This window comes from Symphodus melops (genome assembly GCF_947650265.1).
Source record: "Symphodus melops genome assembly, chromosome: 3".
NCBI classification, from domain to species: domain Eukaryota; kingdom Metazoa; phylum Chordata; class Actinopteri; order Labriformes; family Labridae; genus Symphodus; species Symphodus melops.
Window position 1 is genome coordinate 23,973,148 of NC_136693.1, and position 71,998 is coordinate 24,045,145.

Consider the following 71,998-nt stretch of genomic DNA (forward strand, 5'->3'; position numbering starts at 1 on the left):
AATTGGATAGAGGACTGACAGATGTGAAGCTTGTGTTTCTGACCGAAGCCTAAGACAGAAGGGTAGGTATAACCAGAGTTCCCAAGAGCTTCATAAGGAAGCAGGTCTCAGCAGTGAGATGACTAGCACAATTCCGAGGGGGGTGATAGATGGGGTAAGACAGTGGCAGGCCTCCAGCCCTTACAAAGAACCAGGTTCTGACTCCACATCGGGGAGGGGGGAGTAGCTCCCATTTCAAAATCCAGTCACTCTACTCACGCTTTTGTTGTTGTTGTTTTTGTTTTGTTTTGTGGCCTCACACCCATAGTGAGACTCTACATGTACATGTACATTACACATTACTGACATGCCACAAACACACACAGGCTTTCTCCTGCCCAGTCAAGAAGTTAGCCCACAAATCTACACATGAAACTCTTCTCTTTCTCTCTTCCTCTTGTTTATTTGTTTCATGTGTTTTGTCCAAGAATGCACCTTGAGCAGCAAAGCTTCGCTAATGCCTGATTATGTTTTGATGTTTAGCGTTAGACATAGTTAGACAGTCTGCCCAGACTTTGCCTCAATGCCTGCCCAGACCAAATGCCTCTTGAATTTATGGACTGTTTGCTAAATGAACTTTTATACAAAGTATCTCCAAAGCACGTGGACTGGGGGGCCCATAGTGCCCTGAAGACCATGACCTGCATCCCGCTCTTCAGGCCAAGGGGGGATGTTGGGGGCCAGCCAGGATGGCAAAGTTCAGGCTGGGTACGTTTGGAGAACTACGACAAAAGACTCTATATCCCAGCATGCCTTGCAGGATTGTTTGTTACCTGTAGTTTGGTTTATAATAGTTGTTTGTTTGATTGAGTTTCATTGATTAACTTGATGTTGCTTTGTTAAATATTTGGTGCTTTGGAAAATATTTTAAAAGTCGTTGTTTGTGATCACTGTGAATTTGCTTTGTGACTCAGTTTAATAACAATTATTGAGTTAGATTAATAATTAAATAAACTTAATTATTACATTTATTTTGACAATCAAATTATACGTCATAAAACCCAACATAACCGTTGGTCAGGTATTCGCTCCTGAAAATCCCCCCAACATCAAATAATTAAATGCTTGTCTGCATACACAGCAAAACCAGGATACTCAGATTAACTCTATAGGAGTTAATATCAACACTTTTAAAGTGTCTATATGGGTCCACACCACAAATTGTTAATTTAACTCTTTTTGGAGTTTGTACACCAACACTGTTCTAGTGTTATTATTGACTCTTTTTGGGGTTAAAATTAATAATTAATAACACTAACCAGTGTCACTTTTGCTTAACACTGCCATGTAGTGTTAGAATTTAACTCTTTCAGGAGTACATTTTTAACTATAAAAAGTGTTACCTTTCTATTAACACTGCAGGGTGTAAACATTTGGGTAATGAATTAACAAAATATGTTTTCAAAATAATGCAAAAATAAAGATATGTTTGGTAAGAACAAGTTTATTTTTCAAACGCATGCACCACAATGTAATTTGAAATATGTTGTAAAACATATAACAATAGGGAACAATGTGTCACGGAGTAGCAGGCAGGAAACAGGGAGGAGGACCCAAGTGCAGAATACATTAATTTATTTTAACAAAAAAAAAGGCAAAAACAAAATACTTAGAAAAACCAAAAATCCAAAAACCACGACGAGGAGAAACACATGGAGCAGGGAGAGGAAACAACAGGCCACGACAACTGACATCCGACAAGACAATACAATGAACCGACCAGAAACTGAGGCAAACACAGAGACTAAATAGACAAGGGGTAATCAGACGCAGGTGAGACTAACGAGACAGGTGAGGAACATCAGGGTAATCAGGAAGGCGGGAAACACAAGGAACAAAAGGACACAAGACCAGAACACTGAAGACAAGTACAAAGTACAACTTGACACCGACACCACCAAAACCAGATATACAAAATAAAACAGGAAACACTAAAGACTAGACTTAAAACACAAGACAGGAAATAAACTAACAGGCAACATAGATGAACACAAGAATACAGGAAAACACACTAGGAACATAGATACACAGAACACAAGGGAAATAATGAAAACTAAAACAGGAATAAATACCGAACAAAACCAAACCATGACACAATGTATTCTGTTTCACTTTCATTGGAATATTGTTTAGCAAAAGGTCTAAAATAAATAAGATTGTCAATGCACACAACACTGTATTCATCGTTATGCTCCTTTATACAGTATGCATGAAAGTGCTCATCAAAGCAAAGTGTGTCAACAGTACATCCTAAAATAAAAGCACGCTGTTCATAAATTCTAATATTGCAGATTTTCTTGAATACAGGTAGTTCGTTAGATATTCCAGTACATACAAATAAATGTATCTGATACTCAGTGCCGTAATTTTTGACCCAATTTGTAGTTGAAACATCTGTAGATGCATCTAATTGTAACATCTGACTCAGTAATTCTCCACCATCCAAGTCATCTATTTTATGTTAAACTCTTAGAGATTTAAATCATCAATGAGGAAACGCTTTAGTGCCTAATGCTGAAATATTCATTGTGTCTGTTCGATCGTTTCTGAGGTTGTGGGAAAAATTCGGCCAAAACACACTATGAATAATCAAGCCACATACACTATGAAACTGAATGTGCACCGCGCAAATTCCAAATTATAATCGGACATGCCATCACAATAGTGAGCATAGTAACAAGGACAGAGAGGGTTATCTTTAGTTTTATAGGTGCTTGTGTGGGAAATGTCAGCCCATGACTTCAGCAGTGAAGGGTCTGTGCTGCTGGGAGGCGGCCTGTCTGCTCTCACTCACTACCACCTATTATTACACCTCTTTAATCATGTGATGCTTTAGTGTGTTTTATGTGCTTTTATTCTTTTGTGCTGTCTTATAAATGTTTGTAAAGTGTTTTATGCTCTTGGTGCAAGACAAATTCCCTCATGGGCTATAAAGGTTTCATTCATTCATTCATTCATTCATTCATTCATTCATACATGTACACATAAAGCTGATCAAAGCAGAGTGACAGAACGCAACTCCCTTATGTTACGTCATATGACGCGTTGTTGAAAAAAAAAGCGAGTTCTAAACAGCTATGCTAAAAACAGCCGCTTTCTCCTCTAAATTAGAGCCCTTTAGTATTGAAAAACATATAGACAAATAAAGCACTTATTCTACAGCCCTTATTAGACAATGTGAACTGTTAATTTACAAAAAAAATGTAACCTGCAATATGCTCTTTAACACTGAACAAGCTACCAAGTGAGGAAACGTGAGCTCCTATACAGATCAATGCCAACATATAAATAACACATCGTAGTGACTAAATAAGCTCAGGAAATACAGCAAAAAGCTAGCTGCTCCCACCTGTCTCTCAAAGAGGTCACACCCCTTATTTCACATCGCTTTACAGTTTCCATGAATAGGGAAAGGAGCTATGGAGCCAAAAATGGTTATTTGTGCTGTTAAGACATTTTTAAATGGAGCTCGAAGGGGATTAACTCACTTTTGGAGACATCCCAAAGAGGACACTCATTTCGCGTTAGTTAGTTTATTGGTTGTCCCTTTAGGGAAAATCTTTTTACAGCTCCATAGGTTTTCATGGTACAGAATTTCTAACCCTTGAACATTGCTGCTTGGTTTCCCCACATGCGCACACGTTTATTTACATCAAGGATTTTCAGAATGAAGATGGCAGACATCTGAAGTGAAGATGTCATTCAATTTGATCTCTTATTCTCCCATCTCTGTCTCAGGAGCTGTAATGAAGGCAAATAACCCATGAAAATATTCCGGATGATTTTCTTATAATAATTAATCTCTTTGTGCAGCGCTGTTCAGCCTCTCCACCTTCAAGGGGAAGAAGTTCACTGACAATACATTTATGGACTGCTTGAAAAACAACAGCTAGATCTCAGTTGGGTGGGGAAGTGCTGCCAGTAGTTAAACAGGACTAAAGGTACCCAGTAACCTTGGCAGTTCTTTTTTAAAGCATTACAGTAGGTAAAGCAATTACAGCTGCCTGTCTCAGAGCTGCATGGGCAATATAGAGTTCTTTTACCCCCAGGGCTATCTTTGTAGTGATCCTGTCTGTAAGGAATCAGAGTGCTAACATAATTGGATAACATTTTAACTGGATAACATGCTTTCAAAATGAGAAATGAACTTATCTCTTGCCGAAACAGTTTTATTCACATAACTGCAAGTCTTCTCATGCTTAATGCGTGCACTGCTGATTGTCATCATTAAAACACACTAGCAGGATATACTCCGTACTGTTGAGATAAATGTATATAGTTTAACCGATAATATTTACATTCCTTCACTACAGATACGATGTGCTCCCCTCTCCTGCCCTTGGGGAAATTGTATTTTGAACTGCAGAGGAAATTGTTGCTGTCTGTGCAGGGACACAGGAAGAAAGCAGCACCCTAGACTGGTTCACTATAACTTTCTCTGATGATACTTTGTGTGTTTGCATTCAGAGTATGTCTCACTATATGGAAAATGTAGACATCATCAGAGGCTGCTCCTGTCGTTGCTCCACATGTTGTCTTTACTTCTGCGTGTGTGATAGAATTCTCGCTCTATAGAGATACAAATTGTGAATTTATTTGTTGTTTTAAAAAAAGAGAGAAATCTAAATATATATTGCAGAAAGAAAAAAGTGTCTGTTTTTTTCTAATATTTTTGAGTACTAATTAGAAAACCAATGAGAACTCTTGTTTCAGTCATAACCACTTTATCAAAATGGATACATTGACACAATTATATATTTTTGGCGGTATGGATCTGCGGGATCTCCCTGCCTTTCTGTGTGCTTACGTTGGAAAGCATTAGGCAGAGACAGCACACATCCCTTGCCCTTCCCGTGCATACAAGGAAATGCTTTGAAGCAGGGAGAGAAGCAGCAAACTCCCCCAGAGCAAGCATCAATGACAAGCATGACATTGATTAAGTCAGAATAGCATAAATCGAGGAGCAGGGGAGGAGGAGGGTAGCAAATGTGCTTGCGATGGTGGTATGCAGAGCAGAGAAGCATAGGCGGGCTAGCGCAGTTTAAATAAGGCAGCGTAAGAACTATTTAGCCAATAGGATGCTTTCAGCAAATCATCTGGCCATCAGCTGATGAGGCTTGCGTGAGATCAGCTGATGTGAATTCTGGCACAATATTAAAGTGTGACTCTGTGACCTGCATGAACTTACCCAAGGCTTCATTAGATGTACATAATAACTATGAAATAGCAACATACCTAGCTTCAGGTATACCTGACTTATTCTTGTCAGTGGAAGGAGTGTGGAGGCACTTTGTGGACACACACACATTCTGAATGCAGTTAAGAAGAGAATTTAGCAATAGTCTCCTCTCCACTGAATGAACCAGAAGCCAACCAGTACATGTGGTTGAACATGGATATGCAATGGGCTTTCAAGAAATCCTGTTGTTTAACAAAGTACCAATACATATAATCAAAAGATGTCATATCTTACTTTTGAACCTGGGTGTGTCAGTCTGTCATCAGGGAAGATACTTTGACACCAGATCTTTCCAGAAATTCAAGACTCTCAATCAGCCCTTCCTTCTCCATGCGGACATTTCTTCCAACCTTATTGCTCTGATGATCATAAACGGACATAAAAGCTTTGAAGTTTATATTTCAAAACTTTACCTGTTGATCAATCATACATATTTATTTCTAACTCTTTCCAACTTTCGGGAGAAAAATGAGCACTGCAGAGGCTCTTCATCGTGGCACCTCTTCACATCGTTAATTCACCTGTTGTTCATCTCATCATCCTTGGGGAATTTGAAAAATAGACCAAACTGTCTTTGAAATTCTGGTATCCAGGTAAGATACACTTGCGGTACGAAGACATAGCTAGCTAGCAAAAATGCAGATTTAACCTGGAACTTCTTATAACTTGAAATTGAGCGGAAGAACCAAAGATGCTACAGCGCTCAGTAATTTTATATCGTTTAGTGATGGAGTGGTGGAATTAATTTAACCTGTACTGTAGCACTTTGAGATCTCTTTATGAAAAGGGCAATATAAATAAAATGTATTCTTATTATTATCATTTAGTATTATAACCATTATAACTTCAAATACTTGAGAAAAGCATTGTAACAATCAGAAACTGCAACTCAGTAAAACTTTACATGTTCAAAACTACCATGTTGGAACATATTTAATGTGATTAGAGACACATGAGTGATTTACTTTAAGGTTCTGGCCCCTCTGATCTTCTGGGTTCTAACCCACAGAAGCCTGTGTGCCTGATGACAGATGTTACTGCAACAGGTAAGGAATGCCTCCCTTCCCATTAGCTTTGGCAGCCACATGCTAATACGGCATGGGCAGCATAAGACTGAATGCCTGGTAGACAAGAGTACAATAATATTTCCCAGCTGTGACAACATTTGGACGAACTATACGAAATATAATTAGAGCTAATGACATCTGTATAAAATTCAAAATACTTTAGCCTCTCAGAGCCCTGGTGATTCTTCTCTGAACTACACAGAGAAACACAGCAGTTCTATTACTCTTAGCGAGGTGTGCAATCAGGTGCAGATATAATGATGGAGATTTAATTGCTATGTTTTTGTGTGTTTGTCCTCTCCCTTTGCTCCATCTTGTTTTCCGTCTGTTTTTTATTCTGTGTTCATTCCTTCTCTGCTTCAGGCTTTTATAGAAAACACAGACACAATTTACCATCATAATGTCCTGAGCCGTGACCAGGCTACGTGCTGCTGGCAGTGTGTGTGTTTATTTGTGTGTTTGTCTGTTTGCTTGTGGTGATGAGAGCACTTCAGAAAGAGGGTCACGCATTAAGTATCTCAACACCCTTTGTGGCATGCATTATTCTTTTTCGCTGATAGAAGCTGTGGCAAGAAGATAAAGATATAAACTGACATAATTGTGGATCTTAAAAATGCTTAACTCTTGTTTTATTCAAATTCTTTCATATTATTTATATTTCAAATGTTTTTTCCTTTAAATCCAAACACTCTGTTTTAATAGAAAATGGGAAGCACCATGAGACAGATTTTAAGTAAACAAATGGTATGGAAATATTATTCATCACTTATTTATGGTATATACCATAGATTGGTAGTGTTTCCTTTGAGTGATATTGTGTCTATGATTTTCAAGCAGAACAACACCTTTTTCGGAACCACTATTATTGTTGAGTACTCCCACTAATAGTGCCATGAAATGTCGAATAAAGGGAACATATGATTATGATTTATATCCAAGGAAATGAAAGGATCCAGCCTTGCTGAAAGAAATTGCAGGCCAGCATCAGACCATCAATACATGCTTGATGAGTGTAACAAATGGCTCATCAGATGAGTCTGACTACCAAGGCATGCACAGAATTGCTGCAACAAAGTAAATACCTGTAACGACATCAAAGCACTGTTCCTCTTCGCCTTCTGAGATCATCTCTTACTTCTTCTTGTCTTGACATCACTGCTCTCATCCTGATTCACCAATCGAATATCCTTATATGGAGAGATGGGGCGTGGTAGTATGCCGAGTCAATTTTGAATGACTCTGATTCACTAACATGAATCTCCCTAAACATCTTATGAGGAAAATTGGCTGGTGTCATGAGTCCCACAGTGATTTTGCTTATGCACTTATTTTATGTGTAGAGTAAGAACTTTTCTACTCAGATATTAGTGTAATATCTGGCTTCCCTGGTATGCATCCAAAGTGATATCTGAATATGTAAAGCACACTGTACACAGTAAGACCATTGCGTGGAAAACACAAAATGAGGTGTCTATCACCCTAATACAATTGACTCCGTATCCCAAAAATCCCTGAAGTGAAAGAAACACCTTATGTATGAAACCCACTGAGGACCTCACAATATCCCTAACGTACTGTGAATAGTGTATAACGACCAGGGTGTTTAATTTGGGATAGTGTTTATAATCTTAATGAAAACAACTAATAATACACTGAACTATAGGGTAAAAATAAATAAATAACCACTTGTACTTTTTTATATTTCTGTGTTAAAAGGCTTTTGAGATCAAGAGATTAGACTTCAACGTAATGTAAAAGTTAATAGGATACACAATAACAAAGAGAGACATTTTTAAAACATTCACTTTATATATCTTTTAAATTTATTGTGCAATTATTTACAACAACTGTGACATGTTTTTGTTTTCTTTCACTCTCCCAATTATTTTAAATGATCATTGAACCTCTCATCCTGTAAGATGGATATCTGTCAACAAACACAATTAGAGGTATAATAGACTCAAAATAACAGAGAAAATCAGGTTATGTCATAAATGAGCAGGCCAGCTATGACAGAGGTCATATGTGAGTTCACCCAGTAATAAATGCAGACAGAGGGAACATCATCATTATACAACTCACATGGCTGAGCAGATAACATTTTAACAGGTGAAATGAGGACAATTTAATTCTTCAAGCTCTGACTCATCATTGTTAAGCTCTGACTCACCATTGTGAGTTTTAATCTCTGGTAGAATGGCCTGCTCTGGCGACCTATAGGCTCATACAGTGGTAAACCTTCATATGTAAGGCAATTATTCTTCGGCTCCCACACTATCTATGTGATGTTATCTTGCAGATAGAAAACATGTATATATACATGCAGTTTCTCTTACTTGAACAGAAATTGGGAAGAGGGCATTTCAGTATTTTGCTCCCTCAGTCTGGCCCCTGTTGCAGAAAACCGTCATCTCAAGGAGCTGGTGTCCTTAAATGTTGTTGAATCTAAAAAAGTCTCTGCCAGGTCTCCCTTAAACGTCGACCAATTGTTATACTATTGAGTCTAAATGATCTATATACACCAAGTTCTTTGTGTACCGAACACAAATTTGATTTATTGGAGCAGTGAAAAAGGCTGAAATTGCTGCAACCTAATGTCAACTAGGCCTGGGTATTTCCTACAACCTCATGATATGATACGTATCACGATACGCATTAGTTTTAGATCATGACCATCTCCAAACAAAGAATTCCCTTTAACAGCTTTTTTGTTTTTTTTGTTGAGAATAACAGCAGTTACATAGACTTAAGAATCCTACAACTTTAAACAAGTGAATTTACACCCTTAGAGATCCTAAAAGTAAACCAAAATATTCAGTTTATAATGCCAGAGCTATTAACACATGCAAATACAATATTCTTTCATTTTTATTAAAAGAGACAACAGGGACTGTAGTCTCTGTTTTTTGTATAATGTGTGATATTCTGTTTACACTTGATTATGAGAAGAATCTCTTTTTGATTTACATCAGTAAACTACTGAAGCAGTGTAGATCCTGTCAGGCCCGCCCCTCCCTAAACGCAGAACACACGCTGTGCGTAGGGCCCCGCGATCCATGGGGGGCCCCATTTTGCGCAAATGAATCGAATTTCCCTCGGGATCAATAAAGTATCATCATTCTCTGCAAATGCGCAAAGGATGCGCGTGCATTTTGCCGAGAGGCGCGCGTCGAGCACCGCCACCAAGTCAGCCCGAGCCAGGAGAGAATAAAAAAGAGACACAATGATTGAAAGCGCGAAGCATCACCATCTGACCAATCAGCAGTCAGATGGGCCGGCAGGCAGTTGTTTGCAGTTAGAGAGTAGAGAGAGAGAGAGAGAGAGATGGCTTCCAAAAGTCAATACAATTCGGGAACTAGCAAAAGAAAGAAAAAGTCCAAACAAGAAGAGGCTCGTGCTTCAGTTGAAGGTGGGTATGTTGTTGAAATAAAAAATAAAAAACTTTGTGGCATATAAACATAAACTGCTGGCATGTCTGCTCGTGCTAATCATGAGACAGAAGAGATGATTTTGTCTAGATGTGGCCTGGAGATTAAATTTTCAATTGGCCCTGTTGACCATTTATTCATGTCTTGTTAACTGAATATATTCAGCTTTATTGGAAAAACAGGAGTTTTTAATTGACCAGTTGGTGGTCATATGTTGGCTCAGGTTTATAGCGTATCAATCTATGTTTTTAATAGAAGTATACGGCTATTTTTATAGCGGTAAAATGTTGTCATCTTTTGGTTAATTTATTCATAACAGTCATACAAGATTAGATAAGATAAGATAAGCCTTTATTTGACCCACGATGGAGAATTTTAACGTGTTGCAGCAGTAAACAGTAGTGTGGAAATGTAGAACCTAAGTACAACATGTGAAAATAAGTATATACAATATTTAAATATAGAAATATCATCAAATTCAATCATAATGAACATTATTAGTTGTAATCATATTTGCATTGATTGCAATTTAATTTTGTGAAGCTATATTTAAAATAATTTCAGTGTGTAGTTTACCATTAAAACCAAAACAAATCTATAAAGTTCTTGTTCCACTGTTGATAGAGGCTGTTCATTTGATTCGTTAGTAATTGTAATATATTATTATTATTGTTATGTTATTGGAAGGGGGGGGGGGAATAAAATCCTGCTTAGGGCCCCCACTTGGCCAGGGGTGGCCCTGGATCCTGTACTGAACAAACGAGTGGAGCTACACAGTGTGACTCACTGAGCAGCTGTCTGAAGTCTTCCTTCTTGTCTGTCTTTACAAAATACAGCAGAGAAGTTCTTCTGTCATTGTTTACAAGTTGAGTGACCATAAAAGCGTGATTGCTTGTTGTGTAGCGAGCCTAGCTGTTGTTGCTAACTTCTTGTCATATGTTCATGGACACTGATCGTGTTGCTGCTGTTTTACCTCGTTTTTTTTTAATTTAGGATGACTAATGTCTAACTCCAGACTGCCTGCTGTTTGTAATAATACAAAATGTTTCCTTAAGCTTTGCTTCCAGTTTAGCTCACAGAGTTCCTCATCTTCTTCCATGCGTGTTTCTTTTGATTTGGAACGTGCAATGCATCATTTGGTTTTGGGTCTACTGTCTCTATTGTCTTAACCCTACTGGCTTTAATGGGAACTGCGTCTTTCAAAACGGCATTCACAGCTCCGCAGCAGTATCAGTACTGTAAAATCTGCATCGATACACATATTGGCAAGGAGCACATGACGATATATTGCCATATCGTTTTTTTGAGCACAGGCCTAGTGTCAACTAAAAGTTTGTATTAGATTAACCAGAAAGAGCTTCAACGTCACTCTATTTAAAAGTCACTTGACTCCAATGACAAAACCATAGGCCTTTGTGGTTATATTGATTATAGTTTAGTTACAACACAATATTGTGTAGCACAAGTGTGTTTTTGCATTCATTGAAGGAGCAGACTTAAACAAAATCAAAAGGCATGTCCAAAACATCTTGTATTAGTTTGCTAGATACAAACTGACTACATTAGGTTGACTTTTCTAACCCCACTTGCGATTGCATAGAAATGAAATGGGGCTGCCTGATATTTGAAGTTTTAGATCTTGCAGCATTGCAGCATTAAGCTACAAGACAAGACAAGATGAGCATGGGTTTCATTGTTCAAACTGAATACAGGCTGTGGGCTATAGCTGATGCCAAAAATGCAATACTTGCAGGATCTGTGTCTTAACACCAATTTCAACATACTGCGCAAATAGATTTATTGCGTCATTTAAATTAATAACAAACCCATTTAAAAAATGTTGATACTGTAGGCTAATTTCTAATCTTTCTGCATACGCCCTGCAATACCCTGAAGTACCCTTTGGGGTTCACGTACCGGTTGGGAATCACTGTCTAACCCAGTGTTGCCAGATTGGGCGGTTTTCCGCCCAATTGGGCTGCTTTTGTGTCAGGCAGGGAAAAAATACATTGGGCGGGTGATTAAAATTTGGGCTGCTTTTGTCCACATTTGGCGAGTTTTATTTAATATTATAATGTCCGTCAGGACGTTGCAAGGACAACAAGATCGTTCGTTTATCCACGTCACTAACAAGGCAGAGATTAAGCAACAACGTGCTGTAAAACACTTCACCTAACTCTCTCTTGCCGGCTCACTCACAGCAGCTTCGCACAGTCTCCGCTCTGTCCCTCTACACAGGAAGAGCGCGAGTGCAGCTGCATGCATTTACTGACTCTTTGCAGTGTAGGATTTAAGAACACTTCTGAACAACAAACATGAACTATTGCATTTCAAACATGAACCGTTACACTATTGTGAAAACAGCTCGCTCTCGCTCTCTCATTTTATCATACATTTTTTTTAAAGTTTTATGTGACATTAGCTTATTTGCACTGGGACTCACTTTGGTAACTGATGCCCACTTATTCTATGGCATTTGCTCTTTGAATTAAAAGCTGCTGTGCGGCCAGGTTGTTGTGCGTCTTTCAGCACCACAGGTGTGGAGAGGGAGATGAGTCTGTATGTGCGTAATTTAGTTTTGTTCTAAATTGCTTTGCATGTAGTCCTCATACAGATAATTTGCGATGGAAATAACTAAATATATTAGGCTTAAAAGTAAAAGTGCACATTTTACGTGTTGTTGGCATTATTAATAACAGGATGCCAGAGGTTCATTTTGCAATTTCTGTAGCCTATGGTTGAATTATGCTCCAAAGTTTTGCGCTATTATTTTGTGGCCATTGTTATGGTCCAAAACGCTGCAGCTCGTGTTCTGACTAGAACTAGGAAAAGGGACCACATTACTCCTGTATTGGCTTCTCTCCACTGGCTCCCTATGAAATGTAGAATAGAATTTAAAATCCTTCTTCTCACCTACAAAGCTCTAAATGGTCAGGCACCATCCTATCTTAAAGAGTTAATTGTACCGTACTTTCCATCGAGAACATTACGTTCCCAGAATGCAGGCCTGCTCATGGTGCCTATAGTCTCTAAAAGAACTATGGGAGGTAGAGCCTTCAGTTATCAGGCACCGCTCCTTTGGAATCGTCTAACAGTCGGGGTCCGGGAGGCAGACACACTAAGTACTTTTAAGTCCATCCATCCATCCATTTTCTACCGCTTATCTGGGGCCGGGTCGCGGGGGCAGCAGTCTAAGCAGAGACACCCAGACTTCCCTCACCCCTCCTCCAGTTCTCAAGCCAGCCGAGAGACATAGTCTCTCCAGCGTGTCCTGGGTCTACCCCGAGGCCTCCTCCCGGAGTGACATGCCCGGAATACCTCCCTAGGGAGGCGTCCAGGGGGCATCCGGACCAGATGCCCGAACCACCTCAACTGACTCCTCTCAATGTGGAGGAGTAACGGCTCTACTCCGAGCTCCTCCCTGGTGACCGAGCTCCTCACCCTATCTCTAAGGGTGCGCCCAGCCACCCTACGGAGGAAGCCCATTTCGGCCGCTTGTATCCGAGACCTCGTTCTTTCGGTCATGACCCAAAGCTCATGACCATAGGTGAGGGTAGGAACAAAGATCGACCGGTAAATCGAGAGCTTCGCCTTTCGGCTTAGCTCCTTCTTCACCACGACGGACCGATACAGCGACCGCATGACTGCAGACACCGCACCGATCCGTCTGTCGATCTCACGCTCCATCTTCCCCCCACTCGTGAACAAGACCCCGAGATACTTAAACTCCTCCACCTGGGGCAAGGACTCCCCACCGACCCAAAGGGGGCAAACCACCTTTTTCCGGTCGAGAACCATGGCCTCAGATTTAGAGGTGCTGATCCTCATCCCAGCCGCCTCACACTCGGTAGCGAACCGCCCCAGTGCGCACTGAAGGTCCGGGTTCGATGGAGCCAACAAGACCACATCATCCGCAAAAAGCAGAGACGAGATCCTGTGGTCCCCGAACCGGACCCCCTCCGGCCCCTGACTGCGCCTAGAAATTCTGTCCATAAAAGTAATGAACAGAACCGGTGACAAAGGGCAGCCCTGCCGGAGGCCAACACGCACCGGGAACAGGTCCGACTTAATACCGGCAATGCAAACCATACTCCTGCTCCGGTCGTACAAGGACCGAACCGCCCTTAGCAGTGGAAGACGTGAAGGTGGGATTGAGGAGATCCTCGAAGTATTCCTTCCACCGTCCGACTACATCCCCAGTTGAGGTCAGCAGCTCCCCACCTCCACTGTAAACAGTGTTGGTGAAGCACTGCTTCCCCCTCCTGAGGCGACGGATGGTTTGCCAGAATTTCCTCGAGGCCGACCGAAAGTCCTCCTCCATGGCCTCCCCGAACTCCTCCCAGGCCCGAGTTTTTGCCTCCACGACCGCCCGGGCTGCAGAACGCCTGGCCTGCCGGTACCCGTCAGCTGCCTCAGGAGTCCTATGCGCTAGCAACGCCCGATAGGACTCCTTCTTCAGCTTGACGGCCTCCCTTACTTCCGGTGTCCACCACCGGGTTCGGGGATTGCCGCCACGACAGGCACCAGAGACCCTGGGGAGTCCCTAAGTACTTTTAAGAATAGACTTAAAACTTTTCTTTTTGATAAATCTTATACTTAGGGCTGGCTTAGGACCAGCTCATAGTTATGCTGCTATAGGCCTAGACTACCAGGGGAACTGGCACCAGGATCTCTTATCTCTCTCTCCCTCTTTCTCTCCCAGCTTTCATATCTTATTACTGCTTGTCAATATCTTTATATTGAAGTTACTAACCTCTCCTTTTTCTGGGAGCTCCTGAGCTCTCTTAGGTTCCTCGGGACTGTTGATGAGGATGGCCTGCCCAAACAACCATCCCCCCCCCCCCCCCCCCCATCCTATCCTATCCTTCTTTCTGCATCTTGTCCCATCTCCCCCTCCCATTTCAAGCCCAGGTCTGCTGAAGATTTCTGCCTGTTAAAAGGAACTTTTTTTCTTGCCACGCTACGATGGATTAAGCTGGGCTCTTGTAATTTAGCCATAAGTAAGGTCCTTTACCTGCTTTTTGTAAACATAACAATGAGCATGGTCCTGTTACCTGCTCTTTCGTTAATGTTAACAGACAAATAGTAAGGTCCTTTACCTGCTTTTGTAAAGTGTCTCGAGATAACGCCTGTTATGAATTGACGCTATACAAATAAAGATTGATTGATTTATTGAATTGTTAGTTGGAATTTGCAAAAACCTACGTTTTTATCTATCATTTATATGTGGTTATTTGATGCAGATATGAAGCTCTGGGTGTGTTTTCTTTTGCATGTGTTATGATTTTGTGTTTTTGCACGGGTGTCTGGCAACTTCGTGGTTTGGGCGGGTTTTTCTTGGAATGGGCGGGTTCTAAGATGTGACTGGGCTGGAAACTGTCAATCTGATCTGGCAACACTGGTCTAACCACAATCTCACATCGGCTCACTTAGACTTGCTGCGGAAAAAAACTAGTCGGGGCCTGGCAGGAGAAACTTTGAGTGAATTCCAAGCTAAACATTTTTCAACTATTTCAATAAATAAACTTATGAATTAAACAGAGCTTCCAGCATAGAAATTAAAGCGTACTATTTAAATGTTTTTCACTGTAATGTTTTACACATCAAACGTCGGTTCAGTCAAACCATGTTTTAGTTAAAGTCTAATCAGACAGTGGAGGAATTTAAATGGTTAGACTATGTGATGCAACATGCTGCAAACTGTCAGCCATGCTAATGTGAAGAAATGCATTTTACCATAAACATGCACAAGAAACGCCTCCATGATTAAACATCTTACATCAAGCTTCTTCTCCACCAACAACTCACTCCAACGAACCCTCAGACCCCCTCAGTCCTCAAATAAACATGTCTGCTCTGTGTGAAAGGCAGTTTCACCTTCTGAGTGTTTACATGATCAATTCAATTGTTCTAGACTTTCACACTGTTATGTTTTACTCTTAGCTTTTATCTCCTTTAACCCCTCACCCCATCAACAATGTCTGAAAACGTTTGCCTCTGGCCAACATCTTGTTAGTTATAATGTGGAAAGCAGTTGGTGTTTAACAACTCTCAGGGAAGACTTATGTCCACTGCATTATTTACGGTCCCATTAGCATCTTTACTTATCACAGTATGTTCAGATTGAAAATTAAGCAAAATTCGCCCCCTCCGGACATGTCTTCAATATAAACACTTTCTTTTCTTGGTTCATATCATTACCTTGAAGTGCCCATTTAACTGTTTCTGATGAGTCTCAGATTAACTGTCAACAAGTTTCAGAGGCTTCACTCTGGATTGCTTTAGCGGTATGAACCTGAAAATCAAACTTATTTTCTTGTAATGGTGGGGATTGTTGAAAGTTAGATCTCAAACAGGAGAAGCAAATGACTTTTTCTGTTGAATGGAAGTGGAATCTATCACTTTGGATGCACACCAGGGAATGTAAATGCTGATTTACTTTTGTGACACATTTGTTTGTCAAGTTGGATTTTTTTATATATCAGATTGTGGAAAAAGAAGGAGTTGTGGGCTTGGACTACAGTATGACCACATTGTTTTTTTTGTATAGGGTGCTAAATCTTGCTCACCAGGAATAATGCATCTTTTGTTCAGTTTGATTTCAGTTGTCCACGGGAGAAGCTTTTTTTTTGTACATGGTACAGTACCTACAGCTCCAAGGTTCTGTCTGCTCAGATGAACCTGATGATTTGTGCTTGTATTTTTTGCAATAACATATCATCCAGAAACATTTAAAACATGGACACACACAAATTCCATTTCACATTAAAAAATAGCCATAAGCAGATTTGACTCCTCCATTAAAGAGTTTCAGGTCGGATGTTTCCCTCAATCAGTCCTGCTCTTTTCAGTCGTCATACACAGTTCTTTATCAGTGTGTGACATGTGGGAGCATTTCTGCTGATGAACTCAGTCGCATCCTACCAGCAGCACTGTGACACTTTGCAGAGTGTTTGCATTCTGCTCTCCTCCTGCACACACACTTGACTGTAAAAGGGAGCATAAACTGTCTGTCGTCTCCACAGCAAGTGTCTACAGTAAAATGTCAACACACAGTACATCGCTCATAACAAATGTTCTGGTAGACATGCAGGGCAATCAAATACAAATGTTATGAGATTTCAGAATGACCATACAGCCATGCAAGGTGGTTTCACAGGCCAGGATCCGAGTATGCTTGACCCCAAAGTCTGGTTCATTTAATCAGTGTGAACATAAACATTACATATACTGTACCTGGGCTGGCTTGAAGAGATAATCTTGGTTATCTGTGCTCAAGTACGGTCCATGGGAGACACCAATGCAAATGTGCACAAACAAGGAAGTGGACGGCAATATAACCAAATTCTAAATGGCCTCTGTTGCAAAACCATCATATCCATGCAGCACAGGCCCATTTCGTCCTCTGAGCTGCACAGTAGGTGTGTAAGTCACATTTTAACTGATGAATGAGTACTACAGTAAGCGTATTGCATCCCTTCCTGTTTTGTCTCGCTGTGTCTCGCTGCTACTTTACCGATCGATAGAGCTAACGCTAAACTGTTTATCTTGTGTAGTTTCTTACAGTTGTAGTCTCTAAATCACTGCACACTTTGACTAATATAAGTATTCTCCAAGCACTCTTGCTCTCTAGATAGCTATTTATAGATCTTTTGTTTGTGTTAAACCACGTACTATCATGCTAACTTAGCAGTTAGCTTCTCCCACGATGGCTTCTCTGTATGTAGATTTGATACAATTGTAATTCATGTTGGCACTAATGACTCCCGACTTCGCCAGTCGGAAACTACTAAGGTTAATGTGGACGATAGTAGACGATGTCGGACTCCGTAGTTTTCTCTGGCCCTCTCCCAAATTTGACCAGTGATGACATGTATAGCCGCATGCCTTCATTCAACCACTGGCTATCGAAGTGGTGTCCAGCAAACGATGTGGGCTTCATAAATAATTGGCAGTCCTTTTGGGGAAAGCCTGGTCTGCAAGCTAGAGATGGCATCCATCCTACTCTGGTTGGTGCAGTTCTGTTATCTCTCCACCAGAATGAAAGAATCTTGTTTAATATGGCAAGATAGTCATAATTGATATATGAAAGCTCTATGACAGGCTACCTATTACTCGTCTCTTATTGAAGAAAATAAAAACAATCCTAGATACCTCTCCAGCACTGTAGCCAGGCTGACAGAGAGTCATAGCTCCATTGAACCATCAATTCCTTTAGCCCTTAGCAGTAATGATTTCATGAGCTTTTTTAAGGATAAAATTCTAAACATTTGAGACAAAATTAGCAACCTACTACCTTTACTTAGTGCAGATTCCTCCTATATTTTTGATTCAGCAGAAACGGTTCCAAATTCTGATACTAACCTCGACTGTTTCTCTCCAATTAACCTTTCAGAACTAAATTCGATTATTTCTGCGTCTAAACCGTCAACCTGTCTTTTCGATCCAATCCCAACCAAGCTGTTTAAGGACGCCTTTCCCTTAGTTAGCAGCTCCATACTAGATGTGAACAATATATATTTAGTGGCTGGTTATGTACCCCAGTCATTTAAAGTAGCTGTAATTAAACCGCTCCTTAAAAAGCCTACTCTTGATTCAGGAACTCTAGCTAATTATAGACCTATATCTAACCTTTTTATCTGTAAGATCTTAGAGAAAGTGGTAGCTAATCAGCTGTGTGACTTTCTCCACAACAACAGCTTGTTTGAGGAGTTTCAGTCTACATTTAGAGTGTGTGTAGAGTAGAGTCAAAACCTTTTGATAAACCTTATAGTTATGGCTGGCTTAGGTATAGACCAGCTCATAGTTATGCTGCTATAGGCCTAGACTACCGGGGGAACTGGCACCATGATCTCTTATCTCTCTCTCCCTCTCTGCTTTCATATCTTATTCCTGCTTATCAATATCTTTATATTGAAGTTACTAACCTCTCCTTTTTCTGGGAGCTCCTGAGCTCTCTTAGGTTCCTCGGGACTGTTGATGAGGATGGCCTGCCCAAACAACCATCCGCCCCCCCCCCCCATCCTATCCTATCCTTCTTTCTGCATCTCCATCTCCCCCATCCCATTTTCAAGCCCAGCACAGTTTAGCAGATGGCTGTTCCGTCATGAACAGCCATCTGCTGACAATTTCTGCCTGTTAAAGGGAAGTTTTTTCTTGTCACGCTATGTCGGATTAAGCTGGTCTCTTGTAATTTAGCCATAAGTAAGGTCCTTTACCTGCTTTTTGTAAACATAACAATGAGCATGGTCTTGATACTTGCTCTTTTGTTAATGTTAACAGACAAATAGTAAGGTCCTTTACCTGCTTTTTGTAAAGTGTCTCGAGATAACATGTTATGATTGATTGGTGTCTTAGAAGAAACAAATCATTTCACGATGAGAACTAGCCATGGTTGCTTCTTCGTCTTTTCTTCTTTTTGGCAGATAAGCAAACCAAGTATGTGCATACTGCCACCTGCTGTGTTGGACTGTGTACATATGCAAGTGTACATGGTTACGGAAGGATGTTACTAATGTGAATGCCGTCCAGTGGGTGAGAGGGGAGGGAGGAGTAAAGAGGCTTTGGCAATTTCAGGGCTCAGTTATTTGGTCAGAAGTAAACAGTCTGAGGCTCATCCTGACACATGTGCCCAGAGACAACTTAAATAAGAGGAGTCAAACACTCAAGTACTTAGACTTCTGTTGGGTGTGTGTCTGTAAGTTAAATGAGGGGCACAAGCTAATTAAAGTTGATGTGAATAATTTAGAAGCTAAAAACGCGAGCTGCACATATGATTAATTTAGTATCATCACAACTCGTTGATCATGATTCTTCAAACTTTACAGGTCAAATACCAGGCAGTGAAACATCTGACCATTTTAGATGTCTCTGTCCACTTCTAAAAACATTCATAAAAATGTTGAAAACTGATTATTTTTTAAAAACCGTTTGGTTTAAATCTTATTGACCAACTTCAGTTCCGATGAAAGATATAACATTAGAAGACCATACATGACCATAGACTGTGAATGTGATATTGATGGCTATAATAAGATAAGATAATCCTTTATTCATCTCACGAGTGGAGAAATTTAGTAACATGCGAGCACATACAGTAATTAAATGTTGAGCCCTATACCTAATGCAGGAGTCACTGGGACTTTTACAGATGAAAGAACAAGATCCTGGATGCAAGCGGCTGAAATGGACTTTCTCCGTAGGGTGGCTGGGCACACCCTTAGAGATAGGGTGAGGAGCTTGGTCACCTCTCCATCGAGAGGAATAAGCTGAGGTGGCTAGGGCATCTGTTTCCAATGCCTGCTGGCATGTCCCTCCGGGAGGAGGCCTCAAGGTGGACCCAGGACACACTGGAGAGTCTATGGCTGCGTCTTACTTCCCTTATTTGCAGTCTCCTCGGCCCTCGGCCGAACCGGAAGTACTTCCAAAGCCGCCATGTTGGGGATCGTCCCAAAGCTCTTATAGCAGACGGAGGAGAGAGGATTGAGGAGAGAGGAGGCTGATCCGACGAGCGATGACCGAGGAGACACGAGAGCCGACTTCACGGAAGTCTTTTCACTGACAGACACGCCCCCTTCTCGTATATCACTCATTGATTGGAAGCTGCAGAGGATCAGACTGAAGTTAAACTTCTCAAACGGAGCGTCAGACATTTAAACAGATTATGAACATCAGTGAGTTTGTAAATAGTCGATCTGTGATGAGCTGGGATTAACAAGAGTCTAACGAAGAGGATTCCGTTTTATATTCACACTTATTTATCTTCTGAAAGGTTCCTCATTATCAATCAATCAATCTTTCTTTGTATAGCGTCAATTCATAACAGGCGTTATCTTGAGACACTTTACAAAAGCAGGTAGAGGACCTTACTGTTTGTCTGTTAACATTAACAAAACAGCAGGTAAACATGCTCATTGTTATGTTTACAAAAAGCAGGTAAAGGACCTTACTTATGGCTATATTACAAGAGCCCAGCTTAATCCGTCATAGCGTGGCAAGAAAAAACTTCCTTTTAACAGGCAGAAATCTTCAGCAGACCCGGACTCATGACGGAACAGCCAACTGCTAAACTGTGCTGGGTTTGAAATGGGATGGGGGAGGTGGGACAAGATGCAGAAAGAAGAATAGGATAGGTTTGGGGGTGGGTCTGGGCAGGCCATCCTCGTAGGGGGTTGTTTGGGCAGGCCATCCTCACCAACAGTCCCAAGGAACCTAAGAGAGCTCAGGAGCTCCCAGAAAAAGGAGAGGTTAGAATATAAAGATGACAAGCAGTAATAAGACATGAAAGCTGGGAGAGAGAGAGGGAGAGAGAGATAAGAGATCCTGGTGCCAGTTCCCCCCGTAGTCTAGGCCTATAGCAGCATAACTATGAGCTGGTCCTAAGCCAGCCCTAACTATAAGATTTATCAAAAATAAAAGTTTTAAGTCTATTCTTAAAAGTACCTAGTGTGTCTGCCTCCCGGACCCCAACTGGTAGACGATTCCAAAGGAGCGGTGCCTGATAACTAAAGGCTCTACCTCCCATAGTACTTTTAGAGACTATAGGCACCACGAGCAGGCCTGCATTCTGGGAACGTAATGTTCTTGTCGGATAGTACGGTACAATTAACTCTTTAAGATACGATGGTGCCTGACCATTTAGAGCTTTGTAGGTGAGCAGAAGGATTTTAAATTCTATTCTAGATTTTATAGGGAGCCAATGGAGAGAAGCCAATACAGGAGTAATGTGGTCCCTTTTCCTAGTTCTAGTCAGAACACGAGCTGCAGCGTTTTGGACGAGTTGGGGGGTCTTTAAAGATTTACCATAGCACCCTGCTAAAATAGAATTACAGTAATCCAACCTGGAGGTAACAAATGTATGAAATAATTTTTCAGCATCATTTTGTGACAGGATCTGCCTGATCTTAGCGATATTACGAAGGTTAAAATAAGCTGTCCTTGAAATGTGTTTAATGTATGAATCAAAGGACATATCCTGATCAAACAGAACTCCTAAGTTCCTAACAGTGGTACTAGAGGCTACGCTAATATTACTAAGGGCCGTCATATCGGCAGAGAAAGTCTCTCTAAGGTTCTTAGGTCCAATCACTATAACTTCAGTGTTGTCTGAGTTGAGCAGTAAGATGTTTCTGGTCATCCAGGTCCTGATGTCCTTGAGGCAGGCTTCTAGTTTACGAAGCTGGTTGGTGTCTTCTGGCTTCATTGCTATGTAGAGCTGAGTATCGTCTGCATAGCAATGAAAGTTCATGGAGTGTTTTCTCATAATACTACCTAGAGGAAGCATATATAATGTAAATAGAATCGGCCCAAGCACTGATCCTTGAGGCACTCTATGGCTAACTTTGGTGTACATAGAGGACTCATCATGAACATGCACAAACTGAGATCTGTCTGATAAATAGGATCTAAACCCACTTAAAGCAGTCCCTGTAACTCCAAGCAATTGTTCTAGTCTCTGTAACAGAATCTGATGGTCAATTGTGTCAAAAGCAGCACTAAGATCTAACAGGACAAGCACAGATAGAAGTCCCCTGTCTGAGGCTAACAGAAGATCATTTGTTACTCTAACTAGTGCAGTCTCAGTGCTATGGTAAGCTCTAAATCCCGACTGGAACTCCTCAAACAAGCTGTTGTTGTGGAGAAAATCACACAACTGATTAGCTACCACTTTATCTAAGATCTTGGAGATAAAAGGAAGGTTATATATAGAGTTCCTGAATTAAGAGTAGGCTTTTTAAGGAGCGGTTTAATTACAGCTACTTTAAATGACTGGAGTACATAACCTGCCGCTAAAGATAAATTGATCATATCTAGTATGGAGCTGATAACTAGGGGAAAGACTTCCTTAAACAGCTTGGTTGGGATTGGATCTAAAAGACAGGTTGATGGTTTAGATGCAGAAATAATCGAATTTAGTTCTAAGAGGTTAATTGGGAAAAAACAGTCAAGGTTAGTATCGGAATTTGGAACCGTTTCTGCCGAATCAAAAATATAGGAGGAATCTGCACTAAGTAAAGGTAGTAGGTTGCTAATTTTGTCTCTAATGTTTAGAATTTTATCATTAAAAAAGCTCATAAAATCATTACTGCTAAGGGCTAAAGGAATAGATGGCTCAAATGAACTATGACTCTCTGTCAGCCTGGCTACAGTGCTAAAGAGGTATCTAGGGATGTTTTGATTTTCTTCAATAAGAGACGAGTAATAGGCAGTGCGGGCCTGCCGTAGAGCTTTCATATATCTATTATGACTATCTTGCCAAATTAAACGAGATTCTATCGTTTTGGTGGAGCGCCAAATTCTTTCAAATTTACGTGACGTTAGTTTTAGAGTACGGGTTTCTAAATTGTACCATGGAGCTGATCTCTGTCGTTTGATTGCCTTCTGTTTTAGGGGGGCGATTGAATCCAGAGTAACTCTAAGTGAATCCACCGCACTATCTACAAACTGATCTAGCTGAGAGGGACTAAAGTGATTATAGGAGTTTTCAACTGGGTTAGAGGATGGTACTGAAACAAAGGCAGCTGAAATAGCTTCCTTAAATTTAGCTACAGCATTATCAGATAAACTTCTAGAGCGCACTTTTTTATTAAGAGGAGTTAAGGTTGGTAAGAAGAAATCAAAAGTTACTAGGAAATGGTCTGATATCAGAGAATTTTCCAGAAAAACAGACAAATTGTTAATTTCAATGCCATAGGCTAAAACAAGAGCCATTGAAGATGAAGAAGATTTTTCCTTCCGTCTCTTTGGAGCCATTTTTGACGGCTTGAACGTGAATGAAAACTCCCCAAAATATCCAAAAAAATTGATATTTTCGTCATTTTGTAAAAAAATGCGCAAAATGACACAGTGGCGCCCCCTTCAAATTTTCAAAAGGGCATCCCTATTGATGGTTTTTTGTTGTACGTGCATGACAATTTTCCACACGTTATTTCGTTGAAGGGCATGGCCATGGCGTACCATCAAACTTTGATGTCACATTGTACCCCATTTTTTAAACCTTTGATGACTGTAAGGCCTGCTGCTTGGCTACGTGTCGCAGCTGCACTCTCGCGGTCGCAACACATGCCGACATGCACGGGGTGCTTTGGGCCCTTCATCACCGTTTGCGGTTTAAATTGTTTTTCTGTTTTAAATCTCAGTTTGTACAAGTGTTGGAGTTTTCAGGAGTGAATACCTGACCAACAATTAGGTTGGGTTTTATAGTGTAAAATTTGGTTATAAAATGAACATTAATAGTTAACTTCATTTAATTATTAATAAAAATCAATAATTTGTTATTAAACTGAGTTTAATAAGACCTCGAAGCACCACCCCCTAATCAGGGAACAACCAAAAATCACAATATCAGTCTCAAATTGATTAATTAAATACCAATATCATTAATAATTAATAATCTGTATAAAAAAAAAATCTTTATGGTCCCTCCAACCAACGCCCATATTATTTTCACAGCAATAATGCTTCCAACACTTAGCAGTGCATTGAGTGCGTGCTGTCAGATGGGGCTCCATAAGGAAGGTTTCCTACTGTCATTTCAAAATGTATACATGTTGTGGTTTAAAGTTTGGGGGGGCCACTGCTGGCCTGGGGCGCCAAGCAGTTGCCTCCCTAGCCTGTTGACAAGTAGTCAAAGTACATGACTTTTTCTTTTGGTCTGCCATCAATCTCTGCTCCGCTTCAGCACCTCAGATAGCGTTTCATGCTCAGCACAGCTTGCATGTCTAATTTAATTTAACTTTTATTTGTGAAGGGAACATATACAATATTAAAGATAAATGTTGCCATTTGATGTATTGCACTAGAGTTAGCTTAAAATCTGTCTTTGTGCATGGAGCTTTGACTTAAAAAGTTTGAGAACCGCTGATGTAATCTATCACGGAGAACACTGATGACGCCCTCTGCGTCAACCCTCTGCTTCCTTCTCATCCTCCAAGTTATCCCACCTTTCAAAACACTCACCATGACAACAATATTGTACAGAGGACTTTCTTGCCACTTCAGTGTTCTTTGGTTTGCTCATAGTATCATATTGTACTTCCATTTACATGGAATGAACTTGATCTAAAGACACTTATGTGACCTACAGATAAGCAGTGATATTCTTATTTTTACGAGACGTTTTTATTTGCAGAGATTTCACTGAAAGGCAATTAGCCATGTGCCTCTCAACAGAAGGATATATGGGATAAAGATTTCATTTAAACCATCAATCAAAGATGAAGGTAAATCAACATCATGAATCCTTACTGCGAGTTTGTAATTGAAGTTTTAAAGTGTGACTGCAGTTAAAGAGCTTGTAGAGAGAAATGTTGTTCTCCTCTCCTTTTAGATCAAAACAATATTTCTATGTAATAAAACAGTAGGGATTAAGATTGTATGCTGTGAACAGACAGCAGCTCCTTTTCCCTCAGCCCAGATTGCAAGCCTCCATTTTGAGGATGCAATTTATCCCTGCCCTTATCCTATTTACCTCCATGGAGATCAACAAAGCTGTTCCACTTATTAAATAAGCACGCAAGGGCACAACTATCAGCTGAATTCAGGATTAAAGGAGGTACAGTAAATGTATATGATGTTCAATCCATCCAAATCAGTTTTTTTCTGATTCCTGAACAAACAGAAACACAGAACTGTGGATGTTCTTTCGTCCCCCCTTGCCTCACAGACCTCCCGCCTTTCAATCACCTGACTCATCATGAAAACCTCACTGGCCTCTCTGAATTGAGCCCATCTCAGCCACTCAATGAAACAGACACAAAGGGATCGATATGAGGACGAAGGAGGGGGGTGTTAACAGCTCAATAAGATGCTAATAGGCTAACTCCTGTCTGATCAGACTCAGAGGTGATTCACTTTATCAGCTAAATGGGTTTTACAACATATGACAAACATTCACCTCTAGCAACACTACATCCACATGTACAAACTTAGTATAGACTCACTCACTATAGACCCAAACAGTGATCACTTAAATATGTACCATAGCAGGAACCCAGATTTAAGCGTTGACTAAAACAAAGCTTTTCACAGCAAAACAACAAAGCTGAAACATCATTTATACCATTAGCTGTATTAAAGTGAGTATAATTTTTACTGATCTTGGGCTGCTTGTATACTGAGATGTTGTTATAGTGGATCATGGCTGATATTGGGAAATAAGCATCCTCTCAGCTTTCATATGACAAAGTGTGTGTGACTAAAGCGTAGAGTATTAAACCTCTAGCAGTGAACATGTTTGTTTCGTTTGCATGATCCCTATTTTCAGGTGGTGAGGTAATTAATTTCAGTGGTGCAAGTCAAATGGTTTATTTAATGGTATTTGTACATGATTAGTGTGCTGTTGGAAGCGGTTTGTTGCAGGGCTCGCTGGCAGAGCCCAATTGGACTCCCTGTCGGCTCAAAATTAAGATCCATAGATGATGCAAATTGGAAAACGTGCTGCAAATGACACAATGGGATGCAAAAAGCTAAAACATGAGGAGCAAAGTTGTAGCACTTTGTCGTGACGACTGGATTTACAGGTTGAATAATCTAAGTTTTTTTTGCTTGTTCATGTATTTTTTTTACATGAATTGTTTCTGAAAATATAGCCTTTTATAACCTGTCTGCAACCTTAACTACATGAAGATAAGACAATACTTAACTCTCTGTTATTTTTCAGATCATTGTTGTGGCAATTAATTTTAAGAAAAATGATTTTATTTCCCTAAAAGTGGTAAAATTCACGTTTTACTGTGTTCGTACACATTATACTACATTTTAGAAGGGGACCTGCTGTAGAGACAAGCTTTCCATGAAGTCATGACTGATGGATCTTTTCTGACTTTTCACATTATCCATCCATCCATTTTCTACCGCTTATCCAGGGCCGGGTCGGGGGGCAGCAGTCTAAGCAGAGATGCTCAGACTTCCCTCGCCCCAGACATTTCCTTCAGCTCTTCCGGTGGGAGCCCAAGGTGTTCCCAGGCCAGCGAGAGACATAGTCGGTCCAGCGTGTCCTAGGCCTAACACGAGGGCTCCTCCTTAGCTGACTCCTCTCGATGTGAAGGAGTAGCGGCTCTACTCCGAGCTCCTCCCTGGTGGCCGAGCTCCTTACCCTATCTCCAGCCACCCTACGGAGGAAGCCCATTTCTGCTGCTGAGATCTTGTTCTTGAGTTCTCAAATGAGCACAACAGCATGTTGTTTTTCATGTATTTAAGCTTCAGTTCTATTTAAACTCATGAGTCAAGCAACTCATGAAAAATGGAGTGGACTTAAGGGAGGACATGTGACTGTGATTATACTTTATATGATCCCAATGTTAACACCTGGGATTTAACAAAGGTAGGAAACCTTAAGAGCAGACGTGATGCAATGTTTGTTTAATAAACAAGTCCTTTTCAAAGCCCGGGAAATGTATGTATGTAACCTAACAAGGTCCAAACTAAACACCCCATCAAAAAGGTGAATAACACAAAGTTGGCTGCAGTGCAGCTCCCCAGCCACACAGTGGTGCAGCTGGTCAGGATGCTCTCGATGGTGCCTCTGTAGAAGGAGCACATGATGGGTGGGGGTGCTCGTGCTCTCTTCAGCTTACGGAGGAAGTAGAGGCGCTGCTGGGACTTCTTGGCCAGTGATGTGGTGATGGCTGTCCAAGAGAGATCCTCACTGATGTGGACCCCCAGGAACTTGGTGCTGCTCACTCTCTCCACAGCAGCACCGTCGATGGTCAGTGGGGGTTTGGGAGTGGGGGCCCTCCGGAAGTCGACAACAACCTCCTTGGTCTTGTCGATATTCAGGAAGAGGTTGTTGTCTTTGCACCACGTGGCCAGTCGGCCCACCTCCATCCTGTAGTGCGTCTCATCGTTGTTGGAGATGAGACCGACCACTGTTGTGTCGTCCGCGAACTTCACAATGTGGTTGCTGCTGAAGGATGGAGTGCAGTCGTGGGTCAGCAGCGTGAAAAGCAGGGGGCTGAGCACACAGCCTTGTGGGGCCCCAGTGCTCAGGATGGTGGTTTTTGATGCGTTGCCGCCAAAACGCACAGTCTGAGGCCTCTCGCTGAGGAAGTCCAGCAGCCAGTTGCACAGGGAAGTGCTGAGCCCCAGCTGGTCCAGTTTGCCGATCAGCTGCTGAGGGACGATGGTGTCGAATGCTGAACTGTATGTCTATGAACAGCATTCTGACGTATGAGTTTTTGGAGTCCAGGTGGGTGAGGGCTGGTTGAAGAGCAGAGCAGATTGCATCCTCGGTTGATCTGTTGCCCCGGTATGCAAACTGGTAGGGGTCTAGGGTGGAGGGAAGGGAGGATTTGATGTGGGCCATGACTAATCTTTCAAAGCACTTCATGATGATGGGGGTCAGTGCAACGGGTCTATAGTCATTTAAAGTGGATGGTGATGGCTTCTTTGGAATGGGTATGATGGTGGTCGTATTGAAGCATGTTGGAACAACAGTCTGCCTCAGAGAGGTGTTGAAAATGTCTGTGAAGACATCTTTGAGCTCCTCTGCACAGTCCTTCAGCACACGGCCAGGGATGTTGTCTGGACCTGCAGCCTTGCGGGTGTTGATCTTGGAGAAGGTTCTCTTCACGCTGGCTGCAGTCAGGCACAGGGTCTGGTCGTGGGGAGGAGGGGTGGTCTTCTGTGCGGGCATGCTATTGTTTGCTTCAAACCTGGCAAAGAAGCTGTTTAGGTCATTCAGCAGAGAGGTGTTGTTGTCACAGGTCTGTGGCTTGGGTTTGTAGTCTGTGATGGTCTAGATACCACGCCACAGGCTCTGCTGTCCTTGAAGTGTCTGGTTACTTTAAGTAAGTAGCTGTGTTTAGCGTTCCTGATGCCACGGGACAGGTTGGCCCTCGCTGTTCTCAGGCCGACTGCATCCCCAGCTCTGAAGGCGATGTTCCTGGCCCTCAGTAGCCTGCGTACCTCTCCTGTCAGCCATGGCTTCTGGTTAGCCCGGGTGGTGATCGTTCTGGTGGTGGTGACATCATCAATGCATTTGCCGATGTAGGACGTAACAGTGTCAGAGTACTCCTCAATGTCTGTGTGGTTGTTGTAGGTGGCTGCCTGCTTAAACATCTCCCAGTCTGTGGTTTCAAAGCAGTCCTGCAGTGCAGCAGAAGCCCCCTCTGGCCACACACATACCTGCTTCAGAACTGGTTTGGTGACTTTTACCCTGGGTCTGTAAGCTGGCATTAGCATTACACTGATGTGGTCAGAGTGGCCAATCTGGGGGAGGGGTGTAGCCTTGTAAGCACCTTTAACAGATGTGTAAATCATGTCTAAGGTGTTACCTTCTCTTGTGGGGAAGTTCACGTATTGGTGGAAGTGGGGTAAAACCGTCTTGAGATTTGCATGGTTAAAATCCCCCGCGATGATGAAAAATCCGTCTGGATGGGCTGTCTGTTGCTCACTGATGGCGTTGTAAAGTTCCCAAAGTGCATCAACTCTATCCGCGTTGTTGTTAGTGGGGGGGGATATACACAACGACGAGCAGGGTCACTGTAATCTCCCTCGGTTGATAGAAAGGACAGCACTTTACGATCATAAACTCCGCCAGCGGTGAACAGTGTTTACATACCACAGCTGCATCCCGACACCAAGCATCCCTGATGTAGACACAGACTCCACCACCTTTCTTCTTTCCTCCTTTAATAAGGATTCTGTCCGAACGGTAGCATGTGAATTGTTCAAGCTGAACGGCGGAGTCCGGGATGCGTTCGTTCATGTAGGGGAAATTGATGAGGGCAATCAAATGAGAGAGAGAGAGAGACCCACTTTAACTGTGTTTTTTAAAACATATTTGGGTAACCTGAATGTCTACTGACTCACAAAATGTGAAAAAAAACCCATCCAGCCCTTTTTTTGTGATCTGTATAAGTCTTACAACACAGAGAAAGAGAAAAATGCTCTGTTTCAAATTTGTTCTCCTTGTGAAATAAAAAAAAAATCCCCTTCCCTGTTTTCTCCACCCGTGGACTCCACCCCTTGCATTTGCAGAGTGCCAACTTTTATCCAATAAGAGCCACACACAAAACAGAGTGTTCTGAGAGAGCTGGTTTCTACAGGGTCACAAACTGCTCTGGTGCTTGATTCTTGTTGTATTTTGACCAAAGCACAACAAGGAGGTTGTGCTGTAGTTTAGTGTTACAGTTCTGCTCCTCCCCTGCACTCTTTGGCAGTCTTCGTGTCAATCTTGTCATGGTTTGGTCTTGTTTATGTTTTAGTTCAAAGTTCTGCTGTCATATGTTTCCTTAGTGTTGCCTGTTTTACGTGTGTTAATATTTCCTAGTTTGATGTTTAGTGTTTCCTGTATTATTTTGTCATGTCTGGTCATGGTATTCCCCTTGTGTTTCTTTGTTCAGTTTTAAGTGTTTCCTGATTTATATTATAGTTCTGTGTCTTCAGTGTTTCTTGATTTACTTACTACTACTGTAGTTGTTCTACATTGTCTTGATTCCTACTTCAGTGTTTCCCTCCTGTTCTGATTACCCTGATTGTCCTCACCTGTCTCATTACTCCCACCTGTGTCTGATTACCGCATGTCTTTTAAGGCCCCATCCACACGCATATGGATTTTTAATTTTTTTTTATGTAATATTTTCTCTCCCTTTTGGCCTCTTTACGCATGGACGTGGTTAGTCTCTGAGTACATTTGGATTGTCGCTCCTATCTACTTAAACTATCCACTTTACCATAACCCCATTGAAACATCACAGCATTAAGGAAAGGTGATAAGAGAATTCATAAAGGCCTTTGGAAAAGGCAATCGCGTTGGTTTGACAATCCGACCGCATTTTCACTTGGTGATGTAATAATAGAAACCTTAAAAATAAAATCTTCATGGCTAAAATCCAATTCAAAAACAAACTCGAGCATAAGTTCAGCAACATGAATACAAGAGAAGCCTTCCAAATGGTTAAATACCTCACCGGATATGAACCCACCCACAACAAAACAAAATCTCACGCCACCCATCACCCCATTGGGGGGGCACAGGTTTAACTTGTAATTATGTTTACTCTTAGTCACATAGGGGCTGCTAAATCTTGTTTGGGGGATTATTGTATACAGAGGGGAGGGGGGACAGCGGGTGTGTATTGTAACTAATGTCTTGTGTCCTGCCTGTCTGTATACTGCTACTGGATGCCTTGAATTTCCCTCGGGATCAATAACGTATCTATCTATCTATCTATCTATCTATCTATCTATCTATCTATCTATCTATCTATCTATCTATCTATCTATCTATCTATCTATCTATCTATCTATCTATCTATCTATCTATCTATCTATCGAACTGAACTCATTCTTCAACCTCTTCGACACACAGGACTTCTCCAAAGAGTGCAGGGAAGCTCTCAAGGCTCTCCCCCCAGTAGATCCCAATGAGCCTGCCCCCTTCACAGTCGCTGAAGTGCGCCACCAGCTCAACCGATGTAACCCATCCAAGGCCCCAGGACCCAACGGCATCCCAGCAATGGTGCTGAAGACCTGTGCCACAGAACTGGCTCCTATTGCCCACTCCCTCTTCTGTGAGTCATATCTGACTGCTACAATACCCCTCCTCTGGAAAAGCGCAACAATAATCCCGGTACCCAAGAAACCACGACCCTCCAACCTCAATCCCTACCGCCCCATTGCCCTCACACCCATACTAATGAAATGCCTGGAAAAACTGCTGCTGAAGGTCATCCTCCCATTGGTGAGACCTCATCTGTACCCTCTCCAATTTGCCTACAGGGAAAAAAGGGGCACAGAGGATGCTGTTGCTTGCCTGCTACAACTTGTCCTCCATCACCTAGATTCCCGAGGCACCTTCGTAAGGATCCTCTTCGTGGACTTCAGTTCTGCGTTCAATACCATTCAAAGGCATCTGCTCATCCAAAAGCGACATAAACTCAACAACTCCACCCACTCTGATCCACCTCCTGCACAACTTCCTCAGTGACAGATGGCAAGCTGTTCGGGTAGGCACATCACCCCCACTCATCACCAACACCGGAGCCCCTCAGGGCTGTGTGCTAAGCCCCTTCCTCTATACCCTGTACACCAACGACTGCACCAGCCCCTCTCCCACCACCACCTACCTCAAATACTCTGACGATACTGCCATCCTCACCCTCCTATCAGACAATAACTCTACCACAGACTACAACACTGTCACACACTTTTCACACTGGTGTAAGCATAACTTCCTCCATCTCAACGTAAACAAAACAAAAGAAATAATAGTAGGCACCCCATCACCCCAGCCCCCCACCCTCATCAACAACGACACAGTTGAAACTGTTGACAGCTTTAGATACCTCGGACAACAAACTCACCTTCGACCAGCACACAACGGACATTCAAAAAAGGAGCCACCAAAGACTGCACGCCATCCAGAAACTCAAAAGGACTCTATGTTGCCCCCCATCTCCGGGTCGATCCCCAGCTCCTGCTAGCAACATGTCCGATGTGTCCTTGGGCAAGACACTTAACCCTGAATTGCTCCCCCTGCTCTGTCAGGGTGTATGCAGTTCGCTGCTCCTGTGATCGAACGCTTGGTGCGCTAATTGCCCCACGGGGATAAATACAGTTTCGAAAGGAAAAGAAATCTCCTCCTCCTGTTATACCAAAGCATCGTCCAGCCCATCCTGCTCTACTGTTCCTCCTGCTTCTTTAACCTACTCACTGTCAAAAACCGAACCAAAGTCACCCATGTCACAAACATTGCAGCCAAACTAATCGGTCTCCCCACTCCCACCCTGTCAGAACTCAATTCAAAGGCCATCACACGCATCGCACACACAATAGCACTGGACATCACCCACCCTCTCAACTGCCACCTCTCCATCATGCCCTCCGGACGCAGGTACAGGTCCCTGCTGTGCAGGAGGGCGCAATACGGCAGGAGCCTGGTGCCTGCAGTCATTTCAGCCCTCAATAAAAATCCACCTCAGTCCCAATCCCCGGTCCCCCCATAACCATATTCACTGTATGTCCTGTTGTCCCACATGTATGTCCCTGTGTTCACCCTTTGTCGGCGCGCAGCCCTTAAAACTGTACCATGTTGGTGAAAAAGAATTTCCCCTCTGGGACAATAAAATAAAAAGTCTAAAGTCTTATAATAATGTGACAGCGGCGGACATTAGTGACGTTGGTCTGCTGTGGTGAAACTACAGTTTTCAGTTGGACAACAAAAAGCTCATAAAAATCTTTCCCCTATGCCGCCTTACAGGTGAAATAATCTTTGAATGAAAATATAAGGTCTATATAGGCTAGGCTACCAGGCTACTTTACTTTGATTGTTTTACAACATCAGCATCACGTTCAGAGTTCAGCTCAGGGTTTAACACAACATGATACAAGAATGTACAAAAGCAATGCTCACCTTCACACACAAAATAAAATAAAATAAATACAAAGGCTGTAACAAACATAGAAAGCAAATGCAGATTGTCTCCACATTTCTCCTCCAACAGATGGTTAGTTTTCATGAATGCTCGGATGTGCAAGTCTCTTTTTTCGCTCTACTACTCTGCCAGATAATTCCGTCATGTTCGGTAGAGGCTCCTGACACATCCTGTTTACTGAGCTCCGTAGTCCTGTTGGATATTTTTTGTGCTACAAGTTTTGCGTTCGTAATAACCTGTGTTCACCTGTCTCTAAGTTCGCTGGTGTCTCAGTTTTCCTCACTGGAGCTTCCTGTGTGACATTGTGTATTCTGGCCAGCCAGGTCCCTGCATTCACTGCCTGCTTGTCTTTTCTGTTGAACATTAAACTAGTGTTGAATTTTTTAGGTCCTGTGTCAGTCTCAGCTCAAATAAAAATAATAAAAAGCAGAGTATGAAATGAAGCTTGATTTAATGCTTGAGTGGTTTTCAGCGCTGCATGAAAAGTATTAAAAGGTGATATTTATGCCACAAGAGGTTCCGACTTTGTGTCCTAACAGAGAGCGTTATGTGACATTGCGCATGATCTCACGCTCGCTGTCCACACTGTATCCATTAAATATCGAGTGGCCGAGACATACAATGCGTCACAATCCAGGATCAGAGCCAGCATATACTAGCCTACTGAGATCAATGATGCTCTGCCCTAACCATGCTGATAGTCATGAACTGGTGTCTCCATCCCGTTCTTTGAGAAGGGGTTACACTAAACTGCTATCCTGCTAACAAAAAAACATTCACAATCATATTTCATTCATGTTTATTATTTTTTATGAATTATTTCATGGCCACAGATTCTTATTTGTGGCCAATGTCATCAGAAGGGCTGCATAAAATGTGAAACAATTTAAGTTTCTTTTTTGTGTGTGTGTGTGTGTGTGTGTGTGTGTGTGTGCTTTTTTTATTGAACTAACTTTTTAGCTAGATGATGGGAGAAGCCTGAGCACCAGGAGTAAACGCGACCCTGACAAAGGATGGACATGTTAAGGGGGGATGGGACATTAGACATTGCTCCTCATTCTATACTTCTTCTTTGGCCTAGAGTTGACGATCTTCCGAGACTGACGCTTCACCATCTCCTGCGTGATGACGTAGGAACCGCACTGGCTGTCTTCCTCATCTGAGGACTCGTCTTTAGGCTTGACAAAGATGTTAAAAGTCTGCAGCTGCCCCTCCTCATCCTTGGCAGGGAAGTCATCCTCTGTCATGTTTTTCTTGATAGCAGACAGGTCTTTTCCCTTGAGCTTCTCACACAGAACCTCTAACTTCAGCTCGCATTCTTCCATCAGCTCCAAAAAATACTCATCAGGAGACGCCTTCACCCTTTTGTCCTCAGGTAGTTTGATGTGTTTAAGTCTGTCAGCAAGTTTCTTTATCCACACTCTGAGGACAACAATGGTTTTATCAAGCTGTTTTTGAGGCTCTTTGCTTGCTTTATACCTACTCCGCTGAGCCAGCAGACGCTCCTTGGAAATGTCCAGCATCTCTTTGTTTTTGAAGAGCTGAGATGCTGTGTTTACCTTCATGTCGTGATATTGTCCTTTCAGGATCTCCCTCTCTTCCTTCAGTTGCTGCATCGTCTTCTCATTCTCCCCCCTCTCATTCATCAGATGTTGCAGACTGTCTTTCTGAGAGAGTTTATTTAAGTCCTCTAAACTGGAGATTCCCATGGCTTCGTTGATCTTGTTGAAGGCCTGGAGCAAAAGCAACCTGGCTCCCTCCTCCTCTTCTGCCAACATGTTGCTTTCCTGCAGGGCCTTGCCATTCAGCTCGTCTCTCTCGTTATCAATTCTCCAGGTGTCATTAATTTCTTCCCACTGGGCCTTGAGCTTCTTGTTCTGTTTCCTAATGCCAGAAAACGTCCGCTATATTTATCCTTTGTATTTTACTTTAATTTTGACATTGTATTAAAGCTGAGACTTTATTTAGTTAGAAACATGTAAAACCTGAAAATATCCAAAAATGGTATTTTCTTCTAAAAACGTGTTTCTACACAAATGGGCCTTTGCGACATCCTACTCATTTTGATGGAACTTGCCACATATTAGGTTAATAAACAACTTATTAAGCTACAGTTCCACTCGTTTGTCAAAATTGGATTAGATCGATGAAGCAAAACGATTGTCACGATTGTCATAGCTTCTTTGCCAGGTTTGAAGAAAACAACGGCATGTCCCCACAGAAGACCACCCCTCCTCCCCACGACCAGACCCTGTGCCTACAGCACCCGCCTCACCCGCAAAGCAACCCGCATTGTGAATGACCCCACCCACCCCTCACACAGCCGCCTGCAATCTGGGAGACGGTCCCCTCTTCCCCCATTAACACTGAACGGAACGTTGAAACAGAACTCTGGACATTTATTGCACACTGCATGCAAAAAAAAAAGCTTCCCTTTTTTTCTAATCTTGTTTTAGATTCCATTTTATTTAACTTTGTACTTTTTGCACATTGAGATGTTATCAATGTAAATATTATTTATTCTTTTTAGCTCATTTTATTTCCTATTTTACCATACCTTTTTTATCAACATTGCACCGTGGGGAGGGGGGAAACGTAATTTCAATTTCACTGTATGTCTGACATATTTCGGAATTGACAATAAAGTAAACCTTGAACCTTGATAATAAACCGACCGTGGTGTAGTTAGCTTGCAGCATAACGTTAGCTTTTTACTTCGTTCGGCTGCATTAACTCTTCAAACTTGATATAAATTATGTTCATCTGTAAAGATTATCCCGCTGAACAAAACAGCTACGCATCAAAAATGTGTTTGACACAGCTTATTTTCTGCAATGATCCAAAATCCAATGCAAAAATCCATATATAAATACAAATAAAATTAACACATAAAAATAAGATTTATAAACACATTTGTGATGATTCACAAATGTACAAATCAAAAATAAATTTTTGGAAGTTGTTACATTTAAATATGAGTTGTCAAACGCGCAATTGTAAACCTCCCTGCATTTGTGAGTTTTGAGACTCATCTAGCGCGACTCCGATCCACAAATGCTATATATATATATATATATATATATATATATATATATATATATATATAGCAACAAGAAATAACAATATAGGCGGATTCTATTTGGCGGATAGGCGGATTCTATTTGTCCAGAGATAATAATAGCAGAGTGGGATATGAGTTCTGCTTGAACTGCATCAGTTTGTTTTCCTCATCTTCCTTCTAGGTCTTGTTGAGATTCATCGCTGAAAACTTTTTATCTGCCAGCTTGATTTCGTATGCATTTTCAAGGCCTGCTTTGTATTGACAATTAATAGTTGGAAGTGGGCCTGCAAGGAACAGAAGATAACAGTGTGAAAAGGCTGCATCAATCAAGTTATCATTTATTGCAGCAAGAAAGGCAGAGGATCATCAGGCAAAGAGGAGGAAAGGTGAGAACTGTAATAAGCTAAGAGAATGAGAAACATAGTGAAGGAGCCTACAGATGAGACAAATAAAAAATAGAGACGTAAATGTAGCTTAGGCTGGAAAACAAAAGGACATGTAATGAATCAAAATATTTCAAGGCCATGTTCAGTCACAGTATGAATTATCCATTAATAATATTATTTAGGTGGATTAAGTAATAATGTAACTAAACATGGCATTACAGTTAAAGTAATCAGTAATCATGACTCAGTGGTATACTTGGACTTTTAATTTCAAAAAATTCAACAGAGGATGGGACAGACCAGGACCCAGTTACATACAAAGGCCAGTCATTCTCTCTCTCTCTCTCTCTCTCTCCACTCTATGAACATGATGATGTGAAGTGCATCGCTTCCTCTCTTTCGCCGATGCTTTTTCAAGGCCTTGTCAGAACATGTCACAACATGCTAAACATCATGTGTCAACATCATAAAGCCGCACAGTGTATGACTGTGTTCTCTGATAAGTTTTCTTTTTTGTGTGTAGAAATACGGGGACTCTTGATTGATGTCTATTGTTTATATGCAACACAGAGACATTTTTTCTGTTTTGATTCAGCAGACAAAGACGGGATCTTCTGGCAGTATGAGATGTCTCCATACAGTACATTATCACCTCTGTTTGTTCAAACCTTCCTCCCTGCTCTCTCTTCTCACATCATGGCATATTTCAGAGGATCAAACTCCCTGTGGGAGTGTACGTATGACCAGTGTTCTGCCTCAACGTGTTCAGTGAGCATGCAAATCAATTTGCAACTCATGAACTGTGTAAAAGCGTACAGAGACGTTCTTAGATGTACTGTCAGTTGCTGTACATTTTGTGCCGAAGTCTTTTATGTGGCATCTGACATAGTTCCATCATACCTTTTAAAGATTGTTTTTTTCTGTGATGGGATTACCTGCGTTGTTATACAATATTTTTTCATTACATTTTTGTTTACAACAGTTATCAAGTGGATGAAGTTACGCACTGGTTTCAATTGTTTCCCAGATCAGAACTATCATCAGCAAAAAAGTATAAATAAGATTGTGAGGCTCCAAAACTTTGTCTTAAGTTAATAATAATAAACTTTATTTAAGGGTGCCTTTCATGACACTCAAGGTCACACTACAGAAATAAAACATAATAAAAACATGAACACAACACAGTAAAAGACAACACAATAAAAACATGAACACAATCAACTACATTAGAAAAACAGCAGTGAGGAATATGTGTGTGTCATACAGAATAGGCTGATCTAAAATGGTGAGTTTTGAGCAGAGATTTGAAGATGGGGAGAGAATTGATATCATGGATGGATTGTGGGAGAGAGTTCCAGAGACAGGGAGTGCTGCACGGTTGAATGCGCGAGACCGCGCAAGTTGAATGCCTCTATGAAGGTTTATTCTCTGATGGGCCCACTGCCCAACAGAAATGTAGTTTTTCTTATGTAAATTATGTAATCTGAATCATTGACGAGAGGCGGAAAGGGGGTGTGGTGAGGAGCATGGAGGAGGCAGAACGGAGGGTACGGGAGGGTGTGGAGGAGATCAAAAAGGTATGGAGGGGCGAGATTGTGAAGAGCCTTGAAGGTGAGAAGAGCAATTTTGAACTCGATGCGTCATTTGACGGGGAGCCAGTGAAGCTGTTGAAAGACTGGAGTGATGTGGTCGATGAGAGGGGGTTCTGGTGAGGATCTGGGAAGCTGAGTTTTGGACCAGTTGGAGTTTATGGAGTAACTTGAGAAGTAGAAGAATTGTATGTCATAAGCCAAGGATGTGTAATAGGAATCTGTGAGGAGATTGTAGAGTTTCAGAAGATGGCAGCATATTGAGCATTCCTTACAGGACTTTCTTCGCTTGTGGCTCCCCTGCATGGCTATCCCCACTCTCTATGTCAAGGATTTCGGGCAGAAAACAGGGAGGAGGACCCAATTGCAGTGAAACAAAAGACAAAACAACACTTACTCAATAAATCCAAAACATCCAAAAAAAAACCCAAGGATCAAAACAAAGTAATCCACAGAAGCAGGGAGACAAACCACATAACACACCAACAGACCGACGATGAACCGACGAGACGGTAAGAAAACACAGAGACTAAATAGACAGGGGTAATCAGACATAGGTGAGACTAATGAGACAGGTGAGGACAATCAAGACAGGAGGAAAACACAGAGGCAGGAAACCAGACAACACTGAAGACCAGAACTGCAACTTAAAAATAGAAAACACTATAGACTGAACTAAGAAAAACACACGAGGCAACACTAGAGATTTACTAAAACAGAACTCAAAACACTGAAATACAACATAAAAGAAACCAAACCATGAAACTCTCTCCCTGATTTCCCATCCTATCCACTGTCCTCCTCTATAATAAAGGATAAAAACGCCTTCAAATCTTTCAAATATCCAACAGATAAATCCACATAAGAAAAACCAGGTAACCCAGGAGCACGGAGACAAATGGCATTCTAAACTGACAGACTGAAATGAATTGACAAAGAGGTTAACAAAGACAGAGTCTAAATAGACATGGGGTAATCAGACACAGGTGAGACTAATGACACAGATGAGACTAATCAGGGTAATCAACAAGGCGGGAAAAACACAAGGAACAAAGCACACAAGACCAGAACAATGAGGACAACTACAAAGTAAAACCTTACACTGAAAACAAAACCTAAACCAGATGTTACAAAATAAAACAGGAAACACTTAATAACGTTGACCTATTACTATTGAAATGACACTTTTAAATGAAAGCATTCCTTCTTCATTTTTACCCTTATATGGGTGCATACAGCTTTTGCCCTTCACCCCCAAAACCCATATACTGTGTGGCCCTGCTGGATCACATGGTAACTAAGAGAAAAACATGCAAACATACATGGGTTTTTTTTGTCTTTCTTAGGATGATTTGTCATTTGCTTGATGCCTGTTTTGACTTAATGTTTACAAAGTGATGAAAAATGTGACCATTGTGTTTTAATTTGAAATTGACCAGACAAGGCATTTCCTTGTCTGACTTCTTGTCCAGGTTGTCACACAGCAATGTTTTCTAGCTCCTCCTGGGGTAAGGTAAGGCATTTCCAGTCCAGAACCGATATATTATCCCTCCAGCAAGCACTTGGTCAGCCCTTTGGTTGTCAGGACTGATGAAAAACTGAGAGGAGGACCCAATTGCAGAACATAAAACAAACTATGTGAACAAAAAGGCAAACAAAACTCAGTTTCCAAAACATCCATGAAGCTAAACATCTAACAGGGGGAAAACTCTGAAAATTTACAGAGACTGAACGAACAATAACCAGACACAGAAGCAAAGGCACACAGGTCTTGTCCAGACTGCTGCCCAAATTAGACTTTTCCCCAAATCACATCAGAATCTGATTTAATTAACTGACTGCATTACAAATTGTGACCAGAGGCCTGTACTACGAAGCAAGTGCCACATATCCAGGGTCGTTTTGGGTGATCTGGCTTCACCAACCCAAACATAACAGATTGTGCCTAATAGTCCTTCGAAGCTGGTTATTAACCTGATAGGTAAACCCAGAGTTTCCTAGAGCCTTTTCACATAAATGGACGGAGTTGGCATCATTTAACCTATCACAATCATCACTTTGTCTGCCGTCAGCAGATCCTCACATCCACAAACTTTGAACAAACTATATTCATAATATAAAGACATTTGAGACAAAAAAGCTCCCAAGACTAAAGTTACACAGCTGCAGCAACAAATGCAGGAAGGACAAAATCGCATAAAAAAAGGAAAATCGGCAAGTATTAACCTGCAAACGGTGGCTTTTTATATTTGTTCTATTGTTAGTTCACCTTCAAATAACTTTATAATAACTCTTGTTTCTTCTCTGGATGTGTTGCTCTGACTCTTTCATGTGGTGAGTATAACAGTTTGAGAAGTTCTGCTTCAGCTGCAGCTCTGACGTTTAAAAACAGAGTGGCATGGAGCCATTAAACAAAAATATAATTCAAATCCATAAAAAGATATTCGTAATGCATCATCTTCAACTAAAAGGTATGTAACTGAAAGTAAAATCACCAAAAGATTTGACAACTTTAACCTTTAAAAATAAAAAAAAATAAATAGTCTCATTTGTTTAGTGTTGTCTGTTTTGAATCTGAAATCCTCTGAAAAATAAAGTAATTATTATTTATTTATTTTTTTAAAAACAAGCCATCCTTATTTCTAACAGTGCAGGACATGAGCCTGTGACCCCCACTTTTGTCAATGAAATGGGTTAGTCCAAAGCTCTTTACCAATGGGAGGGGGCTCCACCCAAAATGTTTAACATGTTTCGAGACGTCTTTTGTTGAAGGCATCTTGGACGTGTTCAGAACGCGCTGATAACGCGTCAACTTGGCATCAACAAGACGTTTTTAACACATTTTTTGTGTTTTTGGCCTTTTCATACATGTGCATGCACATGGAAGAGGGCCCTTGCCCCTCAGGCAAGGAACGCGTGATGATGCATATAAAGTGTTGAATGACGCTGACGGTCAGTGAAACAGTCTGGTAAACCCAGAGTTTCTTTACAAAATACCCCCAGACATAATTTTGTCCAGGCAAAAGAGAACGTATGGTAAAAAACAATCAAATGTCATTTTGAGGAAAAACACCTCAAGCAAGCTTTTCTTTGTTAAGTCTGGTGAAACCAAATAGAAATCTTGATATGTTGAACTTGTTGTTAGCATAATACATCATCAAAACATCTGATACAATATTTTTCAAAGCTCATGCCAAATTACGCATATCAATTGTGTTTATTGGCTAGAAATGTTCCCTTCTGTTAAGCAATAGCCATCTATTATATTATAAAAACAATACCAGTTATGTTTAAAACTTAGTGTACTATCATCTTTCCACAAAATAATGGAAAAGTATCAATAGTAGAATCCAGAAGACTGATCTTTAAGTAGTCTCGATTATGGTATCAGTAGCAATAAAAGACTGCAATCCCTTGCCCTAATATCAACTTCAACTGGGATTCCCCGGTCATCTCCATGAGAATTACATTTTGCAGCTTGGAACAAACTTCAAGCAGGAAAATGACTCACCCATACCTTCAGAATCTACATGGTCTCCAGTTGTTTTCATGAAACGGAGCTTATAGCTGCACTAGACTTCTCCTCCCCCTACCTTTCAGCAGCTGATTAAATGAGTCTGCTCAGAGATCTCATACATCCTGCCTGACTCTAAAAATAGAGTTTTGTCAGGAGCTCAGTCTCATTAAAGCTGATCTTAAGGCTTCATGTGCTCTCAGCAGACTCAGACCCATTGTGACTGAATGACTGAACATCGCAGTAATGAAGGCAGAGTTGCAGCCTGCTTACACTCTAACTCTCATTCAAATGTGAACTCTAACCCCAAAAAGGAAGTTATGCAGGTCTGTTTAGATGAGTAACAGAGAGTTATTGTTAAAATAGCTCTACCTACAGTAGGTCAGACTTTGTGTTTGACCAGATGTTAACAACATGTCACACAATTTCTAAGGTTTTTTTCTTCTGAGGCCGAGGACAAGTGAAGAGAGTATGTACAACAATAAAAAAAAAACACATTTTAGCGCAGAGGTTTATTTATTTTGCTTTTTCTGATGTCTTGTCTTAAAATTATATTTCATAATTTTTAATTGGAGTTGTATGAGGTTCTTGTCAACAGTAACTATATCAACCACAAGAGATGTAAGTTAGTCCCGCTGCATTATTGAGAAACAAGCCATAGTGCTGACATCAAATATATATGATGATTTCAGAGTAAGTGAAGCCTAATTCATTTATTTAAGATATTAACATTCCTCAGGGCACCATTTTTTGGTTTAATGGAAGAAAAATGTATTCATTGATCAGTTTCGAATTGAATTCTCCAGGAGCACTTTTAAAATCAGTAAAAAACACAGACAAGGTTTTGCTGATGCTGAGTATATGCTGAACAATAAAGCAGAAAAATATAGAATATTATACTGATTATAATCTTAATGACTGTATGATTTGATTCTAACTTTAGGGTGGCATTATAAAGGTATAACGCAGGGGTGGCCAACCAATCAGAGACTAAGAGCCACATTTTTGACTGTGCTACTTTTAAGAGCCACATCATACACACACGTGCTCTCTGCCTTGCTCTGTCCGTCCCACACTCTCGTCCTCCTCCACGTTCCTCTATTTACCTCTTACACACACAGATTTGAAATATTAAAAATGAACAATGACCTTAACACTCAAACACACACACAAACCCCCTCACACACAGACGGACACATACCTTATGGTACATTTACTGTAAATGTCACATACCAACATGATGTTGATCAAAAATGGACTTAAAATTAACTAAGACCACACACACAAAAAGGTCTCATAACACAAAAATATAACAATTTACAATAGTGTCCACTCCATGAGAACAAAATGCGTGAAAATCATTGTGATTCCCTATATTGTATTTTATTTTGAAATTGACCAGATGTTCTCTGCATTTCCTTGTCTGATTTCCTGTGCGGGTTGTCATATTCAGTCCAGCTTGACATGTCTGCAGCGTACTCCATCGAAGGTAGACTCGTAGCGTTTTTGAAACGGGGCAGGGTGCAGTGGCACGCTTTGGAGACGGACCGCAGTGCTCGCTGTGTGTGAAAACAGTGGTTGACTAGAGTGGCAGCTAAGCACAGCATAGTGCAGGGTACTGATGGAGCGGCGAGCATGGAGTATGTGTTAATTACTGACATGCATGGGCAATGTCAAACACAGACACAAAAAAACAACACACAAACTTCGATGTGAACTGAGGAGCTGCATGAGACCGGGCAAAGAGCTGCATACAGCTTGAGAGCCGCAGGTTGGCCACTCCTTGTATAAAGTAACAAATGAAACGATAAACAGTTGGGAATTATTTAAAGACAAATGAAAAAAATATAAAAAGTATTTTATATTTCGAAATATCTGCTTGGAGCGAGTGTATTGAATGTGACCCTTCCTTGAGTTTGTCTCTTGTGGTCAAAGCTGTAACATTACCTTACGTTCGTGGCGATCGGTTAAACTTCCCCTCGTGGTCCAGCATTAAAAAGGCTACCATCGAGCTCTCCAGAAATGACGCCGGCTTGACTGTTGTAATAGTACAGTAGAAGTTACGTCACACAGCAGTGTAAGAGTTTCAATCATACCACCTATTGTATAAATCAGCTGATGCCTGGTGTCTGCCTCAGCGGCTCTGAGTGCATCAAAAATGTATTAAACCCTTGCAAAAATTAACCTACTTAAATCAAACTTGTTGGCCAAACAAAGTTAGATGGAGTCAGAAAAGTTGATAAATGAAAATACTTAACAAAAACAACGTGAATGTGTGGTTTATAAATAAAAACACAAAAAGACTGATTTCTTGAGAGAAGTGATCAGACGAGCAGATCACCCTATTGATAATCAAAAAAAGAGAAGAGAAGCAAAGACTCAAACAAGATGCAACACACCAACAAAAACGTAGAAGGCGCTAAACTGAACACCTGTCTCATCCCTTGCAGCAGGCAGAAAAGGGGGTCTTTGCTCCACCCAGAGTGAGACAAGCTCCAACAACTCAAGAGTTAAATTGCTTAATACTACTTGGCCCAATCTGCACTTAATCTGCATCCCTAACTGTCTGCAGTGACTGTTTAATGACTGTACTCACACCTCAGCACTAGTTTCTAGAAGGTCAGCACTTTTTGTTTTTAAGGCTCTTTAACTGTTTACAGGTCTCTTTTAACCAGCACATGTGTTTTCTCTCCTTCACAGGTGTTACGGCCCCTGGGCCTGTGGTTTTCTGGGTACTGGTTGTTTCTTCTGTTGCAGGACTGATTGATGCTTGATCACAAATAAGATCAACCTGGTGTGCATCCAGCGGATAAATAGGCCCGCCTACATGAGCTCCACTCTCTTCTCTTCTCGACCTGCCACCTCAGCGGATCTGTTGCTCTTTGCTTGCAGCCTGATGCAGATTGCAGCCTGATTGACTTTCTTTGTCGCACACAACATCCACCATACATTGATCATAGCACCCACACACTTAAATACATTACTGATACTGATATTCACACCTCATATGCTTAATTTAAATAAATTACTGTTGTTAAATATCGGATCAGTGCGTGCGCATCTCCCTCTTTTTGTTGTGGATTGAGAGCTGGTCGTAACAAAAGTGGGGGCTCGTCTAATTGAAGGTAAGTGCCAGAAAGTGGTAGTGATCATTTTGGTTAAATTTAGTCTGGTCGACCGCGGTCTTCACACGGGAGCTGTGTGGGTCAGTCCGGTTATTTGGCTGCACGTGGGGAACTCCTTTGGTAAGTGAAAACTTCCTTGTGTTGATGACGGCGAGTACGAGGGGTTGAAAGCTTCCTTTTCCCTTTACCCCAAAATTTGCTCGGGAGCACTGTCCATGGCTTCGAGGTTGTTGCTTCTCTTGGGCCAGCGGGCTCTAGTGCATAAGTACCCGGCACTACGCCTCATGAAGACTAGGGGGGAGTTATAGGTAGCGAACTTTTGGTTAGGTAGTTAGTGGGAAATTACGGGTGGAGGTTGCTTGTTCCTCCAGTGCGCACAGGTGGGTTTGACATTTTACATTCTTTAGTTTTCCAAATGGTACCCAAGTGTTAATAATGGATGAAGTAGTAGAAGCGTTTGTAAAGGATCCGTCTGAAAAGTTTTTAGACGGGTGTACGAAGGACCAGCTGGTCAAGATAGCTGACTATTATGAGCTAGATGTTGTTGACAAACGTGTTAAAGAGACAGTGAAGGCAAACTTGAAGTTTAATTTGTTTAAATGAAAGTGTTGGGTTCAGAAGAGGCTGCTGTGTCTGTGGTTGATGGGGGGCCTGTCTACGTGGGGTCCTGGTGAGAGTTTTTCCTTTGAGCAGCAGAAGGAATTGTTAAAGCTACAGACGGATCAATTGAAGTTGAAGTTAAAGGCAGATCATTTGAGATTGAAGGTAGAGGCAGAGACTGAACTGGCGAGGCTGGAAGGGCAGAGACATAAGCTGCGGTTGATTGAGGGAGGAAAGATGACAGCTGATTCTTTGTTTGGTGGTCCCTCGGGGTCAGTTGGGGCTTCGAGGAGTTCTACTAATGTTTTTAATGAGTTGAGGCTTGTTCCTAGATTTAATGAAAGGGACCCTGACATTTTTTTTGTGATGTTTGAGTGCGTGGCTGATGCTCGCGGATGGGCTGATTCCACACGCACGTTGATGCTGCAGAGTGTGTTGACCGGCAGAGTTCAGGAGGCTTATTCTTCTTTAAGTAATAGGGAAGGTACAAGTTATGTTTTGGTGAAAGCTGCTGTTCTCAAGGCATATGAACTGGCGCCCGAGGCATACCGCCAGCGGTTTAGGAGTTGGAAAAAAGGTGACAAGTCTCATTTAGAATTTGCTCGTGATTTATCTGTGCATTTTGATCACTGGCGTAGTGCAGCTGAGATTGATTCTCGTGAGGCTCTCCGTGAGTTAATTATTCTGGAGCAGTCTAAAATTTCTCTGCCCGAGTGTATAGCAATTTACATCAGTGAATGGAAGGTCAAGACGGTAGCTGAGGCCGCTTCTTTGGCTGACGATTACGTTCTTGCGCACAGTGGGGATAGTTCTTTTGCTCGCAGTGGCAGTGGGTATAGGGACAATTGGGCTTGGATTGCTTGTTCAGGGAGACAGGGCGAACGGCAGCAAAGAAGTGACCGTGGTTTTGGTGGAGCTGACAAAATTTGTGGTCATTGTCATAAACTAGGGCACTGGAGGCATGACTGTTTTGCTTTGAAGCCCAGGTTTAAGCAGACTGGTCCCAGTACTAGCCCCAAGCCAGCTATGGCTGTTGCTCCTATTACTGGACAGTTGTCAGGTTGTGAGGCATAGCAACATGTGTCATGTGCAGAGCTAAAGTCTTTTGAGCCTTTCTTGAGTGAAGGTTCAGTTTCTCTGGTGGGGAGCAATGAGAGAATGCAAATTACAATATTGAGGGACACTGCTGCTTTTGATTCGTTCATTTTGACATCAGCCTTACCATTTTCAGAGGACACATACATTGGGTCTTTTATTCCTGTGCTGGGTATGGGGTTAAAGGTTCTTCATGCTAATGTTAACTATGTTTACTCCTAGTCACATCGGGGCTCCTAAATCTTGTTTGGGGATTATTGTATACAGAGGGGAGGGGGACAGCGGGTGTGTATTGTAACTAATGTCTTGTGTCCTGCCTGTCTATATACTGCTACTGAATGCCTTGAATTTCCCTTCGGGATCAATAAAGTATCTATCTATCGATCATCTATCCATCCATCCATCCTCAAAGAAGAATAAAAGAATAAAGCGTTTTATGACTTTACCATATCTAATTAAATATGAGCATTCTGAATTTGAATTGAAAGAGTCATCTCTGAATATTCATTACAATATTCTTCTTTAAATCTGTAATTCAAAGTACACTTAATCAAATCAGAGGAAATGCACCATATTTCAATAGTATGAAAACATGGTAAGGATAATATAGCTTATTTATGTTACCCTCTATATATATGACAACGTACAATGTGATAATGCAGTCTAAATACATGTTGAAAAGATTTATGTGCAATAGAAAATACTGACTATGAGGTGGGAGAAAGATGTTCAGTTTAAATCCAAGAACTAACTTTTAAACGATTCTTACGTAACTTGAGTAATATCGATCATATGAAAACATAAATTGTCACATTAAACTGTCACTTTTAACCTTACAAACAGATTTTTTTTTTAAAAAAACAGAGATTAAATGGACATTTATTTGGGGGCTCTGGTGGCGCAGTGGCAGTGCACGCGTCCCCATGCATCGAGACCACAGTCCTCACGCAGGCGGCCCAGGTTCGCGTCTGCCCCATGGCTCCCCCCCTGCATGGCCCACCCTCCTTTCCTGACCCCGTCCACCCTCCCTCTCCATAATCAAGGCAAAATATATCTTTAAATGGACATTTCTTTGATACATAAAGGTTTGTTAGTTTGATAAGACCAAAAAGTCTCTTGTCAGTTTTTATGGCTTCTTGTAGATTCCCAGGCCTCAGCATGAGGTTATTTCCCAGAGATTTGAATGTGTTTGTCAGTGTTGATGAATTCTCAGATAAGAGGTCTTCTGACCTGGTCCTGGTCAGCTTATCCGTTCATCAGAGGTCATTCACAAATAACTGAAAAGATGTGTTGGTTGCGCATTTGGAGGTGAAGTGTCACAGAATTCAATTGTAACTCTCAGTTTAATTCAAATACAAGAGTTGCAGGAGATGCCTTGGACGTGCCTCCCGTTTATTTGTGATATTTAGTTTGTTTAGGATTTATAAAGGGGTAAATTAAAGGGATATTTTTGTTGTAGACCTAATTAACGCAACTTAACAACAAAAATATCCCTTTAATTTACCCCTTTATAAATCCTAAATGAAATATAAATATTGAGCCACCAAAGTTTAGTTTAAATGGTCTTTTAGTCTGTTTTTATCCAAACACAAAACGTCTAATCTAACACGGCCGTTTGTTCTTCCATTAAAAAAAAAAAAGATTAAAAAAATGCAGTTCAATATTAAATATTTACTTTGAATAAAGGTTGAAAGGATATTCAGTTAGTAAGCCAGAGAAGAGCGCAGAGAGAGAAAGGACTTGGAAAGTTAAATTGTCAGGTATGGCGACATACTGCTTCGCACTTAATAATATTCACGCACGCTTACATACTTATAACAGTAAGTAAACGCCTGCACACCTGATTTTTTTTCTGTGTTTACATGTCATGCAGACGCTGCTGCCAGATAGTGAAGCTCGTCTGACCAAAGTAGCTTCAGTCTCCCACATCTGACACTACACCAAACTACTTTAATGAGGTCAGTTTAGCGCAAATCAGGCAGACAGGTACGCATGCGATAGACTGCAGTGTAGGAATTTAGAATGGATCCAACCCTCATGCAGCAATCATGCACGCTTACTTACACAGGCATAAATGCTTGCACGCCTAAACGCGTGACTATTTTTTCTGTTTACATGTCATGCAGACGCTGCCTGATAGTGAAGCTCCTCTGACCAAAGTAGCTTCACTCTTGCCACACCTGCGTGTACGTGTGACTAATATGTTTATTTTTGTTAGGTGTCATGCAGGTGTGGCGTAGGTGTGCCTACGCTTTAAAGTGTGGCGTAGCTGTGGCATCTGCAAACGTGTTAACACATTAACGTGTTAGGGCGCAACATGCACACATGCAACGCGACTTGTGCATCGTGCCCTTGAGACCATTCAAAGTCTATGGAATATGTAGGTGTAGTGTCAGACGTTGGTCATATCGAAGATGTCATTTCAGGCGCAGGGTACACGTTGGTATGAGTGGAGTGCATGAATTTAGAATGGATTCACCCCTCATTGTGGCCTATCAGGACCAACCATCAGGAGGAACAGTTTCTTCCTGTCTGCTGTCAGCCTCATCAATGTTCTGTTCTTCCCCCACTTAACAGACTCTCATCAGACCTACAGTCTAATAGCATTACAATTTACACATTACATTAATATGTTCTGTTTACACTGTACGCAATCTTGAAGATACCTGCACATTTCCTTCATTGCAAATTTTGTACATTTTGTTTTTTTTAATTTTAATTTTATTTTATTTAAGCTGTCAGCAGGAGCTCTGCTCTTTTTATATTTCCTTGTTAATTGTTTTGCATCAAAACAATGTATGTAAATGTACTTGGCAATAAACACACATTTTTAATTAAGCAAAACTCATTTTTATTCACCTGCAATGCAATGATCAGCTCTTTGGGCTGGGCTTCAAAAGAAACAATAAATTCATCCAAACTAATTTTTTTTACAATGACCCACTGTGGCTACAAGAGAGTACTGCAACTCTCAATTTTCACATAATTATGCTGTGCAGTTGTCTGCAGCCATTCTAGTCAATCGAGTTTCCGCAGTGAGCGGTGCAATCCATCTCTAGTGCGTGCCAGCAGCGCCATTTCACTTTGGTCAGTTTCAAAAACGCTGCATGTCTATTTTTGACGGTGCAACCTGCAGTGTCATCTGACGGAGCAGGTCCCAAGTTCCCTAGTGATGCAGCGACGCATCGTCTCTTTCATGAGGACCCACTAATGGGTTTCTCAATAAAGTGGCCAAGCTAACCGACATCTCTTGTGGCTTATACATTTCGAATATGCAAGAACCTAAACACAAAAAAACCTCAGAAAACCCCAATTCAATATTACTATCTTTAATAACTGCAACTGCTACACCATCAGTGTTAGGGCCTCTGGCCACTAACAACACTTTTTGTCACGAACGAGCAGACAGGAAACAGGGAGAGGAGGACCCAAGTGCAGGATAAAAATTTATTAACAAAAGACAAAACAAAAACTTACTGAAAAACTAAATCCAAAACGTCTCGAAAACCAAAAACCAAAAATCCAAAAACCAGGAGGAGAAAACACAGGGAGCAGGGAGATGAAACACATTCCAGGACGACAGACCACGAGACATTGACAATACAATGACACCACAAGAAACAGAGGCAAACACAGAGACTAAATAGACAGGGGTAATCAGACGCAGGTGAGACTAACGAGACAGGTGAGGAACATCAGGGTAATCACAAAGGCGGGAAACACAAGGAACAAAGAACACAAGACCAGAACACTGAGGACAAGTACAAAGTAAAACCCAACACTGAAACCACCAAAACCAGATATACAAAATAAAACAGGAAACACTAAAGACTAGACTTAAAAACATTAAACACCAAACTAAGAAACTGAAAACACAAGTAACAGGAAAACAAGCCTACAGACAACATAGAAGAACACAAGGACACAGGGAAACACACTAAGGACTAAAGTTAACCACAAGACTAAGAAACATTAAAGCACACAAGGGAAAACAATCAACACTAGGAAACAAGTACACTAAGGACAGAATGAAACTAGAAGAACCAGAAACAAAACCAAACCATGACACTTTTAGCACTGACAGTGGCCATTTTCTGTACAAAACAAATGTAATTCAGTGTTGTCAGGACTCAGAGTCCTAAGTGTAAATGTCTGAGATGTTGTTTTTTTACGCTGCGCACTATGTTGTAAGTAGTTAAACTTTTACAACACTGCATTTTTTTCGTCTGTAAACAGACATTTGCTTTAATCCAACCTGTTGGGAATAAAGCCATATATACACTTTGTTAGGTTCTTGCTTTGACATTATATCCTGATCTTTACAAAATTAGGGCATGGGTTGGGTTTCCACGGGCATGGATTTTATAAAGTATCGATAACCCGGCACAACTAAATTGGACAGTGTAAACCACACTGGACTTTATTCAAACTCTCAAACACCATATTGTGTGTATTCAAGATGTAATGGCTGTCAAGGCTAATCCTTCATCTTCAGAAGAACATGAAACCAAAGTATCACAATATGTCTGTAACTGTAACCCCCAGATCTCTTCTGAACAACTCTGAGTGCATTAATAGAGCTTCAACTGTAGAGACACTAACAGCGCAATCATAATTTAAGTGATGCAGAAACAAAAACCAACAGCCGAATTGATAAAATAATTTATTAACAAAAAATGAGACCTTAGAATTTTGTGAGCATGCTGAACTTACTGATGGTTCAAGAAGTACGGTGGATGGTGCATAATGATGCATTAGGATGCTTTAATCTCTCCACATTTATTGTGCAGTTTCCTGTCCACACAAAGAGGATTTCTGTCAGAGAGATGTGTTGTCCACATGTAAAAACGCTCTCTGCCCACCCTCTGCTGTTTATTCCAGCTGGTGTTGTGTTACTTTGACCCCACAGACAGTCACTGTCAGGTCACATTTATTCACAAAATGCTTTTAACAGCTCTGCTGCCACGTGACACGCAGGGACCGAAGGATACAGAAGTGATAAACAAAAACTACCCGTGGTTTAGCGTGCTGGAGGGAGTCAGAGTGAGCGGAAAGTGATCCACTGGTTGGGGATGTTTTTTTCCGAAGGTCAGCCCTGCAGCGGAAATGCATCATAGACACCGGAGCTCGAATTAAGTCATACATAGACCATCAGTCGGCTCCTCATATCAACATTATTAACATGATTGTTATGAGGAAAGCAGGTCAGTGCTCAACCATCCTTGTTGAGCGTGCTTCAATCCTGAGGATCACCAACAGTGCACAGGCTCATAAGGGTCAGAGGTCACAGAGGTAGCACTCTGACACACTACACACAGAATGTGAGATCCTTTCTGCAGAAAGGCTTGCTCTGTTTAATCCACTGACTAGGCCATAATAAATGTAGCTTTACATTATTCAGATCAGCAAAACATTGAGGATTTTGAGAAACACACCAGGTCCTTTTTGGTCACTTTTTAATGATGTGTATGAGTCACATATTTCGTCTTCTTGTGATGAAAAAAGTCAGAAATTAAACATTAAAATCTACCAAAATTAGATGATTAAATAATAATGTTCATTTAGCAGATAGAGACATACAGTACGTTTATATATAATTTCCAAAAGTTTTGGATTTTGATCTGATGTCAAAATTCAGTGTCAATATTAAAAGAACTGTCCCTCACCAGGGAAGTTAATAGTCTAGCAACATACAACTACCAGATGCTTGCAGCTCTATATTAACTCTTACACTAAAGCCATGTCTCAATTGATCACTTTAGACGAGATTCGAAGTTTTCAAAGTGATCATTCAAAAGCAATGAGTGTAATCCAATGATGATTTCCATTATTATCCAACATGATGTTATTTAAAGAGGGCATTTATTAGAATTTTTAATTATGTGGTAGTTATCTTATCACTAAACTTGTGTCTCTATGTTGGACAGTTTACTTTTGACAGGTAAGAGTAAGACCAGGCATGAAAAGTTTTGTTTAGCTTGGAAAGATGCATAGTTGAACAATACAGAATAATGCCAATATTACAGCAACATGGAGATTTAAAGCAAGTCAGGCCTGGATTTTGACACCTGGATGTCAGCAGCTAATACTGAGATTATGGGACTAATGAGCCCTCTTGCCCTCACTGAACTAGCTGTTAATCCCTTTGCTACTGTTTAACATCACTCCCTGTCATCAAACTTTGACACTGTGTCCATCAAGAACCCTCTGCCCTGTGCTTGACATGTCAAATCTCCCAGCGGTCTGAATACCTGTGCTTATGCTCAACAGTAGCAGATGGGGAGCTAGCTTGGCAGAGCTAACTGTCAACCAGATACCAAAGCTGTGTGGGTTTTCTGCATTTTATGTGAAGTCTCATATCTGGTTGTTCTGTTGTTTTTGAGTTGTTTTCCTACCTTGGAACAAGTACTTTTTGATGGTTTTGTGTGAAATAAAATAAATAAGTACTGCGATGGATTGAAAACAGCTTATGGTTCTGAAAGAGGAAACTTTTTTGCCTTCCCCCCCATCAGAGTGATACAAAAAGCTTAACAACATGGAGAAATCGATGATAGACGGCATGATGAGAAGAACAGAAAAAAGTGGTCACCATTATGCTTTTATCCAGAATCAATAGATATATCAGTAATGTCTGACTAAAAATGATAGATGTTTAGTGGAATATAACTGTGTTTCCTCAAAAATCCTCCAAAGTTTCAAACTTCATCTTTTATCCTTCAAACTCCTCCTACAAATAAAAATGAAACACAGTAAATCTACATTCTCCAGAAGAACCCACAGAGTTGTTTTAATCTAACACCTCTGTGTGAAGACATCCATCATCCAACTGAAGTCTTTTAGGATAAATCTGTTTTATGATGTGACAGTGCAGCTGTGTCGTGGAAGAAACATCCTTAAGGCTTGTTTAAAATTCATCAGCTTTTGATACAAAGCGGAGAAGGTAAGGCCTGTGTTTAACCACATCCAGATCAAAGAGAATGTGATCCATGAGGCTGTAAAGTGGAAAACATGTAACTTGGGATACTGTGATCACATTTCATTTGTCAAATAAACCTTATCATCTGGTGTTTTAAAGCAGTCACACCAACTCTATAAGGCTGGAACATATGTGAACATATGAAAGTCGGAATCCTGGAGATGCACAAGGGGCAGCTAACAGGGACAGCCAGGGATAATCACAGGTCCTGGTAGGTACCAGATGAACTAGAGTGATCAGATCATGGGTACTGTGCCTGCTGTTGAAATGACACAACATATTTAGGTGCAAGTTTGTATGATGGTGAATCAAATTGTGATTTGGTGTTCATCTGAAAGTTTACATTTTTGCAGGGCTTCTTATGGAGGATATGAATTTTATGATGCTATGGAGGATTTTTTCCATGAAATACAAGAACAATCAATAAAAAATGTGTGGGAGTTTTTCATGTGTTTTGGACACAGCAAGAATACAGGGCCGGCTGTGGATCAGTTGGTAGAGTAAGTCGTTTCTCAACCCGAAGGTCTGAGTTCGATCCTGCAATCACCTATCCAATGTGTCCTTGGAGAAGACACTCAATCCCGCTGTTTGTTTGAGGCTTTGGCATGCATATGAATGGGTTTTGTTGCTTCTGATGGTCACTTTCGATAGTAAACTCTGCCATCAGTATGCTGTGAATTGTTGAATGGATATATGTGACCTGACCTACCTAAAAGCACTGTGAGTAGTTAGAGTGCAAAAGTCAAAACAATTGCAATGCCTGAAAAGTGCTGTGAATAAAGGAAATGTGCTGCTAAAAGGATGAAACACTGCATTGACATTAAACATGTTGCAAATACAAACGATACAAAGTCAAAAAGACAATCAGAAAACAACTGCATTAAAAACCCAAGTTGCAAATCCAGTGTTAAATACATACAATCCTGGCCTGCAGGTGGCGCTCTGTGGAAAACATTTTCCTATTAACAGTCAAGGTTCAAGGTTCAAGGTTCTTTATTTGTCAATTCCAAAATATGTCAGACATACAGTGAAATCGAAATTACGTTTCCCCCCTCCCCACGGTGCAATATAGATAAAAAAGGTACGGTAAATAAAATAAAACAAGGTAAAAAAGATAAATAATATTTACATTAATAAACCTAAATGTGCAAAAGTACTAAGTTAAATAAAATGGAGTATAAAACAAGATTATAAGAAAAGTGAAACTTGTGCATGCGTGCAATGTGCGATAAGTGACCAGGGTTCTGTTTCAATGTTCAAACAGGAGGAGGTTCCAATGTTCAGTGTTCATGGGGGCAGAGGGGAGGGAAGGGAAGGGAGAGAGTTCAGCTTCCTGACAGCTTGGTGGAAGAAACGGTTTCTCAGTCTGGTAGAGCCGGCCCGCAAGCTGCGGTACCGTCTCCCCGATGGCAGGAGGCTGAAGAGGCTGTGTGAGGGGTGGGTGGGGTCACTCACAATGCGGGTTGCTTTGCAGGTGAGGCGGGTGCCGTAGAGGTCCAGAAGAGAGGGGAGTGGGACACCGATGATCCGTTCAGCCGCCTTCACGGTGCGCTGCAGGGTCTTGTGGTTGGCAGCAGTGCAACTCCCCAGCCACACAGTGATGCAGCTGGTCAGGATGCTCTCGATGGTGCCTCTGTAGAAGGAGCACAGGATGGGTGGGGGTGCTTGTGCTCTCTTCAGCTTACGGAGGAAGTAGAGGCGCTGCTGGGACTTCTTGGCCAGTGATGTGGCTGTCCAGGAGAGATCCTCACTGATGTGGACCCCCAGGAACTTGGTGCTGCTCACTCTCTCCACAGCAGCACCGTCGATGGTCAGGGGGAGTCAAGAGTGGGTGAGACCACATTCTGAATGTTTTGTTTGGATGGGGAACGAGAGCTAGCGACAGGGCTAACTAATTTGCTTAGAGTTGCTAACATAAAACACTTTACTCGACTCCAGTCATTTGGGCTTTACAGCATCAGGAGATTAGAGTTAAAAGGCACACAAGGGGAGATGTGACTGGCCTTGGTACCTCTGGGAATTGGATTTACAGCTGTAAAAATCCCAGTTTAAGTTGTTGTGCCCTCCAGTCAGACCCACAGACAGTGTGTGTGTGTTTGTATCTAAGTTTGACATGTCTTCTACAAGCGTGTTGGTCCGCTCTGGCAGCCTCTTATTCTGCTGCCACCCTGTAAGCTTCCCTTCTCCTGCATTGTGTCTGACAAAAAACATGACTCCCTGAAGCTGCATCACTTTCATCTGAACCTCAGTGTCTGATAAGGAAAAACCAGAGGAATATAAAACTGCCTGCTCCTTGCCTGCTGATCTTACCGTGCCAACATCAAATCACCACACAAAATCAATGTCAACTGTCAATACAGCTTTCACCTGCGTTTCAAGACAATGTGCATTACAGGAAACATGGATTAAAAACGGGTAATGTAATGTGTAGTTACACTCCTTTAATGAATGAACAATTGTCCTTTAATGAATGAAACTTAATAAAACTGTTATCAGAATAGTGGTCACAAAGTCTATCTCTCTCAAACTGTTTTTTTTGTTATTACACATTGCTGGTCATTACCTTGCAGCCACATTTAACTTGCCCATTTTTTGTTTGCTAGCATGTGCATTTTGATTGTGTTACACAGTGCACAATATAATATTTTCATGTCATTTTTTGTTCAAACTCATCCCAAAATGTTCATGTCCCAGAGCACTGTGAGCCATGAGAACCAAAATGCAAACGTTAAATTCATATTTCATATTTCTAAACTTCAATGTTGTCTTGGTTCTTATTACATTTTTTGTGTGAAGATAAAGATTATTTACCACAGTGGACAATTCAAATTCAAAAGAAGTTTCTCCTGTTATCCTTATTACCTTCTTACATCTTAATCTTTTAGCAGGTTTACATTTGTGAATGTAAGCGTGAGTATATAAACAGTTAATGCTAATGGTAACATCAATATTCTTATGGGGCATCAAACTAAGTAGGTGTTTGATGAAGTGAAATGTTGGTAAAATGCATTTTGAAATAAACGAAAAAGACAGAAAGCTAGTATAGACAATTATAAAAGGAAGAAATTAAACAATCTCAAACATATTGTACGTAGAAGCCTGTACTGTGTTGGGCGAACCTAAAGAAGCTATAGGCGAAACACGTTACCTCACAATAAAATACAGAAAAGTTATTTTCAGTATGCCCCAGAGTTTTGATTTATGTTTGAAAATGGGTTTGTGACATCACAAACCCATGATGTCACTGATCCAAGCCCATTGGCTCGTTGTAGCACGCACACGCTCCCCTCGGACTAACTGTGGTATTCCCAATCTGATTGACCTACTACGAGACAACAGATCAGCTGACCAATCAGATCAGACTTGGCACACGTGGGACCCTGCTCATTTTTATTTTTTCTCTATTCGTGGGGGATTCTGAGTGTTAGAAATACAGGCAGATGAGAGAGCCTGCATGGAATGGCAGTACATGAAAACACGAGTCCCAAAAAGGGCATAATCCTTAATACAAATTGGCCTAGGTTTATTTTCTCCTATTTTATTAGATACATTAACAAGGGAGTTATTCTGTCAAGCGCTAACTAGTTTGAAATGTTTAATGCAGCAACATGCCATCATTAAATGGGTTTAAGGATGTTTCATACACAGACAACTGAGCTATAAAGTAAAAATAATCCTGTTTTCCTCCTTGTCTAGTTTTATACAAATCAGTTCCTTCTCAGAGTATGCGAACAAAAACCAAAGCTGGGATGTCAGGAGGTAAAGCTCTTGTTGCAACTTTGATACAATTGATACAGCTTTTCCAAAATCATTTAATATTCACATTTTAAAAGGACATTTAAAACATTAAGGCACAAGATGAGTCAGAGATCTTGGTTAAAGTTAATAACCAAGATCTCTGACTCATCTTGTGCCTTATCTTCCTGTCATTAAATTGCTTAATTAATAGACAACTCTACTTTTTATTCAAAATCCTGACAGGTTCCATCAACAGTGTCACATGTAGTTCAGTGATAGTAAATCTGTGTGCAGGAATGTCAGTGAGAGCCGCTGAATCGGCCCCCGTCACCCACTTTAAGATCATAACAACACTAATGGTAAAGGTGATCCAGTGAAGGCTTTTGGCCTCTGCTGACTATTGAGGCCTGAAATTAAATGCACTCCATTTGGCAATAAATTCCACAGTATGTACTGTGATTTGCTTCTCTATATAGCCATCAATGATTAATGCATGTGGAAAAATCAAGATACAGACAAGCAGCTTAAATGTGACTGTGTGCAAAGAGGGACATTTCATCCAGCCCTATGCAAAAACCTTTTTTTTTTTAAAAGGTGGTCAAAACTTTTATTTCTGCTGTCATAATGGACATTGCAACATGGCTGTTGATGATTACTTATACTGTGTTTCAGTTGAAGTGGGAAATTCCAAGTTTCCAGTTGGAAGTGTCCACTGGAACGTCCCCTAAAGTTGTAATTACTAGTCGGAAAGTTGGAGGAACTCTGAGTAGACCGATGTGGTCAGATGTAACACTCGGACCACCACTGGGCTCTCTGGACACGTCAGCCCCCACTCCGACCACTATTCACTGACAATCATTAAAACAGCTTAATTAAACTAGTTTTCTGAGTACTGCTTTTGGGTCCAATCCAGAAGAGATCAAAACATAGTCAATTGAGGATCACCAATAAATCCAATGATTAGCAAAAACCTCACAATTGTTCAATTTTTCAGTACTGTACCAAAACACCAAGTCAAATTCCTTGCGTGTATAAATGTACTCATCAATAAAAACGGTTATGAGCATGTCTATGGACTGTTGGGGTGGGGGATGTACTACTAAAGTAGTCACAATCGCTAATGCTCATATGCTGCCTCTCCATTCAGGCTCTCTCATCTGCCTGTGTTTCTAACTTTCAGAATCCGAGAAAAAAAAATCCAGCAGGGTCCCATGTGTGCCATGTCTGATCTGATTGATCGGCCGAATTGCTCTCTTGTAATTGGTCAGTTGTTTGGCTTTGTTCTTGGATATGTCCTTTCCCTTGCGACAACGAACCAATGGGCTTGGATCAGTCACATCATGGGTTTGTGAGGTCAGAAATACATTTATAACACGGACCGAGCATTACATGCGGCTATTGCTACTTCTTATGCGTACAGAAGAGGTAGGAAAAGCTGCATTTGCAGACTTCAAATTTTTGCACATAGATGTGCCTCAACAGCGCACAATACACCTGGAAAACACACTAAAGAGCATATAAAACCAGAAAAAGCATAATATGGGACATTTCCTGTCTTCATATATTGGGCTTCCTGTTGTGTAAGTTCATTTAGTCCTTATTGGTTGAGAAGGTTTCTAACTAAAGGAAATGAACCAGAAGTGTTTTAGTGCCAGCCACGAAAAGAGCAGTTTAAATTTTCTAAATGAACGTCTTTATTATCTCCTTTTAACAAACAGATGAAACAGATTAGTGTAAAATGAAATCAGTATAAAGTTTGATAAGATTTCTGTTGTTTTGATAACATTCAAGTTAGCTTCGAGCTGGAAAATGATTGTTGGTTTACCAATCATAATTAAGATGAAGAAGGAAGATGGAGAAAATATCTATCTTGTCACGACTGCGGGCAGAAAACATGGAGGAGGACCCATGAGCAGAAAAAAGAAGTGATTTATTTAAACTAAAATACCAGGACAAGAACAAGCAAAAACTTACTCAAACAATAATCCAAAATATCCAAAATCCATAATGAGAAAAACAAAGTAAATCCAGGGAGCAGAAATGACAGACTCAGACCGTTCATGACAAACTACAAAAGACAAACTGAGACTGGTTGACTGGAGACAAACTGGAGACTGGTGAGACTAATCAGACAGGTGAGGACAATCAGGGCAATCAAGACAGGAGGGAAACAGAGAGCAAAGAACACAAGACCAGAACACTGATGACAACTACAAAGTAAAACCTGACACCGAAAACGCAAACTAAACCAGATACTACAAAATAAAACAGGAAACACTAAAGGATAGACTAAGAAACATTAAACACCAAACCAAGAACCTTAAAACACAAGTAACACAGGAAACAAGCTTACAGACAACATAGGTTTCAACACAACAACAACACATGGATACAAGGAAACACACTAATGACTAAAGTAAACCACACTAGGAATCATACATACACAGAACACGAGGGAAAGAATGAAAACTAAAACAAGATGAAATACAGAAACAAAACCAAACCATGACAAATCTGTGCCACAGGAATGTGTTAATTTGCAGTTCAAAGTGTTTCACACATAACTTGTGAGATAAAACAAAGCATTGTAGCCTGTAATAAATTTAAAAGACAGTTTTATTACAGACCAATCACAGAACAGTGGGCGGGACCTCACAGCCAGAATCGAACATTAACATCAGCCATACTGCTTTGTTGGAGGCTACTGTATGCTACTCGTCTCTGTGGAAAAAACTGATAAGAACCAAGAACAAGAAAGAGGATGTTTCAACTTCAAACGTTAGTTACGTACTGTAACTCCAGATTCTATGAGTATAGGCGCAGCCCTCTAAGGCTATCGCTATTGGGTTTATCCCTCGCGCGCATGCGCAGCACTGAAAGAGTTGTAGTCCACGCCCACCCACGAGGTGGGCCCCCTCCCACAGTCAACCTGCCGGTATATAAGCGGCTGGGACCGTGTGTTCTGTTCCCCAATAAAGGGCTTTTCTTCAGCCGTCCACGGAGTCAGTGGGGCCCACTGCTTAGAGGGCTGCGCCTATACTCATAGAATCTGGAGTTACAGTACGTAACTAACATTCTATTTCGTATAGGCTTCGCCCTCTAAGGCTATCGCTATTGGGTTAGAGGCGAAGCAGGATGTAGTCAATGCCACACTGGGTCTGGAAGGTACCACAAGCACAACATACACCCCGAATAACCGTTTTTCACCTGACAGCATCAGGGGAAAAAACGGAACATCCCATTCTCACGCAGACAGAGTGCTGAGTACTGAGTGAGACATTGAGAAACGGGAGGCATCCCGTAGATAAAAACGCACAAAAGAGCACGGAGAGGACCACGAAGCTGCAGTGCAGATGTCGTCCACCGTTATGGCCCTGTGCAGGGCAGCCGAGGAAACATCTCCCCTGGTGGAGTGCGCCCGAATGCCCGCCGGAGGCTCAGCTCCTGGGGCAATATAAGCCTGTGTGATGGCATCACACAGCCAGTGTGACAGCCACTGTGTTGACAGGGAACTGCCGTTCTCCCGGATCCTGAGGCAGGACGGAGCCACGGAGAGAGCTGACAACTCACTGACCCTTTTTGCTGACGTCAGGGCTAAAAGGAAAACCGTTTTAGCCGACAGAAAACGCAGGGGAATCTGATCCAAGGGCTCAAACAGAGCCACAACCAGTGCGCGTAGCACTAGCGCCAAGTCCCATTGCTGGGTCAGGCTGCGCACCACGGGCCAAAGCCTCTGTACCCCTTTCAAAAACCGTTTCACCAGCGGGTGGCCAAACAATGAGCGGTCACAAAAACCTTTGTGGCACGATGAAACCGCAGCTGTGCATGTTTTAATAGTGCTAAATGCCAGATTTTGGTCCACTAACAGCTGGAGGAAAGAAAGCACTTGAGGCAGAGGACACGCAGTAGCGGCGAGTTCTCTCTCTTCGCACCAGCGTTGAAACGCAGCCCACTTTGCGGCGTAAGATGCCGTTGTGGAGGCAGCCCGGGCGCCTTGAATAGTGCGCACCACATCCTGAGCCAGCCCCATACCTACAAGGTGTGCCCGTTCAGTGGCCAAGCCCAGAGACGCTGGCCGATGATCGGGTAGCTTGTGAGCATGCCCCCTGCCTGCGAGAGGGCATCCCCTCTCCAAGGGATTTCCCAGGGCTCGCCTGATGTCATCTGGTGTAGACACGGGAACCACACGGCATGGTCGCGCAGCGGGGCGACCAGGATGGCGCACAGCTTCTCCTTCCTCACTCTGTCCAGGAAGCTCGGAATCAACAGGACATGGGGAAACGCATAAATGAGCGTCCTCGGCCATAGCCGGTGCGAAAAGGTGTCCACCCCGAGAGGAGGGTCGTCCTTTGCGCTCAGGGAAAACCAAAGGGGGCACCGTGCATTTTCGCATGCCGCGAACATATCTACCTCCGCTCTGCAGAACCTTTCCCATAACTGGGAAACCAGATCTGCATGAATGGTCCATGATCCCGGAAGAGGACCCCCCCTTGACATGATGTCCGCTCCCCGGTTCAGTTCACCGGGGACATACAGAGTACGGAGAGAGAGTAAGTGTGTGTTCGCCCAGAGCAGCAGCTTCCTGGCTATGCCGAGAAGCTGGACTGAACGCACCCCGCCCTGACGATTGATATAAGCGGCTGTCGCCCTGTTGTCTGTGCGGATCAGCACATGATGATTTTTTAGCAGAGGGAGGAAGTGTTGAACCACTTTCCACACCGCAAGCAGCTCCAACCCGTTTATGTGGAGGGACATGCGCGCCGGCCACACTCCTCCCACTGCTCGGGACAGACACGTCCCTCCCCACCCGGAGAGAGATGCGTCTGTGAAAACTGAGATGCGTGACGTAGCCCTTCCCAGGGGCATCCCCGCTGACGTCATGCGGGGATTCCCCCAGTGGGCCAAGTCCAATCCAGCGGATAAAGGAACGCGGAGCAGACGTCTCCGCTGCAGCCGGGGATCGATGCGTTGATGGATGAACCACCGCTGCAGACGTCTCATGTGGAGCCGGCCCAGAGGAATAACGACATGAGCCGCCGCCATCATGCCCAGCAGCCGCATGACAGTGAGAGCTGTCACCGTGCTGCGTGGCTTCACTCGGCTTAATAATTCTGTCAGCGCCTCCACCCTCTGCTGGGAGAGCCGCGCTGACATGTCGGCCGAGTCCAACATCACCCCCAGGTACTTTATGGACCGGGATGGGATGGGGGAGCTTTTCGCTCAGTTCACTATGAACCCCAAGCTCGACAGATGAGACACGAGCGCCCTCGTCTGGAGAGCTGCTTCCTCTCTGGAGCGAGCCAGTAACAACAGGTCGTCCAGATAAAATAACACTCTCATCCCTGCCCGGTGAAGCGGAGCCAGAGCTGCTTCTACGCACTTGGAGAAAGTGCACGGAGCCAGGGAATAACCGAACGGCAGACGGTTGTATTGGTACGATGTCCCCTCGAACGCGAAGCGCAGGTACTGCCTGTGTTTCGGGAGGATGGGGACACGGAAGTAGGCGTCCTTTAGGTCGATGGACGTGAACCAGTCGTCCTGGTGAACACACTCCAGCACCCGTTTGATTGTCAACATATGAAATGGTCTGACCACAATCGATTTGTTGAAAAGAGACAGGTCGAGGATGGGCCTCACCCCACTTGTCTTCTTCCGCACGAGGAAGTAGCGGGAGTAATAACGTGTTTCGCGGCTGACGTCGCAGTTGGCTCATACAGCCCAGCTGGTTTTTTAGCAAAAAAACGAGCTGGCTGTACGCTCATTGTGGGAGGTGCAGGGGTGACAGGGCGACATGACTGAACAAACTCAGAACGAGAGCCCATGGAACAAGTATTAAATGCTTTATTATTAATACCACTCACAACCCCAACACCCCCCACCTCATGTCAGCGTTGCCACTACTGCCTCGCAGGCTGGTCGGCAGGGGAAGTGTCAGAGCGTTTTGCACCCCTGCATGTCTGCGCTGGTGGGGGCTGCCGCCGAGGAGGCTCCTCTGGATGGGAGGCTGCCGCCGCAGCTGGACGTCCCCTTGATCTATCGGCCTGTCTGGCCTGCTGCTGGCCGTGCTGTACGCCACCGCGCCGACGTGGCCCCGGCCTGCTCCAGCCGGCATGGCGGCAGAGCCCCTCCGCCTCTTCTGACGCCACCCGCAGACTATCCGCCAAAGCGACGAAATGGGGCCCGAACAGCCCTTCACGGCTTACCGGAGCCTCAACAAGCTCCCTCCTGGCAGCCTCGGGGATGGGTGACTGTTGGAGCCAGAGGTGCCGATGCACCTGGGTCTGCCACGTTGCAATCCTAGCCGCCGAAACCGCAATGGTGGCACACAGAGAAAGGGTAGCGCTGGATGCCTTTCTTATCTCCAAAGCCTCCTCTGGTGCCATTGTTGTGGACTGGACCGCCAGTCTCGACATGGAATGAGCCAACAGGGACAAATTATTAGCCGCAGCAGAGGGCTGGTAGGCACACTGTTGCGACCTGTCCCTCAGGCACGCTGTTAACAGATCCCGGCTCGATGGAGGGACAGGACGCTGCCCCGAAACCCTGGCCCGGACCCCGAAAAAGGCCGTCAGGTTAGCCTGCAAAGGCGGCACTGGAGGGAACCCACGGTCCGTAAACCCCTCCACTTTTGTGATGGAAGTGTAGGTGGAGACCGGAGCCCTCAAGCCCTCGGAACCGCCACTGCCCCCTCCTGATAGGGGATCAGAGCCTGGGAACCACGGCCACACCGGGTCCCGCCGGACCGGCCGGAGAAGCGGAAAATCCCCCACCATCTCATCGATCGGCTCCACCTCACGTGCCACCGGCACAGTGAGGCCCCGTCGGGCCGCAGCCGTTCTAATGATTCCCGGCAGCTCCTGAAGCAGACCCCCCACCACCGGTGGGGGCTGAGAGTCGCTCGCAGCCTGATTCCCCGGTCTGACACTCTGGACACACACGGATGGAAGAGGTAGACATGCTTAATTTGTGTTTCTCTTGCAGGTGCCTGTGCATACTCAACTGCTGAAGAAGAGAGGGAACAGAACACACGGTCCCAGCCGCTTATATACCGGCAGGTTGACTGTGGGAGGGGGCCCACCTCGTGGGTGGGCGTGGACTACAACTCTTTCAGCACTGCGCATGCGCGCGAGGGATAAACCCAATAGCGATAGCCTTAGAGGGCGAAGCCTATACGAAATAGAACTTGAATCAAATGTTTGTGGCTATCTCTCCAAGTCTTGATGACGAGAGGTGGCTGCTGCAGCCGAGGGACAGGGCCAGTTGTAGCCCAGAGACAGGATTTGTATGTCGTCGATGGTGAGGAGGAGAGGCCGTGGCTGCAGCCTCAGAGACAGGGCCTGGCTGTCAGCAACTGTGAGGACAAGGAGTGGTGGCCTCGAAACATACTTCAGAATCCCTAAAGTGAACTGGAAACATCAGCCAAAGCTTGTGGGATTTAACATACGTCTGACTGTAAAGTGAGTTTTTTTAATCTTCTTTATGTTACTAATTTGGCATGCATGTAGCCTACTGTTTGTTCCAACATCATCACAATGCTCTTCCCTGTTAATACATAATGCTAAGTGTGCTCAATGAGTTGTATACAATATCGCCTAACAGCCTACCACCCTACCACCACTCTCTGGAATGGGTCCTGCAAGGAGAGAGACTGAGCAAAGGCCGTTGTGGCGTTCCACCTAACTGTGTCCTGAAGGCCATCAGACGACAACATCCAACTCCAGACAGCCAGTAGAGCGGGAACCAAGAGACTTTTAATGCTCAGGAGGAACTGCCATTTGCTTTCTTGATGTTTATATGTATTGCTGTTTATATTTATCTTTAATTAAAAGTTCAAATTCACGTTGGTTGTAGTTTATTTTGTGGTTGCTCTAAATATATACTGTATTAGATAAAGTTATTTGAGTTACTAAGTTACTCTTGCCTAAGATGAGAAAAGACAGTGAACTCATGGTCCTACCTGCATCATGTTTTTTATAAGTAAGCATTCAGCCTCCTTCCACAAGTCGATGATATTGAATTTTGGTGTACACAGGAGTGCAGGGTAAGGTAAATGTGTTTATAGACAAATAAAAATATTGTGCCATCATAAACTTAAAATTAAAATAAACAAGGAGGATCTAAAAAACCTATGCATTATATTGTCAAGTCAAAGTCATATTTAGTCACGAAACGTGTTTCTCTCTGAAACATTTTGCTACATATAAAATATGAATCAAATGTATCTAAGAAACTAAACAAGAAATAAATATAACAGACTCGGAAAAGGAAACAGCTGGAGGAGTCCAGGAAGAGCAGAGAAAAGGTTGGCATCTTGAACTGGATGTTTGGGTTGTGTCTCCTGTCCATAATCCTCTCGATGAGGTCGGTGTGGGGCATGAAGATTTTCTCTTACCTGATTGAAGCGTGCTCCACCTTTAAAGGACAGGGAATACGATAACGCAGAACATCTGATACTTGACTACTAGACTTTTCTCCCCAGGAATATAGAAACCTTTCAGCAAAATATGCCAATTTAGTTAGCTTTGAAGATTTTCATTTTGGCTATTATACTATTCTGAGAACACACCTTTCATTGTTGTGTCTTGCTTTCTTTTCACAATGTTTTTGTCGTGCTCTCGGGTGGCAAGGTGAAACCACGCTTGGCGTTTAGGAAGGTACTTTTGCACTGTGAAAGATCAGTGACCTAGTGTGATATTTAAAAAAAACAAATAGGGCTAATTGAAACATTTTCATTAGGATTTAGAAAAATATTCAAGTTCACAAAGGCATCTATGTTTGAGCAGAGCCATCTTTTCAGTCAAGTTTGATGATTACTTTTAATTCATTTATATTTGGCAGTACGTTGCAGGATTCATTTAAATGTGAAAGTCTGCTGTCATACAGTCGTTTTTGAATCACTTGATGCTGTACAAACATTGACAGAAGCAGGTATTTTACCTGTGTTCAGGTGAGCAGGCATTGTTCCTCTTTATCTTCTGACGACACCAAAGCAGCTGCAGCCATCAATGGAGCCTGAAATACCATACGTTCAATCATGTTAAAAACATGTGAATCACATAACTATTCACATGCAAACAAGGCAGATATACATTGATAACAGCTAACTTTTAAAACTTATATATGTAAGTGTCTGACGTCACATGCTAACTTTTCTGCTTTACTGATGAGGACTGTCACTGTGTGATCAGAAATATTGGAGTTTTAGCTTTGCTGATACATTAGAAAACTGTGATATTATTCTGGAGCAACGAAGGGCAGATATACTTTGATAACAGCCAACTAATACAACTTCTATGTGATACACTGCTTTACTGCAGACGACTGTATCATTGTGTGATCAGAAATATTACCTCAGGTGTCAGTGTCCTCTGCTAACAGCAGCCCGCAGCCAATGTAAACATTGCATCACGTCCAAAACTCATCGGGCAAGGGTTGAAAACTTACTTCTTGTCCTTTCCTTGTTTCGATTAAACAACCCGGTACAAAGCAATAAGTCACCATTTCGAAAGAACAACAAATTAAATACATTTAGAAGTCTTAATGAACCTGTAAACTCGCTAGCTCTGGTGGGCGGTGTCAACATGGTGTTCTATCAATCATTGGGAGAGGCCTGCGGCGCTGTGCATTCTGGGAGTTGTTGTATTTGATTCAAATCAGTTTAAAACACATTTTCTGCTTTTTCTCGGCCAGGAAGGCACCAAATTAAAAACATATTTCACATTTCTAGTACATACAGTATATGACCCAATTTTCACTACAGATTCATGTTTCAATGGGTGAAGTATCCTTTTAATGAGCTTACATCAATCACTGATTTTTTCACGTTCCTTTGGCTGCATGAAACATGATAAGAATGCACCAGGTGATAGATATGTTTTTGTCTCTAAATGGTCAGGCGACATTCTGTCATAAAAAGTTAATTGTGCCGTGCTACTTGTCAAGAAAATTACGCTCCCAGAACGTAGGCCTGCTCATGTTACCTAATGTCTCTAAACGTACTATGGGAGATAAATCCTTTAGTTATCAGGCGCTGCTCCTCTGGAATTGTCTACCAGTTGGGTTCGGGAGGCAGACTTTCAAGAATAGATGGAATAGAATCTTAGGGCTGGCACAGTAATAGACCAGCTCATAGTTATGGCGCTATAGGCCTAGACATCTGAGGGAACTGGCACCTTGAACTCTTATCTCTCTTTCTTATCATATTACTACTTGTCACTATCTTTAAATTCCAGTAACTATGGAATCCTATCCTATCCCGTCCTATCCTTCTTTCTGCATCTTATCCCATCCCATTTTCAAGCCCAGCACAGTTTAGCAGATGGCTGTTCCGTCATGAGCCCGGGTCTGCTGAAGATTTCTGCCTGTTAAAGAGAAGTTTTTTTCTTGCCACGCTATGATGGATTAAGCTGGGCTTTTGTAATAAAGCAATAAATAAGGTCTTTTACCTGCTTTTTGTAAAGTGTCTTAAGATAACAGCTGTTATGAATTGACGCTATACAAATAAAGACTGAGATGGATAGAAAGTCCACCTTCAGTGGATTATAGTTTTTACACAACAGACCCATGCCACCGCACTTGTTTTTCACTATTATTCATACCTTTTGCCTGTTTTTTTTTATCCAGTTCAGGTAAAAGTGGACAGCAAAGGACTCTTTCAAATGGACCCATTTTGCTTCTCATCCTACCCTGGTTACAATCATAAGCTTTTCTTTATCTCCTGATTGTCTTCATTCAATGCTGCATTCATGTGCTCCTTGGATGGTCCCACTTTCTGAGTAGGGAAGTAATTCTTGTAACATGATTTCAGTTCAGAATGTTTTAATCAGAGCAACAAACATCGTGGAAGCTGCGAAGAAGATGTGAAATATAACAGGTCATATTTCAGCAAAAAGTTGCTCATATATTTTTACTTGGAAACTCGTTCTTTCAGATGTTAGCGACACTACATTAATGAACTATAATCCTTGGTTGTCCTCCACCTCCATTTGTTTCCTTGTTCTAATTTTCTAGAGTTTATCTCGTGTTTCCACCATTACTGTGATATGACTTTGCCTTTTGCCTGTCCATTTTAATTTGAGTGTACCACCCTGGACCAAATAAACAATTTACTTACTTTTACCTGCTACTATTTGGACTTGGTTCTGGGTCCAGTTCTCTAATTTACTGGTCTTGTCAATTATGATGATTTCACAAAAAAGAAGATTGTATTGTACTGCTTTTAATGAGAATAACTCTGTACTGTTCCTCTCATCATTCAACAGTGTTCATGATAATGAGTGTTTGTCTGGCTGTAGGGGCTCTCCAGCTCTGCGGGATGATGTTTCTAGTGTCATTAGTATCACTGTTATCACCATGCCTAGATTTAACATGTTTTTACAAGCTTTCAGAAATAATGGCTCACAGATTTGAAGCATGAAAACCACAAGATGTCCCTACATCCAATTAACCTTTCATCATCTACAGCCTGTGTGTCTCTGCTCAGTGACAGGCTGCCACCATCGCCGCTGGGCTCCTGAAGACAGGTGGCTATTTTTATGACCTTCACCAAGAATATTCCCGTCACTCTTATTCTCTTATTATAAAAGCCTTGAATAAATAATTCCATACATCTATCACTTGATGGATGAGAAGTATTCTCTGACCCTGCAACATACTGGGGTTAATTCACAAATTGACAGAATCTAATGAAAATGGAAAAAACCTAAGCAAAAGGCCAACTTCAAGATCATGTTTCAAGGAAGCAGAATCTTAATTGTCTGCAAGGCTCTAACAAAAGACTGTTGATCTGTTCATCTGTTGAATGACCACATCTTGGTGGTAGTCCATTTAGGTGGCTAAAGGGTTAACACTTGCTTACTTCAATCAATCAATCAATCATTATTTGGATAGTGACAATTGATAAGTGTTTTCTCGAGACGCTTTAAGAAATGGCATATGGCCAGAAAGTATTTCTCCTCTTCGATCAGTCTCTCTGTCATTCCAGTGATAGCTCTGCTCCATCAACGTGGTTTATATGAGTCTCAGCTCAGTAACCATGGTAACTAAATCATCAGAACTAGCCTGCTTAGTCTAGCTGTCAAAAAAATTTGTCAAAATATGTCTGACTGGCTGGCTTGTGACAGTTCAAATATGCCGCATGCAAAAAATCATGTACAGTGCATGTCTGTATTAACTGAATTCTCTTTTCAGACTGCCCTAATATCTCCAATAGATTGCACCTGTTTTTGTCCTAACGTATCTGGACCTATCGAGGCAGATTATGTGGAATAGGTAATCTTTCCATAGCTGAAATGTACAGGCAAGTTTGGGGGGCATCCGCCCATAGTATTGTTATGAACGGATCTGTGGAATATGTATTGTTTGTGCAAAATATATATATGTATGCGCAATGTAAGCGCATGTCAATTTCTATACAGTGATGCATTCATTTGAAAACGTATAGATTTTAGTTGTTTTATATAATCAACCATAATCCAGAATGACTGTGATTATGTCACAGACACATGGTCAAAGTAAATTTCATTGAAAGAGTTGTATGCATAGAGGGGCGGGATATCGTTGATTGACAGACACACAGTCACCATGGTTTGCACACTGAACGAGAGGAGAAGGAGCAGTTGACTGAAAACACTTCAAGTGGCATGCAAAGAAAACAATATAGCCGATAGAAATAACTTAATGTAGGCTTCTGTATGTGTAAAAGCAGTGTAAAGCTGCGGTCTGGACCTCGCGGATCTCTTCTCATCCTCAAAACGTAGCCAGGCCTAGTTAAATTCTCATTTCAGTTATCACAACAGGTGAGCTTATGGTGGAGAGGCTAGTTAGTTACTTGTAAAAAAGTAAAGAGAGCAGAAGAACACTGGCAGCATTGGTTTAAATAACAGGATTATTTTTCCCATCACTGACTGTCTCTCTGTCCGACGTCTCTTGTTCAAAGAGTCTGTTGTGCTGTCAATATGCAGATAACTGTTTCTCAAGCCCTCTCCGTTTGAAAAAACAAACAGTTGTATATTACTGGGGTGGAGTCTTTTTCTCTAACTCTTAACTCTAAAGTTTTGTTTATAGCAGTGGAGTAAAAGGGGAGGGGAAAATGCGTCTTTGTACCAGCATGCTGAATGATATGCTCGGAACTGTGACTATTGAACAAAATGGGACAGAAATGTGTTACTTTCATTCATCACCAGCCTAAATGGCTAGTAACTCTACAATACTACCTGCCTAAGTAAGTTTATACCCGCAGGTGGCCCTGAATGTATGATTTCAGAAAGATTTATGTAAGTTGTGTTGAAGTTAAGTTTTTTTTATTTTTATTAAGTCATTAATTTTGTTGAAGTTGTAAAGACAAGGGTTAGAGGAAACATCACTAAAGACTGCCCAAACCATGACCTACTGTTGTATTACAGTGTATACTTACATCATTATCCAATTTTTTAATTTCTAATTTCCTTTTTATGTACTCTTGATCGAGTTTTTAGGATCTCTTTTGACCAAAGGAGTTGCTTTTTGGGATATCCTGTGAAAGACACTATCAATCATTGAGTAGCCAATTATGTGGTTGGTTATGTAATCTGAAGAGCTTGGGTACATTGTGTATTGTTGAGTGGCTTCTTCCCAAGCCATGTCCATGTACCAAAGTGTGGAGTTATAAATATTGTGAAGAATGCAGACACATTGAAAACAGTTCACATTTGGTCTTACCTCTGATATTTCTGTATCTGCTGACATGTCTTCTCATCTATGGCCTGCTGTCGCCATCCCTACACATGAACACTGCAATTGTTAAAGCAAAAGGGCACAGAAAAAAATATCAAACATACAAAAAAAACATACTCACTAATGGGTCTGGTAGGAACCCAGTCTCTTAAGATGGCAGGGTCTAAAGAATATATTGTGTTTCAACTGACTGGAAGCTATACAATAGGCCAACTGATAGGGTATTTATTATTCTAGAGATATTGATGCAGAGAAAAAGTAGCGGATGACAACTTGTCCCAAACCTCCCTATAGCAGCTCGAAGAACATCTGAGGATGTTCCCCCCTTCATTTCATTCAATTAATGAGTGCCCTTGATTGATGCTTAGTGCCAGCTCCTTGGCAGGAGTGAGGACGTCAGGTGGAAGCACCCACCAGTTGTGGAGTTGTCCAACCTTTTTTGGTGGCGACATACAAAAAACCTCATCAATTGTATGAATCGACACATTTCGAATGTCATACTAGGCTAAATACCACTCTGATTTTTTTTCTTTAACTTTTGGCCTGTTGCCTTTTAACTGTTAAGATTACTTATGAAAAAGTAAAGCATAAATGTGAGGCCAAGTTAAGTCTGTTAGTAGATCAAGGGAGCGTATTTAAACCTCAAATGTGACAACTACCCAAAATGTAACAACAACCCAAAATGTGATTAAGAAAATGTAACAAAACCCAAAATGTAATACCTGGTCGATAATGTAAGAAAATACTGAGCCCAAAACATTGTAACTTTTTGCCCAAAATGTAACAAGTTGATACATTTTGGGTCAGTTATCACATCATGGAGCAAAATGGAACAAAATATGTTTCTCCTAAAAATGTTTTTTAATTACATTTCAACTCGCTGTTGTTACATTTCAGGCTCTAACAGAGCTTCACACAGGTCACCAAATTGGGTCAATTGACAATGAAAGCCAAAGTCTTCTAAAATAAAAAGAAACTTCATTTTAAACACATGTCTGATATTGTCTAGCTTACTGTCAGGCCTACAGTAGCCATAATCTTACACAATCT

The 71,998-nt window shown here is 41.8% G+C and overlaps 1 long non-coding RNA gene across 1 annotated transcript; it reads right to left on the minus strand.

Moving 5' to 3' along the window:
- Positions 1-49,954: 49,954 nt before the first annotated feature.
- On the minus strand, positions 49,955-54,793 carry LOC306821010. The gene is made up of 2 exons (XR_013778742.1): positions 54,735-54,793; positions 49,955-50,589 (listed from the first exon to the last, which is right to left on the minus strand). It is a non-coding gene; the product is annotated as an uncharacterized lncRNA (long non-coding RNA).
- Between the last annotated feature and the right edge of the window lie 17,205 nt (positions 54,794-71,998).